Below are 54,983 nucleotides of genomic sequence, written 5' to 3' on the forward strand. Positions count from 1 at the left end.
CCCCGAAATAATGGGTCACAAGAATGTGACAAACATACAAAAGAAGTAGAGGAAAAATGACGATAGCAAGGATTAGGAAAGAAGAAAAAGAGGCAGTTCCCCGTTACAGTTCTGGCACTGTTGTTATGAGCATGGCATAGATGAAGCAGCCCATTTACAATTCTATTGTGCAATAGATCATGTTAATGTCTCCCCTTGGGGAAAGGCCTAAAGACACTTCAGTCAGTTGGGGGTCTCCTCTTAACTGACAACAGATCGCCAAATCAGAAAAAAATCAACAACTTACGGGTAAGTCTCGATTGTTTCTATAATTAACGCCTAACCGCTACACCACAGGTGCAGGTTTTTACTTTTAGAACCAGGTAGAAAAAAAAAGCAAGACGGACAAAGACAATACATGTAGTGGGGAAAATATAAAGAGGTAAACCCTACGAGCAGGGCCCTAAAAAAATTATTACAGTTTTTAAAAAAAATGTGGATCTAGGTGTCTTTTACGCCACCATTGACACAATGTCATCTAGATCATTCAGGTCGCGTGTTTCCGACCCCACCAGGGCCAACCCGGGCTGAGAGGGATATAGCTTAATATCCCAGCAGAAAAACCGAAATACTTGACAAAATATTTTCTCCCCTCTCGGGAATCGAACTCGGGTCTCCTGCGTGCGACAGCGAAGCGCCTAACTCACTGCTACACCACAGACACCGGTGATAAAAGTTGTTCAGAACTTGCAGAACAAATAGCTCATACACGTGCCGAAGATTAGAAGTGATACCACAGAGAGACAATATTATAAACATAAAAGAAGCGGAGGAGGTGAGGACGATGCATGGATGTTTGACAGAAAAAAGGAGTCTAACTACACCAAAGAACCAGCCAACCACCCACCGCCCCACACTCCCTCCCCACCTCCTCCACTCGCCGGGTTTTCGAGACGTGTACAGTGTACAAGCGAACGTCCTCTTTACGGGGTTGCTAACGACTACAACAAAACGAGTCTATAACGTCACAGCAAAGTCGAGATGTCGGTTTGTTTTAATTTTCGTAGCAGTTTTAAGGCACTTGCAAAATAAGGTCATGTAAGTGACAAAGATAAGAGGAATTATAAAGAGTAGAAAAAAACCTGCAAAAAACAAAAACAAAAAAGGAAGAGAGATAAAGACGACAGATGTTTGGTAGGAAAAAGGGAGAAAGCCATACCAATACCAGAGCACTTACACACCACTCACGTCAGTTTGTTTAGAGTGAGCGGGGAGATGTAGATCGACACAATGGCGATCATTTAGAGCCAGGGGAAAAGAACCCAAAGTTGTTGTTGTTTTTTAAAGGAGTTAAAAAAAATATAGTAGAGGGTTTTACGGCGCTCGCAACTGCAAAAGGTCATATGAGCGCCAAGAGGTGGGTGTCAACAGAGAAGTCTTTACAGGGAATCAGACTTAGACTGCTCACCTCTCTAGTTTCAACAACAGCACAAGGTCTGCTTCGACTATCAAGGCACCCCAAAATAGCAGGTCACAAGAGAGCGACAAACATACAAAAGAAGTAGAGGAAAATGACAATAGTAAGGAATCAGGAAAGAAAAAGCAGCAGTTCCCTGTTGTAGATCAGGCACAGTTATGAGCGTGGCATTACTCAGCCCATTTACAATTCTACGATGCTTGAACGAGAAATGTCCCCCCTTTGGAAATGGCCTAAAGACACTTCAGTCAGTGGCACTGCCAAAAGGAGGTTTTACGGCGCTCGCAACTGTATATTATATGGTCATATGAGCGCCCGAAGATTAGAAGTGTTACAAGAGAGTAACAAACATAAAAAAGAAGAAGGGGAGATAAGGACGATAGATGTTCGATAGGAAAGAAGAAGCAAACCACACCAGAGCACCCGCCAACCACCCACTAAAGCTTGTTTGTTTGAGTAAAGAGAAGCTCATCAACACAAAACTCCCATTTATTAGAGCAGGGGAAAGCTAGAGACAGATGGACAGAGGAAATAAAAGAAGTAAAAGTAATTAGAGGCGTCCCCTAACTTCCCGAAAGAAGTAAGCAGACAGCCAGCAACAAAAGACAGATACAACAATAGAAGTAGGAACTATCATTTCACTGTCCCCGTGGTTTCATGCACCTCGCATAATTTAGCAAAATTTGATCATTTTTTTGCATAATTTCTTATTATTTTCCTTTACCATTCTTTATTAAAATTAACAGAATCGCATAATTTCACATTTTTGGGCTCAGTTTGAATAATTTCATATTTTGTCTTGCCATAAACGACGGGGACAGATACCAGTAGCACTCGCACTCTCCAAGAAAGTGGGAATAGTCTGTCAAATTAAATCAGCGGAGCAGCGAGCCCGTCCATTCACAGTTGCATGATGAAGATCATACTGAAACATTCAGCTTATTCAAAGTAGATCTATGGGTGGTTGGGTGGTGCTCTACTAACGTAGTTTGCTCCTTCTTCCCTAACAAACAGCTATAGTCCTTACCTCTCCTTGTTTTGTATGTTTATTACTCTCTTGTAACACCTCTAATCTCCGGCATTTAAGACCTTATTGTGTCGCAAGTGCCGTAAAACGTTTACTGGGTGTTTGTCGTCCCCGCCTCAGTATGCAGCGATAACATAATTAATATTGTAAGGGTTCAACATCCTTTCCCAACGCCATACTGTAAGGCATTTTACGTGGAAAGACCTCGGAATATAACTAGACTCATGTATCAGGACCGAGCTACCTAAGAGAAGAGCCGTAATGTAATTGTAGATGTTTAAATTTACGTCCCCATCAATACAATTTAGATCACAAAGGAGGCGGGCTGTTTCGAACCCACTTTGTCAATTTTAGTTTTAGTAGAGGTTTTACGGCGCTCGCAACTGCATAAGGTCATATGAGCGCCAGAAGATTACAGGTGTTACAAGAGAGTAACAAACATAAAAAAAGAAGAGGGGGAGAAAAGGACGATAAATGTTTGATAGGAAAGAAGAAATATACCACACCAGAGCCCCCGCCAACCACCCACCCACCTGTAAGGGCCAACCCACTCTGGGCTGAGATGGATACAATGTCCCAGCAGACGGACAGAAACACTCAATGAAAAACCCGCGCATAATTCTAGGAATCAAACGTGCGTCGTCTGTCTGCAACTGCGACAGTGAAGCACCTAACCACTACAGTCCTACACCACAGACGCCAGTACCAAACAGAGATCAGACAGACAAAAAAGCTATAAACAAGGATGCCTTCTCCTGGACGGCATGGTATTTAGTTTTAGTCTTAGTAGTTTTACGGCACTTGCAACACAATAAGGTCATATAAGTGCCGAAGATTGGAGGTGTTACAAGAGAGTGACAAACACAAAAAAGAAGGAGGGGAGATCAGGACAATAGATGTTTGATAGGAAAGAAGGAGCAAACCACACCAGAGCACCCGCCAACCACCCACTGGCATGGTGCGGTAGCCCACTTTCTATTAAGGAAAGTAAAGAGACTTTGAGTTTGAGTGTCAACCTCTGATAGGACTAAAGCCAGATGGATGAAGAGCCCTGAAAGCTCCTCCATAAATCGAAATTCAAGAAAGTCCGGTTGAGAATAATTTCAAACAGGAAGGCTGCAGCCAAGAGAACCACTGAGCTACAAGCTCCCGGAAAGTTTCTTCTCTCACTTGCAATAAGCATGGACAGCTGAGAATGATGACAACATAACACGTCAAACCCAAAACCCTCTCTTTTAATTTCAAAAGAAAACTTAAACAACTTTTTTGTTTTAGAAAGAGTTTGACGACACTTGCACTTGCAACACAGGCCACATAAGTGCAGAAGATTAGAGGTGTTACAAGAGTAACTAACACAAAAAAGAAGGAGAGATATGCACTATAGATGTTTGATAGGAGAGTTCAGTTTTGATAAGAGTTTTACGGAACTTGCAACACAATATGGTCATGTAAGTGCCGAAGATTAGAGGTGCTACAAGAAAGTAACAAACACAAAAAAAGAGGGGAGATCAGGACGATAGATGTTTGATAAGAAAGAAGGAGCAAACCACACCAGAGCACCCGCCAACCACCCACTTGATAGGAGAGACGGAGCAAACCACAGGAGAGCCTACCCAAGGAATAAATTTAACTACAGACACCTTGCTCCTGGTTTCGATTCAGTGCAATGCCCTAAAAAACACTCTTTGTTTTAGTAGAGGTTTTGCGGCGCTCGCAACTGTATAAGGTCATATGAGGGCCAGAAGATTATAGGTGTTAAAAGGGAGTAACAAACATAAAAAAGAATGAGGGGAGATAAAGACGATAGATGTTTGATAGGAAAGAAGGAGCAAACCACACCAGAGCACCCGTCAACCACCCACAAAAACACTCTATAACAAGATATAAATATAAGAAATAAATAAACACTCCATTATAACATTTCAAACAACAGGCCCAACAGTGTATCACAAAACCTTTTGGGGGTTTCAGAGTCAACAAAAAAATAACACCTCTTGTACATTAATGAGACTAAATGAGTAAATTTCGAGAGAGAGAGAGAGAGAAAGAGAGAGAGAGAGAGAGAGAGAGATAGAGAGAGAGAGAGAGAGAGAGAGAGAGAGAGAGAGGGAGAAAGAGAGAGGGAGATAGAGAGAGAGAGATAGAGAGAGAGAGAGAGAGAGAGGGAGAAAGAGAGAGAGAGATAGAGAGAGAGAAAGAGAGAGAGAGAGAGAAAGTAGAAAGAGAGAGGAAGAGAATAAGAGAGAGAGGTCAAGAAAAGAAAAGACAGCAATGTAAACCCACAACAAACCTTAAGCCTCTAAATAGAAAGACAAAGCGGACACATCTTTGTACTCAGATGTGCACACAGGATAGACAAGCTGAGATTCCCACACAACATTATGCTTAAAACATATTTCATATATATACAAATTAATCTGCAGTGAAAGCAGATACAGTCGGGCATGGATAACTCAAACATGGGGATTGAAAAATGTGAGGCAGCGTGGTGGAATCAGGCTCTCGTCAATTTTTGAGCATGTAGAGTTATTGGTACCATCTTAAAGCTTGTTCACTTGTCTTTATTTGGTTGAAAAAAATATCCATTTATCTTCAATACAAGTCGAGATATTTGTGAACGAAGGAGGTGGGGGTCCCCTGTTTTCAGAGGTAAAATTAGTGAGAAAACGGCTGCCAAATATTAGTTATTTCCTTAGCTTAAGAGTCTGTCGTAACTGAAAATTTACATTTTTTGTGCCTTTAATCAACGTTTTAAAGAAACATCCACACAGAAATGAGTTCTTTAATGGGCATGAAAGGTGTTGAGCCAAAAAACAAAATTTTGATAAAAATTCACAAACCTGAGGAAAAATGCAAGTTTCTTCACTTTGATTATTTTGACGAGAGCCTGATTCCACCATGCTGCCTCACAAATGTTTTTGACACACCCATATTTTGGGTAAACCGATAATTTATAATGAAAAATTAAAGACATATCAGTCGGCCAACGACAAGTAGTGAGTGCCATTTTTTTTACTGTGCTAGCCGTGATTTCCAATATTTCCGTGTGCCCGACTGTATAATTCCGGAAAACATTCCTTGCAGATGTGCAAGAGACATTCGTTGGACAGCAAATGACTAGCTTATGAGTCAGGACAGCACAAAACTGGAACATTGCCCAGGCCCAGAAGTCATGGTCAAAACCCAAAATAAAAAAAATAATCCAAAATATGATGCGAGTAACCAAGTATTATGAAACCCCCCACAAAAACCTTAAGAATACTGACCCTCTTACCACCACCTGGCAATAATGCAGACGTAACTCTCTCTTCGATGAAATTGTTCCAGCTATGAAAGGCCACCTCCAGATGATGGAATAAAACAAAAAAAAAGCTTATGGAAGGCATAAAAATATTTACACACACAATGAACTTACTAACCAAATATGATGAATACAAAAGCACCCAGCCAGTTGGATTTAAACTAGCTGCTTCCAGCGTAAAATAGGCAAAACAATGTTGTAGGAACTTTAAAATAATTATAATCTGTGAATATCACAAAACCCTGCATGAAGTTGCAACAAAATACAACAGGACAGAAGTTAGCTCTGATCAATAACTGAATTCTGATTTCACAACTTTCAAATTAACTGGAACACCAGAAAGCTTTAGACTAACATGGTTTTTGATTTTCACTGATTTTATGGAAGAGTGAACATTTTTATATCAATACATTGCTACCTCAAGCAAAATGACAGTGCAAATAGCCAGGCAACTTGCAAAGCAGAAAAGTAAATAACAAGAGACAGAAAATAGCATGAGACAACATGAAATATGAAAAACAACTGGAAAACAAGAGACATGGACATTAGGGGGACAAATGAAATAGCAGCAATACCAGAGAGGCAATAAGTTAAGAACTAAACTTGTTTTCACAACTGAGTACTTTAAAAAAAGTGTTAGTACGAGTCTTATGGCACTTGCAACACAATGAGATAATATATAAGTGTCAAAGATTAGGATTGTTTTTTTATTAGCTGAGTTTTTATGGCCCTCGCAACTGCATAAGGTCATATGAGTGCCAAGGGGTGGATGTCAAGTCAACAGAGAAGTCCACACAGGGAATCAGGCTTACTCTGCTCACCTCTCTAGTTTCAATAGCACAAAGTCTGCTTTGACTATCAAGGGTCACAAGAGTGTGACAAACATACAAAAGAAGTAGAGGAAAAATGACGATGGCAAGGATTAGAAAAGAAAAAGCAGCAGTACCCTGTTGCAGTTCAGGCACAGTTATGAGCATGACATTGATGAGTCACCCCATTTACAATTACAATTCTAATGTGCATAAGAACATGGTTAATGTCCCTCCTTTGGGAATGGCCTGAAGACACTTCAGTCAGTAGCACCCCTCTGGGGGGGTGTTTGGTTCTCAGACCCTCAAAAATGTATAAAATATGTTTTCTACATACTTGTTGACGGCTATGCGGTTGTTATTCTAAGAATTATTGGACAAATAAAACTACATTTCAACCACCAAAATTGTTGCTGCTGTTAAGTTGTAATCCATACCAAACTCGCACAGTAACTGCCACATTTCTGCAATAAATGATAACAATAAAAGTAGTTTTGAAAAAGAGTTGAGAGTCGACAGTCATGGAAAGGAAACTATCATGTTAGAAAGGTCAAATGGTTATGAATAAGGTTTGGTGTTGAAAAAATTATATATAGACTGAGAGCCAAATATTGTTCTGAGAGAAAGGACAATAATAATATAGACATTACCATTGTAACAGACAGAATTCTTGCAAAAATCAGAAGAGCCCATTGATTTGGGCAGCAAATAATTCTCTTTGAGTACTGAAATGCATGAGAGAAAGTAACAGGGGAAAAAAATGAGCCCTTAAAAATATTATGGAACTATAAGATGTGTGTGCCCAATATTACTAAGAAGACTACATAGTTGAGGTATATTTGGAGGCAAAACACAATGCCTTGTTGTCTGACCACAGAAGTATTTTAAGAGAATAAGTACATAAATATACATCATATGATGCCTGGAAAAGGCAGGTCAAGTAAAATGCATATACAGTCGAACCGAAGAATAACGGCCATGCATAGTCAAGGAAAAAAGTGGCCGTATAATACAGGTGGACATCCTAGGCAGGACTGATCAAAAGGGGCTGATCTCAGGCCTAGGACTGTCGTGAGGCGAATTTAAAAGGGTTCCTTTCTTTTTTTTTTAATGGAGGATGGGGATTCGGCGGGTGTAAGAAGTTTTTGTTGCAGTTGTTTCGTTGATTTGTTTTTTGGTTAGCTTTTGTTTGTTGCTGATTCTGCGCAAGTGTAAAATATATGAAATGTTATGTACGATGAAGACCGAGTGCCATGGTAAAACAAACACTGGGTCGCCACTACTCGGAGAACGAGCGATGCTTCTGTCACAAGCTCACGTTAACGTCCATTGCCACTTTGCTACAGATTTGGTAAACAAAACAGTGACCAGTCACCTCAAATATGATTTGTGCACGAGTTGTGGGCGGGGCTTATAAGTTATGACGGATCACACGCTTCCTTCAACAGCACTTGATAATTTATTGTTTTCCATTGGTCAACTTGGGTAAACATTCATTGGAGGGACTAACAATAACGACAGGTGAATGGATTATGACGGCCCGTTCACAGCGTCAGAGGCCGATTTAGAATTTATGACAAAGCATTGGGCGAGTGGAGACCACGCCAGGCCGCCTCAGGCAGGTAAATTTACTGAAAGTAGATAAAATAAGGCGACCGCGGCCGTGTTCGACAGGTGACCATTTTACACAGTTAAATTATATTTTAAAAACAAACAAAAAACGCAAGGGGTGAAATGGAAAGCGGCCGTTTTTACAGGTGGCCATATTATTATTATTATACGGGTCGCCGTCAAAGCAGGTTCGACTGTATAAAAAGTACAAGCACTGATGGCAACTTCTAATTCCAGCTCTCAAAAGTGCCTAACATCTGGTTACACATGATGAGAACATTACAGGATCTCCCAGCATGATGAGAACATTACAGAATCGGATCTCCCAGCATCATATAAGCAAAAGTAAACACAGTGCGTCCTCAACAAAGATTTCCATACATTGTATAAACTTTTCATCATTCATCATTCAAAACAGTAGCCTTATGGGTTATTTAAAATAAAAGTAACAACAGTGTGAAACTATAAAAGCAAAAGCAAATATAAGACTCGTCTTGTCATCTCATTCTCATAGCAAAGAAACCTAAGACAAAACGACAGCTATGGCAGTGAGTAAAAGCGGGAAATTGTACAGTGGTGATCAATAATAAATAACTATATCTACAGATAACCAATAAAACCATCAAATATGTAAAGTATTCATAACGAAAATACCACGTGGTTATAAAAAAAACCCTCTGGAAGAAAAGTTAAATTTATCAAACTGATTCCACATGAACATATAGTTTTGCCCCGCAACATGAGAAAAACACATCATCCCACAACAAGTTTAGCTAAACTGGTGACTCATAGTTCCTCGCCTCCCCTTTCTCCCTGTAAAACCAAAAGGGATGGGAAGGCATTTTCTGCCAACCATCTGTTCATCGACAGTTTTCACTATAAGCAATACATGTTTCTAGGATGCAGCAGCAGTTAAGGGGGCTTGCGGGTTGGGTCTAGGGCCTCGAGGACCGATTTTCACTCACTCTCAGCATTTCTTTACTTTTGGTATTTTCTCATCCCTCATTCAGTCTAGATTAAATAGACACTAGAATCTAGCTGCTATTGAAAATCGGGCAGAAAACATGAAATTGTCAACAAAGCTCATCACATTTGGTACCGGTATCTATTTATGGCTTGGCTTCGCATCTCTAACAAGGTTTTACCAACAAAGGCTTTCATTCATACTGCAACCCTTCGATGAAGTTCAAAGATAGTATGCGTCTTCACTCTGGTTGGTTACCGTTCCAATCCCAATAGCCCTTGCGAACACCTACCAATTGTAAGTAGTCGAAATCTCATTTCTGTGCAGTTCACATATATAGTTTAGCTAAAAGTAGCTTTCGGTAGACCTAGTGTTATTGTGTTTTCTCATCAAAGTAAACCAGAAATTATATTAGTTAACGTGAATATATGGAATTATGAGTAATAAAATATTTCTAAAAGAAATCAAATGAATGTTATCGATTTTGGCTCAAGTCTAAACCTGACAAGCCATCGGGTACCTGGCATGTTTACGTCTCGGGCAAGCATTGGGAAGACACTGACAGACGAAGTGAATGCCACCTGTTGACTCGCAGTTTACACTCAGATCTAGATCACGTGCGTTTGATAAAGTGTTAAGATGCCAAAATAGTTTGCCTTTGGTCAGAAGAAACGTTGTTATAAAAAACCCAGGGGTAAATATGCATGTAAAGAAGCAGAGCCTCCGATTGCATTGACCCTGATCCTGGAGAATGATACCTGGCCTTGGGAGAAACGGCATGCAGAGAGACCTATCCTGCACCGTTGGCAATTCCTTCAGCCAGCATTGAAGAAAGACACAGGTAAGAGTTCAATTTTGTAGTTCTAGACTATAAATCTAGAGATCTAATAACTCCAGAGGCTGTGTGTTTTTTGTCTGTAATTTTTTTTCGCTCATTTTTATTGAAAGTCAACAAGCAAAATATAGACTAGATATCTAGATCTATTACTAGATCTGCTACAAATTTTTACTGTGAACAGATCTGTCCTTGGTTCCAGCCTTGACACTAGCTGTCATGGAGCTATAAGGCTTGATTTTAGTCTCGATACTGGTTTGTGTTACATACAGATGTAAATAGAACTAGATGCTACCTCTGTTCCAGTTTGTTGAAAGTCATTGAAAGGTAAATACACAACTTACAATTCGCCTTTCCCCTACCCCTTCCCTCCCAATCCCAACCATCTCTTTCCACTGAGATTCCTACTTGTAATTCCAGGCACCTTGAGACTTCCCATGTCGACATGGCTAAAACATCTCGGTCAGAGTCAAAACCGGCAGCCTTCAACGTATGGAGTGTGACGACTTTTTAAGTATAGTGTAAAAAATCAAAATAGCCAGCTGCAAGCACCTTTTATTTGTGACGTTTTGCAAAATACAGAATTCCAAAAAGTTACAAACTGTAGAAATGGTGGAGAAAAAAACAACCCAACTCTACTATTTTCTATCAAATTTTCAAGATGGCTGCCGTTTCCATGGTAACGGCTAACATAATCCAGTGTGTCAACAGTTGAACAGGAAACTTTTGTCTCGTACTTTCTGCCTGTGATAAAAGTTGTTTCAGTTTGTCTTTAGTAAAAAATGTCCCGTAAGTATCGAGCCCCCTAAACACTTTTCCGGTGGCCTCAGTACTCAAAACCATCTCATAAAACGAGCACTACGAGGCTTTACTCCTACGGACACCCTGCCACTGGTGTGCTTCATACTTCGGTGAGAACATCTGGCGAGAGAAAACCGAGGTTCCAGGTCGGCAGGAAGGGCATATTTTTGTCACAAGAAGGATGACAATTCGTCAAAACACCAGAAGGCACACATGGAAGGCTGTTGGCAATTATACAGTGAAGCCGGATTATAATAAACTTAAAGGTACCACACCTGGCATTCTAAGTAAGGGGTTTATGCAAAAATTAAGACTCGCAAGCAACCTTTCTCTTTTTTTATCTAAGTTTTTTTTTCTTTTAAAAAGAGGTTATTCTTTTAAATTCAAAGTACGCTTTACGATTGTTTAAATTAAGATAAGCAGACTAAAGCGTGTGGTTAAAACTATGCAGAGAGTAATCTCATTTCTACCAAACAGCACACCCTTCCCTATTTACAACACCAGCAGCCAATCACACAATATTTTCTGGCTCCAGCGCATAAGGTCGCTTGGAAAGTCCATATCGTTGCATGAGCTGGGCAAATTTAGCATCCCAGCTAGCTTTGTTCTTGCTGTAGAGGTTCAGATAGATACCCAGAACAACCACCAGGCCTGACCAAATGTACCTGAAATATGAGAAAAAAAATGATAATTACAAGTTTCTTACCTAAAAAAAAAAATACTTAAAAAATGAAACGATACACTGAACATTCTGGCCTATACAGCAGAATCCTGTATGAAATTCATCCCTAAATTGTAATTACAAGTTGAAAATTGGTCGTAGACGACACAGACAAAACACTGGACAGGACGACAAGAAGAGAATAACCCCCCCAAAATAGAAAGACAATGGACATTGAACCGTAAAAACACACTGACGCTATAATTTGCGAGTCAGTAGACAGAAATTACCAGTTGCTGTGAGTTACATTTTGTTTATAAATGAAGCAGTCAAAAATCGGTCAGACGTCATTACTTTCAAGCTGACCTCTATCTCTTTCATAAATACCAACAAACAGAGCTAAGGAATATATGCAATATAGTCCATAAAAAGCACATATCTGATGGGGTTTTGCGATACACCCCTCTCCAATTTTTCAAAACTTACTCTGAAGTGAAAGGCTTGGTGAAGAACATAAAGGACAAAATGATGGTCACAGCTTTACGGCAGGTGGTAACTGGAGGAAACAGAGAAAAAACAGTATTTAGGACAAATACAAAAAACTTGGAAAAGCAGTCAAAGCCAGAACTAAGATAATTGTTTGCAGGGACATTACTCGTAACTGAAGGGTTTATTGACTATACATCAGAATCTACATTTTATCACTTCTAACATGATAAGAAACTTCTTCATCATTATCAGCACCAATTTGAACTGTGACAAACCATCCCCCCCCCCCCCCCCCCACTAATGTTGCCATTTTGTTGTTTCTTTAACTTTAATTGACAATACAACAGGATAACAAATTTAAATCGAAGTAAAAAGGAATGGACCAAACAATACTAAAATGGTTTCAACTCTTCATACAACAGTAACTTTTCTCTTTATAACAAACACATCAAACATTTTAAACAAAATTATACCTAAAGTCAGCGCTAGACTATCTACATCATGGCAGCAGCAGTTCCTCAGCTAGTGCCAGACAGACTATGTTGTGGCAGCAAAAAGCCAAGTATCTCTTCTCAGGACACAAAGTTCTCATAGCCATTGTAAAAAGTGAACCCACAGCCTACGACTTGGCAGTCTAAATAACAAGGCAAGGACTCCTTCGCACAGGATAAGAAAGTACAACATACCTGTCACTGCAACTAAAGCACCAAATGATTTCACCAGTGTCAGCACTACATACAGACCCAAATAGCCCGTTATAGAGAAGATCACAGCATAGCCATAGGTTTCTGTTATATGCTGAAAGAAAAAAAAAGGCAAAACAGATTTTTAAAAATAATCAAGCAAGAGTACAACTTTACTGCACACCAAAATATAGTTTAAACTCAAATTTGTATTTGCAGTAAAGATGATGTATAAAAATTGTTCTGAACCTGATTTTCGTTTGTCTCAAGACACTCAAACAAAACTCCATTTGAAATTACACAATACTGCATATACGCAGACCACAGCTATTTGACAGTTTGTGTGTAGAGCAGGGATCAACACAGTTCTGACAGACCCACACCTGTTTCAGTTTCCGTTCAAGAATCACTTCAAGATACAATAACTTTATAATTATAACGCCAGAAAATGCATTTATGGTTAAGAGTTTGTCTTTGCTTTCTTTCCCTGAATACTATCATATGGCAGGGAATACAATGACACAACAGGAAATAAGAATCCACACAACTAATGGAACTCAAGAAAATTTTTTTTTTTTACATAACTTCAAAATAACTCCTTTTCTCATCCAATTCATTCCATTTACTGTCTTATTTTCGCCAGAGGCCCCAAGATGCTGCAGAAAGTTAAAACCTATCTCTGTGATTCACAAATTATACAAAGTGACAGTCATCTTTCAGCACACTAGCATCTGTGGTGCAGCAGTTAAATGCTCTGTTGTTGCATGCTGGAGACCAAAGTTCGATTCCCGAGTAGGGAGAAAACTTATCAAGTATCTTGGTCATTCTGCTGAGATGTTGAATCCTTCTCAGCCTGGGTTGGTCCTGACACACAGGGTCGGAAGCCCACTTCCTAACTGCTCTAAATTCTGTCGATAGAGACTTAAAAATACCTAGATTTAGAAAAATAAATTCACAGCACTTACCTCCTTGCAAAAATAAAATGCTGGTAAAAGAGACCCAGTCATGAGAAGCCCAGTGAAGATGTACAAAAAGCCGATGGAATAAGAGTACAGGACCTGAAATGTAAAGCATAAGTCACACAGCTGCACAGAAAGGATAATGAGGATTGGTACAGGCTTAGCTGCTTAGCTCCTCTTTTGACAGATCAAGAGGATATTCAAGAGGAATGACCAACAATTTCAATGTCTAGTGCCAACAGGAGCAAGCGAAGAAAGTGGAAAGCCATGAAAACTCAAAACACTCAGGCAATTCAGGCCAGTAGCACCTATACTGTAGTCCAGATCACTTTAACTCTTAAGAAAAGGTATAATCCCCCCCCCTTGTCACAAAGGAACTTCACTCACCATTTCACCATTGCTGGCTCCGTATTGTTTGAGAGTTTTTTCTTGTACATTGCCAATGACACCATCCGCACATAAGGCCAAAGAAATGAGAATGATACCTGAGGACCATATGTGAAGCATCGTGGTGAAATTAGGTGCTCATCAAAATAATGAAATCGAAGAAACAGGCAAATTTTTGTTTTTTGGCTCAGCACCTTTTATGTCCATATAAAAATACACTTCCACATGAATTTTCCTGAAAAACGTTGATTAATGGCACAAAATATGTAAATTTTCAGTTCTCAAAGATTCTCAAGCTATAGATCTAGAAGTTACCAAACTTTGGAAGCCATTTTCTTGCAAATTTTACCCCAGAAAACAGGTTACCCCCCTCCTCCTTCAATCGCAAATAGCTCGACTTAAATTCAAGATAGATGGGCATTTTTCCACCTAAAGAAAGACAAATAAACAAGCTATAAGATTATACCAACAACTCTTTATGCCCAAGAATTGACAAGCACCTGAATCCACCGCGTCGTGACATGTGTGAAGAATCACAAATATTTACATAAGTACTTGGAGTAGGTGGGTGCACTGTCTAGATTTAGTGTGTTTTAATCTTTAATGAAAGTTTTGGAGCCTATCTAAAAAGACATACTGACATAACTATCCCATCCCCCCCCCCCCCCCCCCCCCCCCCCCCCCCAAGAACACTACATTTTGTAGGAATAGAAAACGTCCACAAGAAAAGTGCTCAAATTTCTATATACCCATGAATTGGGCCAGTAGAAAAATAAATATTTTGCATAATTAGTCCAAAAACCTACACAAAACAAGATCTTTCTTTTAACATTATCAATGTTTCAGGAAAAAAAAAACTACTTTTGCATATTGTGCCAGTTTGGACAGTTGACAATACTTATTTGTGTATATACAGCACTATACAAAATCAAACCCCAAGCAATACAGACATCATGCAGTTTTTCATATTCCTATTAGTCTAAATTAAGTTTTGTGCTTGTTTCACACAGCTGTGTACGCAATTTTCAATGGAATAACAACATGTCTACAATCTAAGTATGGGAGAGACTTTACTACTGCCACAATTATGAGAATAGACATTTCTCAAATGACAAGTGGGAAAGACAATGTAAGCATTGACGACTATACTATGGAAGACAAAAGGTTAGGTGAAAAAACAGAAAAGATTAAGCTGCCATCTTTCGCTTGAAGACTCCATGAAACACGCTAAAAAAATATAAGAACAAATTATACTGAAACAGTAATCAATACATGCTATTCATGTGGACATCCTGAGACAGCTCCTGAACACGATTAGTCTGAGCCCTGAGAGCCACACACTTATGACACTTAGTTAAAAATATAAACCCACGAAGAAGCTGCTGGATTGATCCCAACAACAACAAAAATGGAAGCAATAAAAGTTGTCACTCATCACCATAAGTGCTGAAGTTTGGAGAGACTGTGCTGTCAGCCAGGGTAAAGAGAATGAGGCCGACACTCATACACAGACACGCAGAAACATCAATCAGGCTGAACTTTTTGCCTGGAGAATAAAACAAACAACCTCATTTATTTCTGCATCTCTAACGTCCATAACCGTTTTAGTGCAAAAAGAAAACATCAACATAAATAAGAAAACGTATAATTCAATTTGAGTTTAAATCATACGATTATAAGAAGATTTCATTTATTTTAAAGTGACCACCGAATTGAGACTTTATCAGAGCACCCCCCCCAACCACGATCTCCAAACACACAAAGGTCTAAGTCTCAAAAGGAAAAAAAAAAAGCCCTGAAAGTTTTGAACAAAAACAGGGTAAATTACATCACATTGCAACAACTAATGGGGCGAAAACAATACATATAACAAGAAAAGAAGTCATCCATCATAAACTTTAACTAAGACATTTTCCTGCCACAAGTGAGTGAGGGAGTGGATGAGAAGATGAAATCAAAAGAGGAGAACAAAGATAAGAACATGCAGTCACCTTGAATCACAATGCCTCCAATTAGCACAGGTATGAGCTTGCAACACTTGAAGATAACCTGTGTGGGGTAGTTCAGATAACCCACTGCTGTGTTGGACAGACCCATGGTGGCCACAGTCAGGAAGGCAAGGACCAGGTAAGCTCTCAAGGGAATCCTAGGATACCATATATACATTTATGATTTATCTTGTTGAGGGGTAGTCTCCAGCTTGCTGCCAATCAGCATGGCAATGGCTATACTTTGCCAAAAGCAGACAATCTTACCTTTGGACAATAACAACACAGAAAAGAAAAAGATAAATTGGACCAAACAAGAATTCAGATGAATTGACTGTCTTATGGCATACCATAAATGATTATGGATGCTGAAAAATGTTGAATGATTATACATATAAGAAACTGTGCTGAACATACATGTACACAACGAGAGGACAAAAAATCGGTATGTGTGCTTGGCATGTGCTATTCTATGGCTACACTGTATATTGCTTTATGAATATTCCAAAGAGACACAACAGGCCTTTCAGGGGAAAGGGTCTATGCCCCATTAAAGTGACAACTGTCAAACAACACTTACACCACATGGGTTAAAGATCACAGAGTTAACTAGAATGGATCACCAAAAGGAACGGTTGTTCTGATTTTTAAAAATTGAAACTATGGGTACAATAATGTAATAGAATAAGCCTTTACAGTAGTAAAGATGTGATTATTGTCTTGTCTTTTTAAATCTTATGAGGACCATGATCATTGGTGAGAAGAACAATAAAAGACATTATTTCCTGAACTCACTTCCTTGTCTTGTCTTCTTTCAGTTGTAGCTCAGCCACTCCAAAACAAGTGTAGTAGGCAAATTGAATCAACGTGAGATACCATCCAAAAGGCTTGAAGCCTTCAAGGCGGAACATCAGCTCCTTCAAAATAAAGAGTTCAATAATTTTGAAAAATAGACCTTATTTATGAGGAGCAATAATTAACATGAAAAAGACAGAAGCAAAAAATGTATAATTGTCTCAAATAAATGAACTTTTAGTGAATTATAAAGAGGCAGTTCAATCTTGGTAAATAATGTAGCCCCATAGCCCCTCCCCAGCCCCCCCGATAATAATTTTTTTTTGAGGCAACGACTCTTTGCAAGCAAAAAATTTAAAGTTATTCTTTTGACTTTTTCTATCACATTGCAACAGCTGAGAGTTTGCCCTACAGAAAGTCATAATATTTACAAGATATGATATATGGAGCTCTCATATAAAGAGATTCTTATTAGTGAACTTGAAAAGGAGCTGAATCTCCAGACAAAGGATGAACTATCAACTTTAAGCTAACAATAAATTAAATAACCCTACATAATACTAACCTGCATGTAGCCATAAACAAGATAGAAAGCGAACGTCAGAAAAGTAAGGATCAGGAATTGTGATGAACGTGACAAATACGTCAGGTCAAAGCACCACAAGTGAAGAGGTTCTTTCACTTCGCGTCCTTTGAAACTCTCTGGCATCTTTACCACAGTTGATTGATCTTGCGACTTGAAAGACTGCGAGGTCCGCGCTGAAAATACATTCATCTTCTGCCTCAAACCTTCTGGTGGCAGAAAAGACTTGGACATCCTGAGACACCCTAATTTCCTCTACAGAGACACTGCAACTATTCATCCATGACATAAGTTGCAAACTTGATCTTGACTGGTGAGAGAGATTTGTCACACTGTATTCCTGAGAAGTAGACAAATGGTAAATCTGTCTATTTGGAACTATTGTCCATATGTAAAAAAAAAAGGTATTCTTTCACTTTCCCTCTCATCTCACACTTAGCTACCAGTTGTCCATTTTCTACTATATATCGATGTGCTGAACACGATAACTTCATTTCTGTCGCAAATTAATAGTTTCTAAAATAATAATATATATATATATGGTTTTGAATCGAGCTATATCAGACTAAGCCTAACTGCGTAGTGATTTGCGTGCTTGGGACCAATCGAGGTGTGTAATGAGGTAATAAAAAAATGTGGTGGGTACTATAATTTGATATATTTTGTCGTTAAGTTTGAAATTTGCAAGAAAATAATTGATTTGCGACAGTTTTAGAATGTTTGATCTGCAGCGAACAATAGACTGAAGTCTGATCCTCAAAGTAGTGATTCTGAGTGCGGGAGTAAAAGTAAAAATTAATTTACCAAAATTTTAACATAATAATTCCAAATCAATCATTGTATGGCACTGCTATGTTTTTTAACTCTGTACATTTAGCGTGTAAGTCAAGTTAAGTGTGCCCAGCTTGCAAGGTCTGAGATTGACAACAAAATCACAACGCGATTAAAGGCGCACATGGTGAGGACATTCACTTCATTCAGAGCAGCAGCAAAGCTTGGAGAACTGTTGAAGATAATGGAGAGCCTCCGCAAAAACATTCTGAGGCTCTGTGATGTAAACTGGAATACGTTGCACAGAGGACATGATATATATAGATCTAACATAAGAAAGGACTTGGTTTCCCTGTTTACGAAAGCCGCTTTTCATCATTGGTCTAAAATAAGCTCTCTCACAGCAATTCCCCTTTCAATTTCATGATCATACTGGTATATGAGTGACCGACCAAACATCCTGCCAGCAAGAAATGAGTTACCATGAACTGCAGTGATGCTCCTTCAAAACAAGAGATTCTGGATGCCATTAAGAAGTTGAACAAAGGTATAGCGGCCGGTCCTGACCAGATTCCACCTGAAGCCCTAAAAGCAGATGCCAATGTGACGGTAGACATCCTCCTCCCACTGTACCAGGATCTGGAATGAGAGCAAGTTCCCAAAGGAATGGAAAGAAGGACACCTCGTGAAGCTTCCAAAAAAGGGGGACTCAGCAACTGCAGCAACTACAGAGGGATCACTCTTCTCTCAATACCAGTTAAGGTCTTCAACAGAATCATTCTGGAGAGAATCAAGACAGCAACGGATCCAAGACTATGAGATGAACAGGCTGGTTTCCGGAAAAATCGCTCAACCACCGACCAGATTGTCACGCTGAGGATTATTGTGGAACAGTCCCTGGAGTGGAACTCCCAGCTTATCGTCAACTTCCTAGACTATGAGAAGGCCTTTGACAGTATAGACCGAGCAACACTATGGAAGATTATGAGACACCACGGAATCCCACAGAAGTTGGTGAACCTCATCAAGAGCATCATGTACGAGGGGACAAGTTGCAGGGTTGTACATGATGGCCAGCTCACCGACAGCTTTGACATCAAGATTGGTGTGTCTACTATCACCGTTCCTCTTCATATTGGCAGTCGACTGGCTGATGAAGGAAACCACAAGAGGACACAGAAATGGTATACAGTGGACACCATGGACACAGTTGGACGATCTGGATTTTGCAGACGACTTGGCCCTTCTGTCGCACACCTAGGAACAGATGCAAGCAAAGACTTCAGTATTAAACAGCCTATTGGAGTCTGTTGGATTGAGGATCCACCCCAGAAAGTCAAAGGTCCTAAGGACAGATGATGCACTACTTAAAAGTACGGCTAGCCACTTCGTTCCTGAACGTTCCTGAGCGTTCGGAGAAAAAGTCACTTCGTAATTATTTAACGAAACATTCTTAAAAAGGAAGAGTAACGAACACATGGTATGGGCTAAAGTTTGTTGAACTAGATTAGATCTAGAATCTAGATTCTACACTAAAACTAAAGGCGGTGACTGAGGCAAAGGTCTGGCATTTGTCATCATTTATTGTTCTCGTCTGAGACTGAAACTCAGAAAGACTCACAAATCTCAAAGTCCAAGCTTAGGCTTAAATGTAAAAACATTTTCTAATGTATGGTTACATTAGCAAGAGCCATGCCACTGTTTTGACAAATTGTTTAGATATTTATGTATTTGTTTTTTAGTCAGTAAAAGCTTCGAGATGTCAAACCAGAAGCCAGTGAAGAAGTCTGTGATGATTCCAGTGCGGGTAGGCCTGGCCTGTGTTGTGGGTTGTGTCGCAGTTGTAGCACAGCACTGTGGTGTGTACTGTGTACTACGTCACCCTACAACACTCGTTCACAGTTATTCCCCTTCCGTAACGAAACATGGCGGCGTCCACCAGTATTGTTTTGGAGTTTGACAAGGCTCGAGATAAATTCAAGGTACCGACTCTATAATCTAATTAACCTCGTATTTTATCGCAAACTTCTGCCATACAGAAAATGAAAAAGAGGTCTTCCTAATACAATCGAACATGTGTAAGACGGTCACCCATTGTTGAGGAGAAAAAGTCTGGGACTTTTTCATGATCATTCATGGATGGTCATTAATTATTGAATTTTATTTAATTTGAGGTTCAGGACTCAAGAAGACAGAAGTTGTTCACATATTTTGATACCAATTTTTAAATTTAACTCAGTGGGACAGCCTATTATACACACATGCTGAAAATAGTGTCCTATATCGGAGTGATTTATGGAAGTGGCTTATTCTCATCCGGGGTGAGAATAGAAAAATGATCTACCTCTCACCCCGGGTGAGACTTGCCAGCGTAGGCTATTCTCACCCGGTGCTAAACAAGACCTGCTTTTCCTCATTTTGGAATACTGTCTATCGGTGTGGATGATCAAATTGATAAAAGCCAAGAAAAAATTACGTTATAGCACAAAAGTAAGCTAATTTGATCGTCTTCAATGATGCTATGGCTATTTCACTGTTCGAATCGAGCCGAACTACGCAGGTCGCCATTTTGTTTTGCCCGGAAGTTCTCGTAAGATCTACTCCTCCCCTCTCTCTCTCTCTGTCTCTTTCTGAATACTGTCTATCGGTGTGGACGATCAAATTGACCAAAACAAAGTTAAAAAATGATGTTAAAACACAAAAGTAAATTAATTTGGTCATTAATTTGGTCATCTACAAAGATGCTACGGCTAGATCTATATTTAACTTTTTGAATCAACCCGCGTAGTCGCCATTATGTTTTGCCCCGAAGTTCTCGTGCTGTACTCCTCTCTCTCTCTCTTTTTCTCTCTCTCTTTTTCTCTCTCTCTCTTTCTCTCTCTCTCTCCACTGCCCACAGACAAAATTGTACGCTTTTAGTAGGCTAACAGTAGTAATGGTACGTTTGTTCACGGCATAGAATTCTACAATTTTTCTGTTTTCACAGTGCATAATTCTGTGGTTTAGGGTGAACGCAAAATTGGTTGGCCTAGATCTAGGCTATAACGGTGAACGCACACCAGGTGAGAATAGCCAAAAGACTCGCCTGCGCTATTCTCACCCCGGGTGAGAATAGAGGGGACCGTGAGGATAAACTGGATATTATTGAAGTATTCTCCCGGGTGAGAATAAAATTGGGTGCTTTTTCGGAAGTTCCCACCCCCCTTATTTGAGCCTTGACCTAGATCTACATCTAGATCTATACGTTTGATGCGCCACAAGCTAAGATATCGAACCTATATAACTGCAAAGGAAGTGGCTATCCTCACCCGGGGTGAGAATAAAAATACGATCGACCTCTCACCCCGTGTGAGACTTGCCACCGTAGGCTATTCTCACTTGGTGTGAAACAAGACCTGTTTTTCCTAATTTCGGAGTACTTTCCATCGATATGGATGATCAAATGGATAAAGGCAAAGAAAAGATTACGTTATAGCACAAAAGTAAGCTAATTTGATCGACTACAAAGAGATGCTATGGCTATTTCACTTTTCGAATCGGGTCGCCATTTTGTTTTGCCCGGAAGTTCTTGCAAGATCTACTCCTCCCCTCTCTTCTCTCTGTCTCTTTCTGAATACTGTCTATCGGTGTGGATGATCAAATTGACCGAACAAAGTTTTAAAATGATGTTAAAACGCAAAAGTAAATTAATTTGGTCGTCTACAAAGATGCTACGGCTATTTAACTTTTCGAATCGAGCCGAACTACGCGGGTCGCCATTTTGTTTTGCCCGGAAGTTCTTGCAAGATCTACTCCTCCCCTCTCTTCTCTCTGTCTCTTTCTGAATACTGTCTATCGGTGTGGATGATCAAATTGACCGAACAAAGTTTTAAAATGATGTTAAAACGCAAAAGTAAATTAATTTGGTCGTCTACAAAGATGCTACGGCTATTTAACTTTTCGAATCGAGCCAAACTACGCGGGTCGCCATTTTGTTTTGCCCGAAAGTTCTTGCGCTACTCCTCTCTCTCTCTAGACTCTCTCTCTCTCTCCACTGCCCACAGACAGAATTGTACCATTTTTCTGTTATCACAGTGTAGAATTCTGTGGTTCAGGGTGAATGCAAAATTGGTTGGCCTAGGTCTAGGCTATAATGGTGAACGCACACCGGGTGAGAATAGTCAAAAGACTCGCTTGCGCTATTCTCACCCGGGGTGAGAATAGAGGTGGCCAACTGCAAAACATCGAATTATGGTGAAATTCAAGGGGGCATGCCCCCCTGAAACCCCCCACCATATTTATATAGGTCAGGGTGGCAAGCCCCCCTGAAACCCCTGTATTCTTGGGGCCAAAACCGGCGAATTACAATTGTGGGGTGGGAAAAACTACCGAAAAAGAGCCTTAGATTGATCACTATTCTCACGGATTGAGAATAAAGACAGCCTACTATTCTCACCCGGTCTTTTCGTTTCGAGCATAATAGGACCCCTTGTCACTGAACGCTCCAGGCGACAAAACTCTCCTCCCTCTCTCACTCCGCTGAGCGTGCAAGGCAACTAAAATCACCAACAGGCGAGCCAGCCCTTGACCGCGGGAGGCAACTATTGTCGATTTGGGGGAAAACCTTATCTTTTGAGCAAATAGCGTCACATTTTGTTGCTAATTATTGTTTCTGTATGGAAAATTTTACTCTTGAATGGTTTAACCTATCAAAATTAAGACAAAACTTAAGCCTAGAGAGAGTCAAGGCACTGCCTTAACCCTCTGCGTGCACATCACGACCATTTGTCGTGATGACTCGAATACCTCCCTTCCCTGGGTTCACGACCACCGGTCGTGATCCGACATGAGTGTAGAAACTATACCGCTGACATGAGAATAGCCATTTTTTAAACTGCTGGTGACTACAGTCCACCAGAGCTACGTTTATTAGTGCCGATGGCCGCGCATTTCGCAGTCGGGGATCGATTGGGAGTTTTTTTATCAGCAATTTTCTGGGATATTGTTTAGTTTTCAAAATGTCGGATTCGTCAGCTGATTTAGACACAGATTTATCCAACATTTTTCTGGAATCGGACCACAGTGATAAAGAGTTAAAAGGATGAGGTCCTCAAATAAAAGATTTAGATCAATGTGTGAATGATGGGGATATCGTGGCGTAGATCTAGATCTAACGAGGAAAGCCCAGAGGGGGACGTCGATATTCCTGCTTATCTCCAAGCAGGCTGGACCAAAAATGATGGGGATTTTGATACCAACAACAACAACATCATTAAAAAACACATCTGACCAGACATAAGAGTAGTTCATTATTTAAAACACATTTTTCCTTCTTACTGTAACTAGAAATTATGATAAATAAGAAAGATATGAGATGAGCTTTTTTTATAGTCATGTTGAAAATTAGCTTTTTTCTAAAATAAACCTACCACTGAAGGGAAGTAATGGTAAAAATGGCTTAGCGCTAAGAGGGTTAAAAATAATCGTGGGTTCTATTACGGATAACAATTTTATTAAACAAGTTTTTTTGTGTTGTAAACAAATGCCAATTGTAACATTACAATGACAAGCTATTACTAACATTATTTCAGTGAACAGCTTTCAGTTAAGGCTATTTTTTTTAAAAACATACTAGATCTACTCTTTCAAGTGAATTCCTTTCTGAACTTAAAATATGCGTATCTATGGTTTTGGTGAAGATATGCGTGCATACTCTCAAGATTTTAAAAAATGAAACAATAATCCCCATGGGAGCCTAGACCTAGAAAAATCGGCTAGCGCTCTTGGGCAGGTCACGAACGGTCACTCTTACTATTCACAAACTATTTTCTCTATCATCCTATTAGCCTACTTGTAGGCCTACCAGTTCTCAACACCCAGGTAGGCCTAAGAATAAAAATCCATTGCATTCTCAGACCAAGTGAGAATAATATATACAATATTATTCTCAGACCGGGTGAGAATAAAATGGATTATATTTTTATTTTCACCCCGGGTGAGAATAACGACAGCCGTCCTTTATACTTTATGTTTTTTCCTGGGAAAGGTCGGGGCGGAGTAAATCTGTCACCAATACGTCAAAACATATCGGTTGCCTCTCTGTGTGCTCACAAGCGGAAGCTAGAGAACGACAACTAAACGCCATTGGCCGATATTTATAGTAACAGCCATCTTGTTGGACGTCATTGAGGGATTCCCACTTTGTCAGTCATGGTGGCAACACGACCGCACGACGGCACCCTGCCCACTCGGATTATTTTCTTCAAAGTGACTAGAATCTCTAGATCTAGGCCTATTCGGACTCTTATCTAGTCTGATTAGACAAAAATTATATTCGGACTCTGAATTGGGTCCAGCATGACGTCTGTTGTTGGTTACTGTGTACTTCAACTTAAACGCTGCCATTGGGCAATGAGACTGCAGTCTTTTGTGAATTTTGACAGAATTACACAGTCCTAGTAGGTAATTCTAGTTCTAATTCTAGTTTTATGTGTAAAATCCTCCGACGACAGTTATATTAATGTAACCTCCTTACACTCACAATAACTCACTTAGAAGCAGAGTCCGAAAAAATAAAACATTTTTTTCTGACCCGAGTCCGAATAGATAAAACCCATATTTGGACAGGAGTCAGAATAGATAGTAATCTAATCGGACTCGAGTCGAATAGAGCTGGCATTTTCTTTGCAACTTGCAGAACTGTTCGGTTCGATTGTCTGATTGTGCAGCACCCTTCTTCTGCTCAGATTGATTCTGATCTGTACACTACATAAACTGAGAGGAAGAAGAAGACTAAGAGAAGGCCTACATACGAAAGCAAGGTCAAACAAAGTTCAAAGACGCAGTGCAAATGATCGACCGTTTCGATCCGGATTGTTTCTTTTAACTTTTAAAGTTTTGTAAGCACAAGAAATTAAGCACTCAGAAGAGCTTGGACTTAATAGCCTGACTCTGAGCTGCAAATGGACTAGATCTAATTCGAGACTGCAAAGTTTGCAAATGAATACTGTGAGGTGCAAAAGCAGTAGGGGGAACCACCAGGAAAGACTCGAATAGAGAAGTTTGGAAACGGCCAGTGCAAACCCCGCGCTACGCAAAATCATCACTATTTAGAATCGGGATCAGATGACACAGCGGGCATCCCCCTTGCGAGGTCAAACTAGCTGGCTGTTACTATAATATCAGCCAATGGCGTTTAGTTGTCGTTCTCTAGCTATCCGCTTGTCTGTATGCACCCTTAGGCAGGCAGGACTTTTGAAAATGAAGAAATCTAAAGCCAGCACTTCTGAGATTCCCAACTGGAGGTGGTCGCAGTCTCAAGACTGCCTTAAAGCTACTGGTAATTAATTTTTTTTTTTTTAATGGGAGGGGGGGAGGATAGGAAGGGTTTTGGATTTTTTCTTTGGTCTCTTTTCTTTTTTTAAGATTTTGTTGCTGATTTTGTCCAAGCCAACGGTAAAAATAAAACTTAAAAGTAAAACAAAGTAAAGTGTGTCAAACGAGGAGGACCGAGTGCCATGGTAAACAAACAAATGAATCGCCACCACTCTTCCAAAAAGGGACACTTCTGTCCCTAGTTCATGTTGACGTCCATTGACATTGTTTAACAGACTGGGAACAGAGATCGAGTGTCTGTTCATCTCATCGACTCTTATCTTATGGTTTATTTGTATGGGTTGTGGGCAGGCTTTGACAGATCACATGACTCCTTCATCAGCAGCTTAAATTGTTACTGATGGGTCAGCTTTGGTGAACAGTGGGATAGACCTATGCAACATGATCAGTTCATTCAGTATTTAGTGGAGAGACTTCAAAAGCGACAGGTGAATAGATTATAGTGGCAGTTCGTCCTCAGCGTCAGAGGACAAAGAGTTGGGCTACAAGAGATTTACAAATTACCTGGGCATCTTAGACAGGTTTTTTGGTTAACTTAAAGCAGTCAGTGCTCTGCTATTATTTAAAAAATGCAAGAGGGGTAAAAATGGAAAGTGGCCGTTTGAACAGGTTTGTATTATGCAGGTGGCCGTCATAGGGCAGGTTCAACTTTATTTTGTACTTCTGGCGAAAAGGAGTTCAGCAATGAGAGATGAATCCAAGTCAGAACTAAAAAATGCAACTTCTTAAAAAATAAGATGGTAAAGAGTTTAGAAGGCCAGCTAAGACATTCCTGCAGATATTCTTAAAGAGTGGTAGTCCCTTGAACTGTAGATTATGGCTCACTTTTATGGCTACTGTCTTTTGGTTGAATGATGGTCTTGTCAGGCTTATAACAAATCATGGTAATTTTTACAACCACCCCCTGACCCAGAAGACTCCTTTTACTTAGTTTTAGTATATTGGGGCGCAACAAAATATCTTTGGCTGCTGAACACAGATATGGCCACAAAGACCAATTGTTTTCAAAAAATCAGGGGGGCGGGGGGACCCACAACCAACACACACGATTGGCGTTTACAAATTGTTAATGACAACAGAAAAGGGAAAATGGAACTATGATACTATCACATGATGTATATGTTACCATTTTTCTCTCAATATCAATTGCTTTGAAGCAACCATATACTAAACCACATGTTTTTGCTGTTTTGCAGAATATTCTTGAGACGTCTTTGGAATCTAAAAATGCTGAGAACTTATTATCCTTTGTGGAGTCTTATCAAGATGATGAGTAAGTTAACAGCATTAGCAGATGCCGTGTTTTGCTTATTCCACTTTCACACATCTGGGTTTATTCTGTTCTACCACTGTATTTGTTGAGGGCCATGAAATCATGTTCAGGGGTTGTAGGGGGGGGGGGGGATTGCTGTAGACTTGGCCCAATACCTTCAATATTTATGGTATCATAACTGCTCATCATTTCAGTTCAGTAACACTGACACTGCATCTTAAACCTTGCTGTATTTACCGCAATAATAACCTTTTGTGTACATTTGACAGCATTCATTATGTCTGAGAGTTTAAGTGAATTGTTGTCCCTTTGTTATCACTGTTTCATAGGAGCGTGGAAAAGAGAACTGTCTTGGATCAAGTCTTCCGGGACATTCTTTGCAGGTTGATAGTAAGTTGTTCTCGTATCTGTTTTGCTGTATGTGGAAAATCTGAATAAGTTTTTGCTCTTAGTGACTTCTTTTGTATGTTGTTCTTTTAATGAATAGTCAGCATCCTTTAGAAAACTAAAGCTAACATTTGAAAAAGCAAAATGTTTTTGACATAGCAAGATTTTTTTATACATAAAGTAGGGACAAATTGTAAATTAGGAAAATATCAATCTTTTCATTTAATTACATTCAGTGCTTTAATTGTTGCAGATTCACTATGTATTTTGCATTAGCAACAGTATTTCCTGTCTGATTAAATTGTCTTCCCTTCTTAGTTCTCTGAGTCAGTTTGTCTTAGCTCTCATCTCATGTATGTCCTCACAAAATCTTTGTGATGGGCGGCTGTGTGGTAATTTGTTTACGGTATAAAACTCTTGTGATTATTTTTTTCTAATATACTTCTTTGTTATTTAGAGAACGGACTCTGACAGTGGAGACTTGAAAACTGTCATCACGTTTGCAGTGCAGGCTGTCAGGCATGGTGAGTTCTTTGTAATATGGAATTGGTGAAATGGGTCTTTGTAGAAGGATATGGGTGGGTGGTTGGCGGGTGCTCTGGTGTGGTTTGCTTCTTCTTTCCTATCAAACATCTGTCGTCCTTATCTCTCCTTCTTTTTTATGTTTGTTACTCTCTTGTAACACCTCTAATCTTCAGCACTTATATGACCTTATTGTTTTGCAAGTGCCGTAAAACACTTACTAAAACTAAATGATAATTTTGAGGTTACTGTTGATGTTTTAAAATCTTTTTGTGTATTGTTAGGTCTGCATCTTACAATGTATGCACATTTTTTTTTCACCAATTAAAAAAATTTTTTTTAAAGGCTCAAGTGAACAGGTGTGGTGCTCGGAGTCATTTCTGGTGTAGGCAGGCATGGTTGGAGGATGATTTGTCGATCTTTGCTGAAATTTTTCACACCCATGATCTTAGGCTTGATTGTCCCGAATACATAGTCTTCTTTGATAGAACAAGAAGCATCTAAGTCATTGAAAGTGATAGTAACATAGGCCTGTTAAGGTCAGCTTCCGGGGCAAAGCTTAAATTAGTAATCCCATCCCAAATGTAGTGTGAATTAATAAGTGAATGTTCAAATATATCGTAAATGTTTGAAAGGGATGGGAAGAAGGAAATAAACTGTATAATGTGTGACCTCCCTAACTTGATTTCAGACAGTTTTGTAATATGCTGAGGGAGAAAACCAGTGCTGGTATACAAATATGAAAATAAAACTGAAAATCATATGTGCTTGTAACAGGTTTATGACTTTAAAAACAAATTGCAGATAAGAGAAATATAGATCAAACTTGTATGACACTTATGCGATTGAACCAAGCATGCTTGCAAACCAGCCAAGTATTCTTATAACAGAGGAGCTCCCTGATTTCCCGTTGGTTGTTGAAGAACCTCATTTGGATTTGCATAGACACCAATTTTTATCTTGATTTCCATTTTTGTCAGATCGAATGCAGCCTATTGCTGATGACGTGAAAATACTCATATATTTATGTGTGTTCATTTGCAATATTTGTACGACTGATCAACACTGACAAGAAAAAATGTTGATATTTGCAACACACGTCTATTTGCCATGGTCAGTTTGCTGTGTATCTTAATCTTCTGGGGTTGTGGAGACTGATTTTTTTCCCTAAACTCTTTTTCTTTAGGATTTAAAGGAAAACTCATATTTGTGACCGTGGAGTGGTTGGCAGGACTGCGCATGATTTATTGTGGAGACTTACCTCAGGGTTGGGGAAAAGTTGGGTCTACCTATTACGACAAACCTCTGGTAGTGTGCAGATTTGATAGTTGAAAAAGTTATCTGCTCAAATTATTTTAATATCTTTTCAGATTTGCAGATAATTTTCCTTTACAATTGACTGCAATATCTGGTTGGAACATACATGAAGTGTACAATCAAGTTTGTATGTTTTTTTACACAGAATACAGTCAAGTGCATTTCAGATATGGTCTGTTGAATGCTTTACGTGCATATTTTGTTTCAGATATGTGCTCACCTTCCACGCCTTTCCTGATGATGGCGGACATCTTTGATATGTTGACCTTGGAGCGCTGTGAAGACATCTTTGACCTTGTGGAGGACAAAGTTACAGTTTGGAAATCGGTAGGTTTTGTATACCAGCATTGATTTGGTGTAAGTTTTTAGAGTCTGCCACTGTGGCATATTTTTATTTCAATTCTGATCAGCAAGTGGTAGATCTTGGTTAGAACTGAAGAACGTAAAAAAAAATTTTTACAAGGAAAAAAATTCCTTGTGGCTTGATTTCTTGTCTCGGAGCAAAGTGGTCTTCCTTAAAAATGAAGTGGGGCATAAAATTTAGTTTTTAGAAACTGATTTAGAATTTATGAGAGTTTAATGAGGCCTGCTCAATATTTTTTTTGTTTCTTTGACATATGCTTTATTATTGCCTGTGGGTAACTTTATTTTGGTTTGTAGTTTAGGGGATACTGATTATGATCTATAGGAGTTTAGATGAACTGACTGTCGTCAATGGTCTCTCCTCCCCCCTGCTCCAACCTCTAAGTTTGTTGCAAAATGAGATTATTATAATATCACTTTGGTCTGTAAACTTTTACTGAGTTATTCAGCAGCTGATTGTTTTAAGTCGACTTTGATGTTACGAATGTTTGAAATATGGTTGGTAGTTGAGCTTTATACTTTTGTTGATGAATGTACAGCCTTACATTTTGTTTGTTCACAGGATCCTTTTTACGAATCAGGGAAAAATTATCTCCTGAGGATGTGTAATGGTAAGTTATTGTACATTTCTAATTTAGTCTCTGTAAAGAAACTAAATTTCCCTTGATTTTCCTGTCAAAGAATAAACAGCTGTACTTTCTCTTCTCTCTTTCTTTTTAATATTTAAAAGATATTATGATAACTGTCAGTTTCAATTCACTCCCTTCCATGCAAAACATAATGTGTTTCAAAATCTGATTCCTTTTGAAGGCACACCACATAGTGCATCAAATGCTTTATTTTGTTTGAAGGGAATATATTCTAAAATAACTCTTTTATTTTATCAAAACTTTTGTCAGTCTTGGGTAAGTATTGCCTTGATTTTCATGGGTTTAACCATTTTTTGAATTTTGAAATTGTCAGGGAAGTGTAAAAATGACACTTAAGTTTTTGTTTACATTCCCTCAAAATGAGATGTAAGGTTTACCACTGCACTATCTCCGGCCGCTAGTTCTTGACTGATTTGAACAATATATTGTTTCACAGGTAAAGCAAGATTTACTTGAGAGCTTGCCATTGACATTAGCAATAATGGACCTTTCCTTTTTTCTTTTGTTGTTCATTGAAAGCCCATCTTTGTTGGCAATGTATGTTGAATTTGCTGTTTTGATTTTTTTAACAATGTTTTTCTTTTCTTGGTTAACCCGTTCGAAAAACAATTTCAGATCTTATAAGAAGACTCTCCAAGTCTCAAAACACTGTGTTTTGCGGAAGAATACAACTGTTCTTGTCCAGACTTTTCCCACTGTCTGAAAAATCAGGTAGGGGCTTTTATGTACTTGCAATACAATCTGATATGTTTTGTTCTGTGAATTTTATTGGTTGGAAGATGGAAATGTACATTTTTCTCCTGTTTCCCAGATTTTTGAAATTTTAAATGATCTTGAAATTTTGCTTTCTGAAGTCCCCTTATTTTACATAAAATCATGATAGAAGTCTTCATGACTTCACTCTGATCACGTAAATAACATTTAAAAAGTGACATTGCCTACTTTCAATTTTTGATACTTGTTTCTTTTTCTAGAATAACAGCAGCTTGAAAAATAAATGTAGTGCCTTAACACTTTGCTGCCTCATCTCGCAGACTGGCGATGTTTACCACCCAGTTTCTTTGGATTTTCCCCAAAATATGATGGCAAAGTGTTAAAAAAAAAGATTACAAGTGTATATATATTTGGAAGGATTGTTGTACGTTGAATGGGCCATTAAGCGTGAAACCTGTCATTGTGTGAGCTGTTGAATTTGAAGTAAAAATTTTGTTTGATCATGAAGTGACTGGAGCCACCGGGGAGTGGGCGCTGTAGGAGAAATCTTTATTATCATCATTATTATTATTATTGTTAAGCTGTCGTATCTCCCTTGATCATTATACTGTTTCTTTTAAAACTCTGGTCTTTTTCGTTTTCATTCTCAGCTTTGAACCTTGCCAGTCAGTTTAACCTGGACAATGTCACAGTGTATGCAAGGCAGGGCCAGACTGAGGAGGTGTGAATATTTTAAGATAAGATAAGATTAATCTTAATTGTCCAGACACTGGCACATTGGTTTGGTGTTTCGCCACACACACAAATGTACACTCAAATGTGCATGCGTATACATGCCTGCTCGCTTTTATGCTTGCATGCACGCACACGTGCGCACGCACACACACACACACACACACACACACACACACACACACACACACACACACACGTTATATATATATACCAAAAAAAATAATATGCTCATCATCACAAATAGACCCACAGTCGTACCCATATGAAATAAATGAACAGTTTATAGTTGACATTTTTGTGCAATTGTTTTGGAAGTATATTGAAATATACAGGATGGTTTCAGTTTTTACATAGTCCCACAAATCTTCAAATCTTGTCCTTTTGATCCTATGTCTTGGTCCGATTTGGCTCTACATTTCTGGTGAAAGGTACTTGTTTGTAACTTTTATGCCGATTTATAATAGAACATTTGCATTTTGATTCAGTTCGCAATCTTTCAAGTTGAAAGTGCAAAGTCTAAATATCTGGGTTGTTTTCTTTTAGTTCCTTCCCGGAGGCCCATGTATGACTCAATGTTTATCAGTATGGAACAACAAATTTTCTCATTTGTTATCTTTAAATACGAATCCTGTATTTCACAAGGAAAATGAATGCTTAAATTTTAATGATAATGGCTTGTTGATAGTTGCAGTTGTCATTTAGGCAATGATTTATTTTGTGGCTTAAAGTATTTATGTGTAACTGGGAGCTGTGGGGTGTAAAGTATTTCTGTTTTGTGCAGAAGCGAAAAAGAAGGGTCTGAACATACCTAGAGCTGCAAAGTGGAGCAGGTGGTGGTCCGTTGACTTTTGTAATGTAGCTTGCCACAAAACCAACACAAAAAGGGAAGCTGTGGGTGTATTTAACTTATAAACTGTTTCAGTTGTGTGTGCTGTGTTTTTGGGCAAAGCAAAAAGTAAGGCTTTTATAACTAACATCTTCCACTGCTCATCTCTCTTTATTTCTTTTGGAGCAACGGTGCCGACTGCTTCTTCTACTTCTTTTCTGTGTTTCTGCTGTCCTTATCTGTCTCTGATGAAATAATGTTGTATGATTGTACAAACGCTTCCTTTGTGTGTATCATCATGTTGTCTCTTTTCCATTGTTCCATGCCAATATCGATGTGAAAGTACTTTTGTGCTTCTCAATGAGAAAGGCTTTTATTTGTGTGACTTTTTGCTCTTTTACAGACAAATGGAGAGACGAAAGCGAAACCGATGGACGTAGATGAACCCACTACTCTGTCGAAGTATGAATTACTTGTGATGTCATACTATTTCTAGAGTTTTATTTTGGATCCTCAATGTAATCATACAGTAATCGTGTATAAGAAAGCATGGGGAAATTCTCAGCTGACTGTATCTCATCTTTTGTGTTCATCCAAAACAACTCCTTGCACTGTGCAGAAGTCAAACTCTTGGGATTTTTTTCTTAGCTCATTTCATGACATGAATAATAATTTTTTTTTCTCGGGAAAAGTTTCTCCTAAATACTAGATTAAGTGGTTGCTATATTGTTAATGCCCAAGGTAATGAAAAAAAAAGCTTTCTTTTTCTTTCAGGATAGATTTTGTGTTGCTGCTGAGATTTTTAACATTGACATTACACCATGTTCTCCACATGTTGTCTTTCAGTTCCATTCCTATTGACTATCACCTGTATCGAAAGTTTTGGGCTCTGCAAGACTTTTTTCGTCGGCCAAACCAATGTTACGACAAAACATCGTGGCTGACATTTGCACAGGTGAGCAAACCATTCTTGATGTATCTTTTAATTTGACTCCTGATGGACATGTTGATTATTTGAGCTCATTTGGAGTTAACATTTAGGTATTTCAGCTGAAAAAAAAGATGAAAATGTATTGACAACTCTGTGTGGTTTGTGAAGAATTCTTTTGTGAGTTTTTTAATTCAAATTGTTAAAAAGAAGGTTTTGAATGAAGATATTGATTTATGAAGAACTTTATTTGTAAATACTAGAGAATCTCGTACTTTCTGGGTATACCTTTTTTTAATTTCTCGCATGTGGAAAGTTGCCAAATAATAATAAACGTTAAAAGTAATTACCCTTTTGTTAAGTAGTGTCTGTTACATCTTTCTTCCTTTAAAATGCTTTTTTCTCCACACCAAATGACACTGTTACTGTTGCGTTGCAGCTCTTCCGTTTGACTCTGGTAAGCAGAGCAACTCTCTTTTTACTTTGGCTTTTACTCTTTCTCTTTCCCTTTTTTCTTGCTAAAACAATTATAGAGAAACATTGTGTTTAACAAAGTGACCATTTTTGAACCTCAGTGCAACTATTTTTCTTTGTCTCTGCAGTATGCCGGTGATGTGATGTCTGTCTTCTCCACCTTCAAACTTGATGACCTATCCTCCAGCCGCAAAAAAGTCCTCACCCAGCAGCAGAGTCACCAAGAAGTACAGAACTTCTTTGCCAAATACCTCACCAGTGAAAAGGTCTGTGGAGGGACATACTTTCCTGATTTGTTAACATGTTATATTCTCACTTTGTATATGCTTTAAATTAGATGGCTTCCTAGCTTTTGAGTTCTTGTTGGCACCGGTATTAAACGGGCTAATGCTGTGTGATCATTTCTTAAGTTTGTGAGAAAGGTGAGCCCACATATTCGTTAGGCCTTACTTTGCTCTCTGAAGACTGAAGTTTATTCTTAGATGGGAAAGATAGCGCTGACTGTGTTTGTCTTTGCCTTTGGAATATTGTTAACCACACAGTCCAGGTAGCCCACATCCTAAATGATCTAAGTTGAGGTGATGGGTACTTCATACGTTCACAATCGTTTTAGGAGAGTTGAGTTTTTGTTCGCTCTATATGACTATTTTTGCACTGCTAGTTTCTCCTCATGTGTATGTTGCCCATATAGCTTTCTAATCACAGTTTGGTCAGGCTCCTGAAATAATGTTAGGTTTATTTTGTTTCTTGATTCACCCATATTTGTCAACTCTGTCATTTCAGCTGCTGAACTTACAGTTAAACGACAGTAACTTCCGGCGATATGTTCTGGTGCAGTTCCTCATCATTTTCTATTACCTGAAGGCTTCTGTGAAGTTCAAAACGTGAGTGGAAAATGTCTACATTTTGATAAGGACATTGTATCCCTTCGAAAGGCACCTTAACGTGTTTTCCTTTTTTCATACAGTTCACCCAGCTGTTTTGGTCTTACTTCGCTGGGGAGGAGGGCAGGGGGGAGGGGGATACTTAAGTGATGGGATTATGTTTCTAATAGATTGCTTTGCTATGAGTTCCTTGAGGGAGATTGGTGCTAAATTGGTATGTACAGGTCAGCCAAAGGAAGGAGTTCTTGTGAAGTCACATGAGCATTCTTGTGGTAGAGGATGCAAGATGATTAGATATCTCTGTGCCACATCTCCTGACGGTAATTTTGATGCTTTTTACCCTTTGATAAAAGCTGCGACAAAAAGCTACATTCCCATCTTGTAGGCACACTTAACCTTTGCTGATGAGTATCTGACAAAGGAAAGCCATGAAGGTTCATGGCTTTGTTTGTTTGTTTGTTTGTTTAGTATAGGGTTTTACAGCGCTCGCAACTGCATAAGGTCATATGAGCGCGCGGGACACACCTAATACTTTTTCGTTGGTAGGAAATTTTGAATTTTGCCCGGGAGGCGGCCGAAGCCTACTCTTATCGATTTTAGACCACCAAGGGATCTTTAACGTGCGCAACTTGCACACGGGCCCTCCGAGATTTTTCGCCCTTGTCCGAGAAGGCTAGGTGTAGATCTTTCCTACCAGAAGATCAGGGGTGTGGCAGAAAGACAGCAGTTAGGAGGAGCCAAGGAGTAGCAGTAGAAAGGCTGCAGAAAGAGTCAGGAGCCCAGAGGAGGGGGCAAAGGCGGTGAGGGGTGGGGGCAGAAAGTGGAAATGAAAGCAGACAACAGAACATTGTTAGAGATCAGGAAAGGATGTGAAAGGAGACAATTTTAGAGAAGAAAATTTTTTGGTCGGTACCCGGAATCGAACCCGGGACCTTTGAATGAGAGGCCAACACCTTAACCTCTAGGCCACGAGAGCCCCCATATGGCTTTGTTTGCCAACGGGAAGCTCCTGCGTTCCTAAGCGGCTGGACTTGGACTTTGTCGAGCCAAAAACTGACCCATAGATTTGTTGAAGCACATGGGAGGCTCTTTCTTTTAACTCTTAATGTTCCAATTTTTTGTTTGTTTATCGAATGTCCTGGTTCCCAAATGTTGTGAATCTGAGAATATCAGTTACTATCCTCCCTTGTTGAAGTGAATCTTTTCAAACAAAACTATTACCACTAACAATGATAACCAAGAATAGTAAAGCGTTTGTACTTCCAATACCTCACCATGTTGATTGTAGTTTGTATATGTTCTCCTGACAACATACAAATTTGATGTATGGTAGCATAAATGGAATGATAATGGCACATATGAGCAGAAAAGAGTAAAATGGGAAACTGTGTGTGGGAAGATTTTATTGTCTTTGTTTGTTCATGTGGCAGGCAAGCTCACACCCTGACAGAGGAGCAGTCCGAGTGGATCAAAGAGTCTCAGGAAAAGATCATCAAGCTGCTGTGTGAGACACCACCCCATGGGGAACAGTTCTGTAACTCTGTCAAGGTATGGGGTTCTTCACATTTTGTTTATAACACATGTTGTTGGGAAAAGGCCACAAATGTTTTGTCAGTTCTAATATAGGCTGAAGTAGCTATAATTAGTTAATTAGTTTGTTCTATGGGCTTGGTGAGGAATGCAGATCATGGAGAAAAAGAACATTTGGCCATGGTGATTCATAGAATGGAGGCTTTGTCATGTGACCATTATTTATTTGAAGGCAATTGTGGTGACGTGCATCTTGTAGCCAGGTTTTTTTTAAGGGTGTGCAAATCTATGCAGTTGTGCCAAATTTACAATGGTATAGTTATGTAATTACTATCTACTTTGTTCATGTTTGTGTGATGGTTTATATGTTTGCAGCACATCCTGGACAGAGAAGAGCACTGGAATACTTGGAAAAATGAGAGCTGCCCGAGCTTCATCAAAGACAAGGGCAAGGATCAGGGAAAGTCAAAGGCAAAGTGAGTAGCGGGTGGTCAGTACTTGGATGTAAGATCAACACTTCTATTTTCTTTGTGTGGAATCCAGACTGGTAGGTTCAACAACTTCAGTTCTTTCCCTATATTTTTCCTGTCAGTCTGTCTGTCTTGCTTGAGATAAGATAAGATAAACTTTATTGATCCACAAGGAAACATTTGGGTGGATATACCAGAACATCAATGTACAAAGATTTAGCATCAGCACAGAGATGCACGCAGTACTTTCATGTTCAATGATACATGTATAACGATGGCCTAAAATGACTTGTTTGTATGTTGATGTGCTTCTCTTTATTTAAACAAATAATAACCAAGCCCCTTTCTCTCTCTCTCCCTATAGAGCCAAACGGCGACGTATTGGTGATGACTTGATGGCCACTGGAGGCAAGTCGCTGAAACTGGGAGCACCTGAGCTGACTCGTCTTTGGAATCTGAACCCAGATAACATGGAGGCGTGCAAGGCGGACTCGCGTGTCTTCCTGCCCAAGTTGGATGACTTTTTCTCCAACTCCATAGAGCAGGCAGACCCTGAGGCCATGGTGGAGGAACAGTACAAGTAAGTTGTGCTTTTTCTTAGGATCTTCACCATCCACACGAAAGACTTGAGTTTGGTTTCTATCTTTATGAGCGTCAGTCTTTCTTCTGAGATGCTGTATCCCTTTCAGCTCGGGATGGCGTTGAAAAGTAAGTTGTAAGCTGTTTGCCTCCTAATGATCTAAATTGTCCTGATGGGGAATTAAAACCTTATACAATCAGACTCATAGCGGAGTATTGTCATGATTTTTTAAAAAACCTTTTGAACCCCGACTCCCTGGGGCTACCATGCCCCTCTTCCTGAGCTGATCGATTCATGCCTATATTGCTCACATTCATATCATTGGCAGAAACACATTCCATATCCCACTCTGGGTAGTCATTGTCATTACCAGCATTTGATTTCGAAAGATCTTCAAAATAATCTGTAACATCCTGTGTGGTAAACACTGTTTTCCATGTGCATTTTGTCCCAGACGGGCCAGGTTGGGGATGGGATCTCACTCACTGGTGTACCGATGGCTAAGCGTACTGACAATTTTACGTTCCACCACGCCACAACTGGTGGTTGGGGCACAAAGGGTTAAGAGACTCTTGATTTCTGTAGTGTCTCTGGCAATTATTCTGAAGGTTTTTATTTCTAATAGCTGAAGTCCTTGCCTGTGGTTGCCCCTAACATGTTGAGGATTTTTGTTTAAGAACTACTGTGCTTGGTTTTGGGAAATGTGACAAAACAAATATTCCCTGGTGTGGTCTGCTCCGGCAGCTTTTTAGTCTTGCTGTAGTCCTTATCTGTTTTCTGATGAAAGAAGTTGTATATAAAGACATTTTGGCTGGATTTCAGCTCAAATTGAAATTTAAAATTAAAAGTGTAGTATTTTGAAATGAGATAACTTTTTCACAAGCAATATTTGAGTACTAAGATATTAAGATATTATATTGGATGGCACATTTCAAGGAATGTAAATCTTCTCTGCATGCTGAGGGGGGGGGGGGGGGGGGGGTTTTTGTTCCTCGGGAAAGAATGGTCATAGTTAACAAATGACTTTGGGTTTTTTTAAAATTCTTCCTGTACATTTGTTGGCGTTGGTGTGACTACTTTTGTTGATGTATTTTCCTGTTTGTCTGCAGAGACATCAACCAGCACAACTTCCAGTGGAAGGCGTTCCGTCTACTGGCCCGTGCGTCACCGCACTTCTTTGTACACACCAACACACCAGGCCTGCAGCTTACCGTCTACCTCAAGGACATTGTGGACAAAATGGCCAAGAAGTTACACCCTGTGAGTGTCAAGAAAAGTTTGTGATCAGACATTTGGTACATGCTTTTTTATGTCCAGACAGTGAATTATGGTTTAGTCTGAAAATTGTCTTCTTTGCAGTTTGTTTGTGTAAAATAACCAACAGAAAGTGTTCACAGGCAGTTCTTTAACACTTTGTCATCATATTTTGGGGAAAATCCAAAGAAACTGGGTGGTAAACATCGCCAATCGGCGAGATGAGGCGGCAAAGTGTTAAGAGCTGCATTTAGCTTTGGTGTGGTTTGCACGTCTTGTCTTGTGTGTTTGTTTAATGGATGAGTGGTTGGACTGAGGTCATTTGTGGGGCCAATGAAGATTCAACTTGTCCAAATTTTGAATGGCTAGAACATTTTTCCCTATATATGGTTGCCTGTTTCAGAACTGGGGAAAAGCGAAGAATGATGTGTCAGTTGCTGATGACGAGGACAACATCAAAGAGAACAACGGTGTTGACAATGATGAAGATGACTTGGGCAATGGAGATGATCAAGGTATTTGTCTAAATCTCCTTCCCTCCTTTCAAAGAACAGAGAACTTTTTGGAGAGCTGATTTGTTTCTTTATTGATAGAATTTTCTGAAGTAATGACACGGATATAAAAACATTTTGTTTATGTTTTGAGCTTACCTACATATGGGTCACACAATGAAAGACACATTGCTATGTGTACTTTATTGATGGAATTATTAGAAAGACTGAGCTGCAAATACACTAATTTTTAGCTTTTGTTAGTAAGGCAGACAAAGCCTTTTCAACCCAGGGAGAAGTGCTCCTAGATATGGTGCTACGACTTCTTCCATAAAAATATTGCCTGGAAAAACAAATGGAGACTATAGTAATTTTATAATCTCAAAATCCAACTCAAAGATCATCAAAAGTTATCCCTTAAAAAAACACCAACATTTAAAAAAAAAATGGAAGGCCTATAGTGACTGGCATAATTACAACTCTGCTCAGCGTTTCCAAGCTTATAGCAACTATTGTTAAAAATAACTTAAAAGCTACTCTGGATCTCACTGTTCCTATTAAAGATCAAAATGTATAAAGAAAAGAAGGCACTGGTGTATCGGTAAATATGATGGGAAAGAGTTAATTACTCAATGTGAGTCTGAAAATGGGATAATAAATCATCTTGCAGATGAGGCGAGTGCGTCAGGCCAGCTGAGCAAAGAGCAGATCCAGTCGGTGGCGGACCAGCTGGGCAGCAAGTGGACGCAGCTTGGGGAGAAGCTCGGGGTGCCCACTGATGACTTGGCCTACTTCAAGGAGTCCTTCCCTGAGCCTGGTGAGGCTGCTGCGTCCATGATCACAGTGTGGCAGGTGAGAGGATTGTGTTTTAGTTGTAGTAAAAGTTTTACGGCACTTGTGACACAAATAGGTCATTGTTCATTGCATCAAGAAGCAACATCCTTGCATTCCGGACATGTTCATTGATGCTCCTTTGCTCTCTCCAAAATAGGTCATATAAGTGCTAAAGATTAGAGGTGTTACTGTGGGCTCTCGTGGCCTAGAGGTTAAGGTGTTCGCCTCTCATTCAAAGGTCCCGGGTTGCGACGGAAAATTTTTCTTCTCTAAAATTGTCTCCTTTCACCTTGTTTCCTTCTCTCTTGCAATATTCTGTCATCTGCTTTCATCTCCACTCTCTTCCCCCACCCCCTCACCTGCTTTGCCCCCTCCACTGGGCTCCTGACTCTTTCTGCAGCCTTTCTACTGCTACTCCTTGGCTCCTTCTTACTGTTGTCTTTCAGCCATACCCCTGAACTTCTGGTAGAAAAGATCTACACCTAGCCTTCTTGGACAAGGGCGAAAAATCTCGGAGGTCCCGTGTGCAAGTTGCGCTCATTAAAGATCCCTTGGTGGTCCAAAATGGATAAGAGTAGGCTTCGGTTGTCACCCGGGCAAAATTCAAAATTTCCTACCATTAAAAATGTTTGGTGTGTCATATGTTCATATGACCTTATGCAGTTGCGAGCGCTGTAAAACACTTACCCCCCCCCCCCAAAAAAAGGGTGTTACTAGAGTAACATACACAGAAATGAATGAGGAGAGATAAAGACGATAGATCTTTGATAGGAAAGAAGGAGCAAACCATACCAGTGCACCCGCCACCCTCAGAACTGCACTTGTGTTTGTTCCTCTCTGTCACATTCTGTAGTAGGCCTCCCATCGATACGGTCGGACTGTAGGGGAAAGAGGAATACGTTGTGTTGGTTTTGACTTTCTCTTTGGACTAAAAGTTATGTTGAACAAATTGACCATTTACTTTCTTTTCACATATTGTCCTTTAGAGCTCACTGTAGCCTTGACCTGTTGAAATCTTATTGCATACTGCATCAAGTATGACCTCAAGTGCATTTTCCAAGAGTTTTTTGATAAAGCTTGACCTCTGGAATTTAGTAATTTTGAATTACTAAGGGGCAGGTGGTGAAATATCAGCAAATATCGATTTATGATTTTGCTGTCATCTGAATGAAGCCATGTGAAAATCCTCAAATTCACAAGTGAAAACATTTCTTACAAGTCTACTCGGTAAGTAATGCTCTTCAAAATGTCTAGCTCTTTGGCCTGCAATTAAATTTAAAAAAAATTTAATACCTATTTAGTTGTCAAATACAGACGAACCTGCCCTGACGGCCACCTTTATAAGACGGCCACCTGTACAAACGGCCACTTTCCATTCTCCCCTTGCGTTTTTTCTATATAATTTAACTGTGTAAAACGAGCACCTGTCCATCGCGGCCGCAGCCACCATATTTTAACACACAACCTCTATCACACCAAGTAATAACACTTGTTGAAAGCAAATGCGTACTAAATGGTTTTTTTTGTTTTTTTTTTTCTTGGAATAATTGTTAAAGGCGAAAATTAAAGTTATGCATGTTTCCTTTTTTTTCTGTCTTTCCAGGAAGAGGACCCAGATCGCGATTCTAGATCTTTGCTGTCGGAGTCTCTGCGAGAACTTGGGCATAATGGAATTGCAGATTCCTTGAGCTGATGATGTCAAGCATTTCCTTTTATCACTACCTTTCACCAATGAAGTTGTATCATTAATAAGTCACTGCATTAAATGGCTCTTTTGAGAAGTTTGATAGAAGCTGTTTTCAGATTTGATGTATTAAATGCTTAGAAGGTGATGCGCGAAATAGTGGAGCGGGTGACCAGAGGGTCCTTTTTTTAACTTGAGTTGTTTGGGAACCACTAAGCTTTGTCCTTGTAAAGGTATACGAAAAAATCTGAGATCCTACCTGTTAAATAACTTATGGTGTTGAATTTGTCATTGAATCTGTACCCTGCTAGATAAATGAAAATGTTTGTTGATTTTACTGATCCAGGTTGTTGTTTTTGTTATTGATCGAGAAACAATTGTTTAAAGTCTTGTTTATTTTCTGGTTCAGGGCTCTCTCAGCCGACTTTTAATTTCATTCCAATTTTCTCGTAGGTGCCACGTGTCTGTTAGTGTTGGTTACTAAAATTCTTATCTCTGTCTCTTTTGATTGTCCAGATGATAATAATAATAGATAGCATTGGTATAGTGCAAATTCCTGCTCAACAGCAAGCTCTATGCGCGTTACAATCTATATTCTACTATTACCTCAGCAGACCTGATAGCATTCTGAAACACTTTCAACTTCCTTAGAAATGTACAGTGCCATTTTACAGATGCTAAAACACTAACATACTGACAAGATTGTAATGTTTGTAAAGCTAAAAAGTTTTTTTTAAGGAACATAGTCCAAGAGTAGTGGTCCTTGAATACCTTGCTAAAAGTGGATATTTATTTCTGGTCAAATTGGAAATGACATGCTGAAGTTTTGTGCAGTTCTGTACGATAACTTTTTCGTAATTTTAAAAACAAATTGTGATGGCTTTCACTGTGTTGTTAGATGTTTGCAAGGGGAATAGATTTGAAATGTTTTTGTGCAAATTATTGACCTATCATTCCTATCGTGAGCCATTGTGCAATGTTGCATTCATTGTCACAGCGTGATTGAAATATTGGAAATGGACAATAAATGTTGTCTATACACATTCTCAGTTGATTGTTTTCTATTTTTTCATTTCTAGCCTTTTGGGGGTTTTTTTGGTGTAAAATTTGTTGTTGTGCAAGATTGGTAATCACCGTGGTGACATTTACTTGTACATTTTTTTTCAGTGGTGGTTGCCTTTTCAGCCATCTATGTCAGTTTTGCAGAATCTGTTGTTTCGGCTTGATAAAACTTTAATGGAGCTGTTCCTGTAGTTTGTGTCTTTGTTGTCATGTATCAAAGTGGAGGCAGAAATCTTTTATCTTACTTTATGTGTACCTGGCCTGAGACACCTCTGTTAACAATTAACGATTAACAATTTAGATTTTTACATTTGATCCTGGTCTCCCAAACACTTTGCTTACTTTTTGGGACTCGTTTCAACTGTGTTCATGACAAGGAATATAGAGCAGGAAGCAAAAGGTTTAATCAGGAGATGATAACTGGGCTAAAAATTTTCAAACTAAATGTTCAATAGTTCCTCTTTGTTACTGCAGAAATGATTCCATGAGTATGTTGTAATTTTGGCTCAGCAGAAAGCACCACACTCTTTCTCAACTGAATAGGTACAATCTTGATCCAAACATTTAAGAAGTGGGTGCTTATTGGGCACCTGGTAGATAGGTCCTTTTCTTTTCCTCTGGTTCTTTTCTCTTCCTCTGTCCCTGTCGTTTCTGCCTGTCTATCTTGCCTAGATGACTGTTATTGTGCTGATGTAGTAACCTTTTCTCTACTAAACAAAACAAAAACTGAAGAGTTATGGAGGTAAAATGGTCAAAGACAATTAAAAATGAACAAAAAAGTCAATTCTAGTTTGCGATATAAAGGACAATTTTTAAATTTCAATATAATTATACATCCATCCTTTTAAATGACATCATAAATTACAGAAGTGTAAAAACAATGGTATCATTCTATTACAAAGACTAAGATATTTTCAAGTCTCTATCATGCTGAGGGTGGAACAAGTTGGATAGAAAATGTTTATATGATAAGTAAATAGATACAGAACAAAAGACTGAGGATCTAACTTGTAGTAAGATATATAGGAGAACATAGTCACCTCATCAAGCTTTTAAACCTTCTTCAAACCAAGAACAAAAAGTCTCCATGTCAAAAGGAAACCAGAAAGTCGAGTCACTGTCGGAAAAGACGCACACGCTTATTTATAGTTCTCCATCCATTTTCAAAGAATTAATTCAATAAGCTTGAAGCTTGCATAATTGTTAATTTCGGGAAGAGTAAAATACTCATACAGTTCTCTTTACTTGATTATTGTGATTGTAGTCTATGAAAAATTATCCTTTTTTAACATAGCTAGGGTAATTCAAATTCAAGTATGCTGAGTGGCATTTTCTCTTTGTCAGATCCCGTGCTACTTTTTGTAAAATTGATTTTATTTTCACACACATCATAAATAGGTTAAATAACATGCAATGCTTATTGCTTTCTATTTTATAAGAAACATTTCAAGAAGGTAAATGCAAAAGTTTTTGCTTCCAAGAGGCTGGGGAAATAGTAAAAACAGCTGCTTCACTTCTATTGTGACAGTGTCCATGGCTAAGCCAAGTCCAGTTCTAAACAACAATCAGTTGTAAGTCTCTGTTCTTCGTATTGTGTTATATCCGAGTTTCCATGGTTTGAGAATATCTAGCACCTTTGAGATTGCTCGCACATGCAACGCTTGCAGCAAATACACTCAAAGAAGGCAAAGTAAACAAGCTAGGCTGTTATCTTCCAACTGCTGTCCTCAGTTTCACATAAATAAATTTTATATTGTTGTACAGAAAGTTACATATATACATGTACTTGTACAAAAATGTTTGGTATTTGTAGCATCACTTTCTAAATATCATATATTTGTTCCAGAAAAAGCTAAAAGAGAAATCAGGTACAGATTACATATATTCCAAAACTGATTCTCAGTAATTTCTTCTGTTTAATAAAAAATACAGGAAGGTCTATCTGGGGGGCAAAGTTCTTCACCTCTTTGTGCAACAAACACAGTAATCAGAGTCAGGACAGTCGTGAAATGAAAAGTGCCTCTTGCACGATTGTCTGTAAATGTAAGAGGAGTATCGATCTGTAAGAGGAGTATCGATCAACACTGAACCAAAACACTGTTACTCCTTTTTCTTTCCTCTCATTGGAAGCAAAGTTCACAGGTTTACAAAGTAACTCTTGTGGCAGCTCTGGATATTAATATTACATTTTTCCTTCTCAGTCACCCAGTTAACCATGTGTTGAATCTTCAGTACAAACTTTAAATAATGTTCTTCAACATATAAACCAATGATATTACTTATTCACGTCATTCACTTATATCATAGTATGCATGTGTTATTTATATATATATTATATATAAATAAACACATGTTATATTCTTTTATTCTTGACAGAAAAGTGCAGTGGTGCTGATAAGTGTGTTGTGTGCGTGTTGTAAGTTATAGAATAGTAAATTAAGTGCATAAGAATGTTGTATGAGTATAAGTATGAAGACAAGAGGGGGGAAAAACAAGCTTTAAAGTATAATGGAAAGATAGAGAGGCCATTATTGTTGAGCCCCAGCAGAATGTGTACGGTGTATGTACCATGTGTCAGTGGAATTTTCTATTTCTAATTTAATAAATAATATACACATTTATGACAGGCACAGATTTCCATACTTGTAGAGATTTTTACTTACAATAATTCTACTGCATAATTATATGGAGCAAAAAATGTTTTAACCCTATCCGTACGTCGTGTTTTACTATCGTATCCATACGATGTGGGGAACTCTGTGCCACCACTTTCCAAAGAGGAAATTTACTCGTTAATCTGATCCGTACGCTTTGCATAGCAGTCTGTCAAAAGGATTTTTTTAGAAATACTGAAAGTTTCAAAGAGATCTTTGCACTAGAAGTATTCTAAAATGTGAAGAAGAATACAACCCCTGGGGTTCAAACTGACCCCAGGCATACGGATAGGGTTAAATGTACAAGTAATGGAACATGAGAATGTTCGTACTATCAATCAGAATAAAAAATTGTCTCTATAAAACCTAGAATGGTGTACCTAAGCATAACACAACATATTAACGAAGCAATTCTTATCATACAAAACAAAGTCAAAAAAATTTGCTGGATCAAAGCGAACATCATGGTTTGGAGATCAAAATGAAGATTAACATATTCGCAAAAATTGAGACAATGTATCATAAATACAAAACATAAAATAGCACAGGAGAAGTAATGTAGATGAGATGGATCTGATATAATTGGTTTTTAAGCAAAATTCTTACTTGTAGATAAAACAAATGCAATTTTCTCCGTTTGTACAGCTGATTGGAAACCAGTTTACAAACAAAGCAGGATGTACAACGGTGTTTAAAAATAAAAGAGGACCCACTTAAAGGGCAATAACTCGGTTATTAAAGCACTAATTTTAACCAAACTTCGAACAAATGAATGCAACCAGGGAGGCATCAATCAAGTTTGTAAAAATGAAAATCCAACAATGCCTCTGTGAAATATACACTTTTAATATATTCAACCAAATCTGGGTAAAACGCAAAATTTCACTTCATAGAAACATTCCGCTACATGGGGTGTGATGGACCCATTTTGGTTTCAGGATAAGGATTGTAAAACCACAACAGTCACATTAGATGGATATCTCACGGTGCTGAGAAAGTTTTGGAGAAGTTTGGGGAGGACAAGGTGTTATGCTGTAGAGGCCTGGTTCCAGTAGGATAGGGCAGCAGGGTTACACCCCAAGAGTGGTCCTTGTATGATTGCAAGAAAGGTTTGTGAATGCCTTTGAAGCCGAAATATTGCAAAGGAATGGTCACCACCTTTCCCCCCAAACTAGAGCCCTTTGAATAATTACCTTTGGGTTTTTTGACAGATAGAGTCAACGAAAATAAGTCACAAACAATCAAACAGTTGAAACTCAATGTTGAACAGGACGTCCAAAGAATCGGCCCCAAAAACAGGCCATGGGGATATTCAAAATTTCCTGCGGCGTATTGGAGCTTATTAGGAGAGAAATGGTCAAACTCTGGAGATTCAAATAGCCATTATCTCCCTGGGTTTATTTGCCAATATATATATTTTTGCATAAATTTGTTCTTCAAATACTTCTATGCACAAACATATAGTAACCATTTGAAATAGATCAGTACGATTGATTTTTTAAAACTCGCAAAGTTTGGCATTTCACTCAATTTTGATTAAAATTTTGAAAACTTAATTTTTCTTGAGCATAGCGGTTGATTTGTAATTTGTTTCGTTTTGTTGTAATGTCCCCCTGGTTGAACTTCATTCCTTCAACGTTTCATTGAAATTGGATTAAAGACGACAAAGTTATTGCCTTTTAAAAGGGTCCTCTTTTTTTTAGACACCCAGAACAAGTAGTTTTGATACTTTGTAATCACAAGGAATGTATATATAGCATTTCCGTACATCAATGTTTATGTGAAAGACAAGTACTGAGGACAGAACAATGCAATGGTTGTCTCACAAACATACTTGCACCCACAGAAACACACACACACACATGGTATACAAACACACACACACACACACACACACACATGGTATACAAACACACGCACTTATATACAAGCCTATGTGCAAATGCACACAACCACAATAGGTTTGGTTTGCAACATTACCACGGACCTCAAGATGACAGTTTGCCCAAAGAGGAAAAGAAGCAAGTATCAGGTGGCTCTTGCCCTAAAGACAGCTAAAATGGACAGAGGTTTATATTTCAATCAAAACAGAAAGGTCACTCTCGAGTCTGAAGCTGGGATACCCACAAGAAAATATGTTGAGTTTTCAATTATAAACTCAGCAAGTCCTCTCATGTCAAGAGTACAAGAATGGAACCCCAGTCTGTAATTCCCTTTCAAAGACAGGGCCACTACTACTCTGTCACATATGCCCCTGAAGAAAACTTAGTCCTAACATCCATCAAAGTTACACCAATGCTCATAGAAATCTTATTCTTTGCAAAAGAGCGGAAAAATTATTTTTTTTCCCATTAACTATTTCATATATATAATGAAGGTGGAAGTTTTTTAAAGAGCTGTGACCTATTACAGGACAGTGTATAGTCTAAATCAGGGTGAGGAGTTTGGACATCAGAAGAGCAGGTGTAGAAGAACTTCATAAGGATGATTACAATGCAGGCACAGCGGTGGTCTTTTGGGTTGACCCTATTCAGGAGGTAGCTTTGTGGTACGAGGGGTTCACAGGTAGAAATAAGGAAGCTTTATGACAGCATTATATGTGGAGAACTTGTGTATAAACAATCCTGACTCATTAAGAGTATACTACTGAAGGCAACACTGAACGCCTTAATAACTGTATTAATTCTGTAACAAAGAGATGAGAAAACAATACCTAATTTGAGACAAAATTTGACAGAGACGGAGTTTTTCTTTGTTCAGCAGAGAAATACAATTCTCATCAAAATAAGATTTTTTTTGTTTTTCAAGTCACAGATGAATGCATTTTCTATTTAGAGTAAACCCTCCCAGTCTCAGTCTCTTTCCTTTCTCTCTCTGATCCAGAATCTAGCTCAGTTTTCTAAATTTTCAACGCTTTTAAAGTACTAAAAACATGTCTTTGCAACAGCCTATAAGTGCAATAATTACAAAATAGAGATCGCCATTTTGTATTTTGTGGAGACTGAACAACATTATCTGCAGTTCAATAGAGCATGTTAAGGCTATTGTAAAGTATGTGTTTGATGAACATCTTGAACTTCTTTCCTGGTCCTGAATAGTACATGCAGTGATAAAGCATGGGAAAATACTGTATGTTACTTAGTGATGAGCAAGCGATGCAACTAGAGGCACTCGAAGAAAGAGCATTGAATAGTTTTTACAGAACATCTTACACATTTTTTTAGTGAGGGGATCATTTTGAAGTATCAAGCATAATATCAGCATTCTGCTGATACCATTTACTTTTGTGCGTATGGCAACTGTCTTTACTTTGTAAAAAGTACATTTATTTAGCAATAATTTTCCATCTAGTGAAATGTTTCAAGTTCAAACATAAATATCTGCATATTTGAAGCGTGAAAATAACTGAGAGATCATGAATATCTTTCAATGAGGCATGAAAGATATACCAGTACAAATGATAAACAGAAAGACAGAAAGAGAGATGAAAAGAAATGGAATGAGAGAAACACACACAAAACAATGAAACAAATACAATCACAGATACATTCTAAAAATAATAAATTATCAAATATGAAGCTAGTATCTTAGTAAGAATGTGCATCAGTTTGTTTGCTATAAAAGGAAGAGTCGCAATAAGCTCGATCAAGAGTTGCTGACTGGAGGCTGTTGGTAGAGCTTACTATAGCGCTGACTGTAGTTGGTGTGGGGGTTCCAGTTCACTGGTGGACGCAAATCTCGCCCCGCCAGATATCTGAAAGACAAATATAGTTTTTTGTTGAAGTAAGAGCTTTATGGCACTTGAACACAATAAGGTCATATAAGTGTCAAAGATTAGAGTTATTAAATTCCAAGAGAGTAACAAACACAAAAAAGGAGGAGAGATAAGGATGATAGATGTCTGACAGTTTAAAACAAATTAACCGCAAGTGGAATCAACTGACAGACCTGACAAATCTGAAAAGTTAACTTCAAACGCTACTAATGGGCAGTGAAACTTGGTTCTTGAGAAGTTCTACTGAAAAGAAGCAGTAAAGTCTCTGAAAGCGCTGTAATTAAAAAATTTAACAACCAGGACTGACCCATTCTGTGGCTGGGACTGTGCCGTGTTGTCTGGGGCAGACTCCGGAATGGCGGACTGGCTGCCAGGGTTCTTGGCCTCATCTGCAAACTTGTACACGATGAGCAGGCAGTCCTTGCAGAGCTGCACGATGCGTCGGCAGCAGTCCAGCTCCACCTCAGAGATGTTCTCGCTGCTCTTGCTGAAGATTGTCTCCCAAGAGTTGCTGAGAAAGTTATTACAGAGTAAAAGTATAGGTTTTATATCACTTTCAACACTGTATGGTTATTAAGGTTTAAGAGGCTGGACCTTTAAATTTAATTGCCATCTTCGATAGGGTGAAGCTTTTAATTGCCATCTTCGATAGGGTGAAGCCAAATGGATTGAAAGCCTTGAAAACTACACAAAATTTTAAGTGCACTCTCTTTAAAATTCTGTAGGTCATTTTTATAAAACATTGCTCCTCTAAATTGAAGATAGTATCTGGCAGAAGGGCAAACCAGGCATTACCCACTATCCCGGCCCTTTAGAAAAAAATGAAACCCCTAGATTAGTGAGAAAGTGCACACAGGCTTTGCATGAAATGAGGTGTTTATAGATAAACTTGTACTAGAGTAGACAATCATATATCTCAAACCAAATGAAAAAGGACACTTTACTGCTCAGAACCTTGATGGAGAACTCAAACAAAAAACAAAAAAACCCACCCCTAAACCGTGCCAAAACCAACCAAACAAACAAAAAACATATGGATTCTTACCCCGTGGCAGAGAAGCAGTTCCACAGACCCTGCCCATGGCTCCATAGCAACCGGTTAAACACACGACTGAAGATACGGTTAAGTCTCAGGTTGTCTGTGTCAGATGTACGCCAGATTCGCTGAAGCATGGCCCGTACATTTGACCGAACGATATCAATGACCTGGGTAAAAAAACATAAAAAACAAATATAGTTAAATATCTCCATGCTGTCAACCTTTTCTTTCTCTTTTAACTCAATCAGATATCACTTATCCCATCATTCTTGAAGTATTATAAAAGACAGGCAAATCATAGAAGACTTTAGTTAGTTTAGTTTTAGTAGAGGTTTTACGGCACTCGCAACTGCTTAAGGTCATATGAGCGCCAGAAGAATAGAGGTGTTACAAGAGAGTAACAAACATAAAAAAGAGGAAGGGGAGATAAGGACGATAGATGTTTGATAGGAAAGAAGGAAAGAGTACAACATTGATAACCTCAAAACTGAGAGTCCTGCTTTACAGTGTTAAAAAGTTCTTGTAAAAAAGATGAATTGAAGTTCCCCAACATATGATCTTGGCAAACTGCAAAATAACTACTAAATAAAATACAACAGACACTAAGACTGACAGACCTACCAATGCAGAACTGTGCCAGAAAGCCAACATCCCATCCGAAGAGAAAGAGTAACAATTATTTTTCTCAAGGTTCCAGACCGTTTTCCATATGACTGTATACTAACTGTTCTATAACCAGACTTGCCAACTTTTTCAAAACCAAGTCAGGGACACCTAATGTTATAACATCATATTATGTAATAACAAATAAAATAACATCAAGTGAGACTGCTTTTGGTGTAGTGTTTGTGATCAGACTCAAATTCATGACTGCCAAATCCGGGACAGTCACGGGAAATTTTAAACAGTTAGAAAGTCTGGATGATTATGTTTGTGCTACATTGTTTATTATCAGAGTTGTATGAACTGTGACCTTCCTGTCGGTGATCAAGCCTGTAGTTTGTATAGTTTGGCTGGTTTTGAGATCTTGACTCTGAAGCATTGACTTCAATTGAAATGTATACAGATTGTACAGCCTCTAGTTGCACTGACCTTGCGACGTTTGATTGAGTCAAGTTTGACCAGCCAGTAGGAAGCTATCCTAGGCTTATGGAACTTCCAGTTCTCCACCAGCTGAAACACACAGAAACACATGAAAGGGTAAAATATAATAAGGGCAAAGATATTTCTCGTCAAAGTGAAGTTTCCATAATTAGTATTTTCATAGTAAGAAAAACTTCGCCTCAAAAATAGTCTAAAAGTGTTGATAGGAACGTTGAACCCTTACACTTACTTTACAAGAAAAACAAACAATGGAAGAGTACATCAGCATACAATAAAGAATACAATCTTTTATAATACCAATGACAAAAAAAGATTTTTAAAATCATAGACAGAAACAACAACAACAATATTGACATAGGACCAACCAGTGGCGCCATCCAACCATCTACCCTCTTCAGTTGGTGCACTACTATTATTACAAAACAAATGAACAAACAAACACACAAAATGTCTTCTTCTATGACACTGACCATGTCAAGTAGAAGCTCTGCCTCTGAGTCTGACTTGCCCGGGAACTTGATCCTCATCTCATTGAGGGAGGTCATTGTCTTTGTGGTCAGCTCCTCCTCCCTCTCCTTCACCATCGAATTGAGGAAGTTGTCGTCCTGAAAAATGTAACACAGAGTGTTACTATTATTATCATATCATAAACATTCCTGACGGATGTGTACGAGGTGCTGAGATGCTAAACCCACTACATCCATTTTAGCTCTTTTGAGAACAACAGCTTTTTTTAATGCTGCTATACGCACGAACATGAGTAAAAAGAAGATTCTTTGGTGGCTTTTATGAAGTATGTGTTGGGTGTTGGCCAAAAACACTTTGAGCATCTGATAGCCAGTAAAAATGTGCATTTATAAACCAAAAAAATCTTGATTTTTTCCAAAATGTCGCTGAGCGGGTTTTGCATATCACCCCCTCATATATTGCATCTTTATGATATCATTCATCAATGTTGATAATGTTTGACCAAAGTTGCCATTTTATATTTCCATAGTATACTTGTCAAGAATGTTTTTAACAGGCAACCTGTTGAATGTTTTTACTTCAATAGAACAATGGGAACTTAACATTTACAATAAATGACCATTACACTTCGAAAAAAATAATTCAGTTAAATATTACAAATATTTCTGATGGATATACCTAGAGAATGTAACACAGCACTTTCGTCAAATTTTATTAACATTCTTGATGGATATATACTATGAAAATGTAACACAGCACATAGAGATGGAGACGTGGTGTCAATCCAAAGTCCCCAGTTTGAAATTGGAGGATAAACAAGTAACTGCTCCTACAAAATGAACTGATCTGCACAAGAAAGCAACAAATCACTAATGTACTACAGAAGTATTAGCAATGGGCACAGATTTTCTCAAGCTGTCATTAACTCTTACAAAAAGCAAACATTTTACTAATAGTAATAGAAAGGAACGCAATTTTTTTCCTTGCTCCTTAAATTCTTCCTTTCCTCTTTCTCCTTTTTCTTTTTCTTTCTTCCCTCCTTCTCTTTTAGATTCTTTGTTCTTGGCATTTACAGACAAAGTCACACTCAAAATCTACATCACAAGTGCAAATTTAACCAAAGACGTACTGCTATGCAACATAAAGTCTTCATAGCGTTAATAAAGCTGACTCACCACATTGGAACGTTGCAGAGTGGCCAGTTTGTTAGTGGTAGCCGCCCGAGTGAGACTTCTGGACCTATGCTGACCGCCAGCCCCACTGAACCCTGCCTGGCTCGCCGGTCTCTGCTGGTGACCAGCGGCCTGCGACTGAGAGTTGTAGGTGAGCACAGACCCTGGCCGGGAGCCTGAGGCCCCACTGCCCCTGCTGCCTTGGCTCTGAGGCCGTGACCTTGACCCTGATCTGCGACGGAGTTGTGGGCTGCCGGGAGGGCTCACATCGCTTTCGTCGTCATCAAAGTCGTCATCGTCTGGAGGGGGTGGCAATGACTCTGGCATACTCTGAAGGGGCTGCAAAAAAACCCCCCAAAGAAACAAAAACTATACTGGATCTGTAGTGCTGACATTTTTGTTGTTGACGGCAATACCAACCACAATCTCAATTCTTGCGCAATTAAACGGAGCCGAAGGAGGGGGGGAGGGTGGGGGGTGGGGAGGGAGGGTGGCACTGGTCGAGAAAGAAATCCCAGAATCAGAAAAAAAAGAATGTAGTGAACAAAAGTCAGAGGCAACACCTTCTACAATAGTCATCACAGCAGTCTTCCTATGGGCAACAAGAGTCAAAAAAAGGTTGCTGCACAGTGTTAACAAAATTACAAAATATAAATATTTGGCACTGTTTTATTTTGCCCAAAACTTTATAGAAAAAGTTGAGCTTAAACAAAAATATGAGAGTTGGCTGAAAGTAACGCCTGTTTGACCATAACTTTTTTATTTTTACCACTTTTTGCAGGAATGATGCACCAAAAGAAAGTATAGAATCTCAGCTACATATTGCTAAAATGTGTGTTACATATTGCACTCTGTCACATTTTGGAAGTAAACATATTGTAAAGAGCTTGGAGCCTGAGTGATCTTGTGCCACCTATTCCACTTTATTGTATCGAAAACGTGAGCTCTATTGATCTCGGAAGTCTCAAAGGATCCGTACACTTCACAAAACTGAGACAACCTTTTTATGTGATGGATCGCAAACATCCACTCACCTTAGGCCCCCGCTGGGGTCTGGCACCAGGATAAAGTCTGGAATCTCTCTCATCGGCTTCACACTCGGCAATCATGTCAAGAAGTTCATCCTCCTTAAGATGTAAAAAAACATTCAATAAGATAAGTAACAACATCTGAAGTTGTTCCTGTCGAAGAATCCTACACATGGACAAAAAAAGCCAGGTATACACAACACATTTCATCAGCCAGCTATTCAGATATACTAAGCCCCAAATATATTTCCACATTTCTTCATCGTTCCTGAAACAAAAGTTGCTATTTTCTAGAAAACAAAACCAGTTGACTTGAACTGAATATAAAGTTTTGATACAAAACCATTCTATTCATTAAAGTATAAAACAGACGGTAAACTTACTTCTATAGCTCAGAAAGAGGTTTTTTCATCTTTAAAACAACACAACAAGCATGCAGCTCACCCTGTATTTGTTATTGTAGTTGACTTGTATCTCCTTCTGCATGCTGTTGCTGCGGCCAGCAAGAAAGACAGAGAACGCAGTGCTGAGGATCCGGCAGTAGCGATCCTGCCGGACACGGTCCTCGCTGGGGAAGATGCGCCGGAAACGGCCGCAGTTACGGTTCTCATAGTCCTCTTTGTCAGCCATCTTACGAATCCGATTCAAGAGTTCCTTCTGTAAAAATGCATTAGAACTCTCTGAGTTTGAGTAAAGAGAAACTCACTGACACAATATCAGTCATGTAGTGCAGGGAAAGAGTAAGACAGACAGACCTAAACAGAGGGGGGGAAAAGATGTAGGAGCAACCAGTGGCACCCTCCTACCACTTACTCAGACCTCTATAATGTGTAACTAAAGACAAAGGTACAATATTGTTCTCGTAACATTCTTTTGTTCAAGATTTATCTAGTTTGATACTTTACCTAACTGCTTCAACAGTCTTTCATGAAAAAGTACATTATATAGTTAAAACACAGCGGTCCTCTTTGTTAGCCATCCTACAAATCTTATTCAAGAGTTCATTCTGTGAAAATGTATAATATCCCTTTGAAAGAGTAATTGAAAAAGAAGCTAAGATGATCTCACAATACCATTTTGTTCCATATTTAACTAATTTGACATTCTGAGAAACTGGTTTAAGAGTTTATCACAAATAAATTATAAACATTATATGTTCCAGAGAGAAAGTTAAAAAAAACAAAAAACATAATTTCAGCTTTAACACTGTTTTTAGCTAAAACAAACATACAGTCTTAAATAAGGAAATAAAGGTAACTTTAAACCCCCCC

At 38.8% G+C, this 54,983-nt stretch overlaps 3 protein-coding genes across 3 annotated transcripts in view; 1 reads left to right on the plus strand and 2 right to left on the minus strand.

Annotated features, from left to right (window-relative positions):
- Window positions 1–7,704: 7,704 nt before the first annotated feature.
- On the minus strand, window positions 7,705–19,995 carry LOC101852242 (adenosine 3'-phospho 5'-phosphosulfate transporter 2). The gene is made up of 10 exons (XM_005098242.3): window positions 19,889–19,995; window positions 17,332–17,689; window positions 16,767–16,888; window positions 15,975–16,129; window positions 15,422–15,529; window positions 13,984–14,081; window positions 13,603–13,695; window positions 12,641–12,752; window positions 11,952–12,021; window positions 7,705–11,469 (listed from the first exon to the last, which is right to left on the minus strand). The coding sequence occupies exons 2-10, from the start codon at window positions 17,581–17,583 to the stop codon at window positions 11,316–11,318; spliced, it is 1,164 nt and encodes a 387-aa protein (XP_005098299.1). The 5' UTR covers window positions 17,584–17,689; window positions 19,889–19,995; the 3' UTR covers window positions 7,705–11,315.
- Window positions 19,996–20,009: 14 nt separating this feature from the next.
- On the plus strand, window positions 20,010–42,459 carry LOC101852473 (THO complex subunit 1). The gene is made up of 19 exons (XM_005098243.2): window positions 20,010–20,102; window positions 26,691–26,767; window positions 27,097–27,157; window positions 27,612–27,678; window positions 29,202–29,320; window positions 29,919–29,967; window positions 30,622–30,717; window positions 31,371–31,441; window positions 32,685–32,743; window positions 33,128–33,236; window positions 33,812–33,949; window positions 34,467–34,567; window positions 35,998–36,115; window positions 36,473–36,573; window positions 36,932–37,147; window positions 38,257–38,407; window positions 38,805–38,916; window positions 39,563–39,744; window positions 41,330–42,459. The coding sequence occupies exons 1-19, from the start codon at window positions 20,046–20,048 to the stop codon at window positions 41,417–41,419; spliced, it is 1,974 nt and encodes a 657-aa protein (XP_005098300.1). The 5' UTR covers window positions 20,010–20,045; the 3' UTR covers window positions 41,420–42,459.
- Window positions 42,460–48,771: 6,312 nt separating this feature from the next.
- Window positions 48,772–54,983, minus strand: part of LOC101852692 (tubulin polyglutamylase TTLL7) — a 23,720-nt gene continuing 17,508 nt past the window's right edge. The window contains exons 11-18 of the mRNA XM_005098244.2: window positions 54,157–54,369; window positions 53,719–53,811; window positions 52,688–53,023; window positions 51,515–51,649; window positions 51,033–51,113; window positions 49,947–50,107; window positions 49,209–49,412; window positions 48,772–48,880 (exon numbers count right to left, since the gene is read on the minus strand). Of these exons, the coding sequence (XP_005098301.1) occupies window positions 48,772–48,880; window positions 49,209–49,412; window positions 49,947–50,107; window positions 51,033–51,113; window positions 51,515–51,649; window positions 52,688–53,023; window positions 53,719–53,811; window positions 54,157–54,369 (1,332 nt within the window). The remainder of the gene's footprint in view (window positions 48,881–49,208; window positions 49,413–49,946; window positions 50,108–51,032; window positions 51,114–51,514; window positions 51,650–52,687; window positions 53,024–53,718; window positions 53,812–54,156; window positions 54,370–54,983) is intronic.

Source organism: Aplysia californica, unplaced genomic scaffold (assembly GCF_000002075.1).
Source record: "Aplysia californica isolate F4 #8 unplaced genomic scaffold, AplCal3.0 scaffold00176, whole genome shotgun sequence".
Taxonomy (NCBI): domain Eukaryota; kingdom Metazoa; phylum Mollusca; class Gastropoda; order Aplysiida; family Aplysiidae; genus Aplysia; species Aplysia californica.

Coding starts and splice junctions, on each gene's coding strand:
- LOC101852242 (XM_005098242.3), bottom strand. CDS start 17,583: ATGTCCAAGTCTTTTCTGCCACCAGAAGGTTTGAGGCAGAAGATGAAT. Junction 14,082..15,421: donor TCCAAACTTCAGCACTTATG/GTGATGAGTGAC, acceptor TATGGTCCTCAG/GTATCATTCTCATTTCTTTG. Junction 12,022..12,640: donor TGCTTTAGTTGCAGTGACAG/GTATGTTGTACT, acceptor TGTTTCCTCCAG/TTACCACCTGCCGTAAAGCT.
- LOC101852473 (XM_005098243.2), top strand. CDS start 20,046: ATGGCGGCGTCCACCAGTATTGTTTTGGAGTTTGACAAGGCTCGAGAT. Junction 33,237..33,811: donor CGTGGCTGACATTTGCACAG/GTGAGCAAACCA, acceptor TTGTCTCTGCAG/TATGCCGGTGATGTGATGTC. Junction 39,745..41,329: donor CCATGATCACAGTGTGGCAG/GTGAGAGGATTG, acceptor CTGTCTTTCCAG/GAAGAGGACCCAGATCGCGA.